The following is a 72,089-nucleotide window of genomic DNA, read 5'->3' as shown; positions in this document are numbered from 1 at the left end:
CCAGTCAAAATAAGGTGATAGTAGATGTGAAAAGCCTCTGACTGAGACCCTGGACAGCTACTGCCAATCTGAGTAGACAATACTGATCTCAATAGACCAATGTTCTGTTACAGTATAAGGCAGCTCTATGATTGCAGCTTCATACTCAGCAATTAGAGATGATGAGATTACATCAACATCAAAAAAACTAAGTTCATGGCATCTGGCCCCATCACTCCTTGGCAAACAGAAGGGGAAGACATGGAAGTAGTGACAGACTTCACATTCCTGGGATCCAAGATCACTGCAGATGGTGGCTGTACCCATGAAATTAAAAGATGTTTGCTCCTTGGGAGGACAGCTATGGTGAACCTGGGCAGTATAATAAAAAGGGGAGAGATCACCCTGCCAATAAAAGTCCATATAATCTAAGCGATGGTATTCCCAGTAGTATTTGTATGGCTGTGAGAGCTGAACCAGAAGGAAGGCTGAACGCAGAACAATAGATGCTTTTGAGCTGTGGTGCTGGAGAAGAATCTTGAGAGTCCCTTGGACTGCAAGAAGATCCAATCAGTCAGTCCTAAGGGAAATCAACCCAGACTGTTCCCTGGAAGGTCAGATGCTGAAGCTGAAGCTGAAATACTTTGGCCACCAAATGAGAAGGGAGCACTCACTGGAGAAGACCCTGATGCTGGGAAAGACAGAAGGCAAAAGAAGAAGGGGACGGCAAAAGATGAGATGGCTGAACAGCGTTACTGATGTATCTAACACAAATTTGAGCAGACTTCAGAGTATGGTGGAAGACAGGAGGGCCTGGCGTGACTTTGTCCATGGGGTTGCAAAGAGTTGGACTCGACTGTGTGACTGAACAACAACGAGATTGCATGTAGAAATGTGAGAAGACATGGGAGGAATCAAATGATTCAAGAAACCACTTATTGGTTAACTATGGACACTTTCTCTTCAATCAACCAATGGTGAAAGAGCTCCTTGACCCACTGAATTTCCTCCTTCCGTATTACAACTAGGGTTGCCAGCCTCCAGTTCAGTGAAGAAGTCTAAAGTGTATATACAGGAAGGGAATGAAAATGAACCTGGAGGATTAACTCTGACGAAGCTGCACGCGAAACTTGTAGGGGTAGTACAATTCATAAAGGTTTATTTTTTCCGCACCATTTGTTTCTTCATCTTCGTTGAACCTCCATTTCGGTCACCTCAAGAATCGATTACTTTAATGCTGTCTACATTGGGCTGCCCTTCACTCAGATTCGGAAGCTGCAGCTGGTGCGGAATGCTGCAGCCAGGCTACTAATGGGGCTTCCCCAACAGGAGCACATTCAGCCTGTGCTGAGAGCACTGCACTGGCTGCCTGTTGCATACCGAATCCATTTCAAGGTTCTGGTATTAACATTCAAAGCCCTATATAGCCTAGGACCTACCTATCTGTGGGACCGTCTTGCCCCACATGTTCCTTAGAGAGCCCTGCGATCACGCTCTCAAAATCTTCTGGCTGTCCCTGGGCTAAAAGAGGCTAGGCTCAACTCCACCAGAGCAAGAGCCTTCTTGGTTGCAGCCCCAATACTTTGGAACACCCTTCCAGAAGCCAGCAGGGCCCTGCAGGATTTATCGCAGTTCCGCAGGGCCTGCAGGACTGTTTTGGATGGCATATAACATCTAATGGGAGAGGGCTGCCACCCCATCTGGATCCATAGCGCTTTTTCCGCAAAATGACCCCTGCCCAACCCTGAGTTAACAACCCTCCCAATATTGTTAATAAAAGCGGAACAAAACTCCATAAATTGCCTTTGTTCAGAGGTGGCAACAAATCCCTGGCTGAGGAGGATGGGTATTTTTGTTCCCCACAATGTACCACGACTCTCTGTGAGGTACCATGAGGCTATCAGGACACCAGAATAGAAGAAGATATCGGATTTGGTGTAGTGGTTAAGTGCACAGACTCTTATCTGGGAGAACCGGGTTTGATTCCTCACTCCTCCACTTGCAGCTGCTGGAATGACCTTGAGTCAGCCATAGCTCTCGCAAGGGTTGTCCTTGAAATGGCAGTTGCTGTGAGAGCTCTCTCAGCACCACTCACCTCACAGGGTGTCTGTTGTGGGGGAAGGAGATAATGGAGATTGTGAGCCACTCTGGGATTCAGAGAGGTGAGGTATAAATCTACAGTCTTCTTCTCGTCTTCATTTGGAATACTGTGTGCAGTTTTGGTCACTGAATCTCAAAAGGGACATTGCAGAGCTGGTAAAAGAAAAAGAAGAAGACATTGGATTTTTATCCCGCCCTATACTCTGAATCTTAGAGTGGTCACAATCTCCTCTAACTTCCCCCCCACACACACACACACAACAGACACCCTGTGAGGTAGGTGGGGTTGAAAGAGCTTTTTACAGCAGCTGCCCTTTCAAGAATAACTCCTGTGAAGGCTATGGCTGACCCAAGGCCATTCCAGCAGCTGCAAGTGGAGGAGTGGGGAATCATACCCGGTTCTCCCAAATAAGAGTCCACGCACTTGACCACTACACCAAACTGGCTCTCTGAATAAGAGCGTCACTATTTTATTTTTTTCATGACATAAATAATGGCCAAGTCAGTTATGTTCTTGTTATCCTTCCATCTCCACTCTGAGGAGAAATGTTGCCACTTGAATAGCTGCTCCACCTACATAACTCAGAAAAACTCAGGTGCTTTTGTAGGAATAAAGGATGGCAGATTTTTGTAGCGGTATGTTAGAAGAGGACAAAATTAAAGAAGGCGTATTTGTGTGACAGTGTTAAGAGTCGCTGCTTGGGAACGAAGACTTAACACATTCACGGAGAGTCGTGGAACATGGTGGGGTACAAAAATACCCATCCCCCTAAGTCAGAGTTTTGTTGAACAAAGGCAACTTATGGGGCTTTGTTCCCCTTTTATTAACAATAATGTGAGTTATTATGTAAGAAAATTTCAGATGCACTGCTGGGAGAGCAATATGCTGTAAAAGATCCTCGTTGTGCGCTTATTTAAATAGCAAAATAATAAACCTTTAAACACGAGCAAAGCAAAGATACTGATCTATTCAGAAATGTATCTCCAAAGTTCTTTTATCCTTACCTGTCAATTATCATGTATTATGGATTATTATTTTTTTCAATTGAGAGGTGTGTTTTTTAAAACTTACCCTTGATGCTTTCAGTTCTCTTTTTGTCACTTTGTCACAAATATGATTTCAAAATATATATTTATAGAGAGAGTTTTGTTCTGTTCACGAACAATCAATCTGAAGAGCTTTGGCAAGCCCTGTGAGCGGCAAACAAATTAATGCATAGAATTTCTCGATTTGAGCACCGGTGATCTCTCGCACGGCCCGTACATTCATATACTGACAGCAGGGAAACCTTATTGATTTCCATCCAGATCCAAGGCAAGAAATTGGAATCAAGGGAAGGGAAGGGAAGAGGGGGAGAAAAAAACCCTCCACAGCTGCAGTTTGATCTGTCATGTGCCATCGGCGAGCAGCAAGCTGGCCTCAGACTCCAAGCTCAGTTAGCTCTTGTTCAAGAAATTGGGCTCTGGTATCCACAATCACTGCAGATGGTGACTGCAGCCATGCAATTAAAAGATGTTTGCTCCTTGGGAGGACAGCTACAGCAAACCTAGGCCCTATAATAAAAAGTAGAGACATCGCCCTGACAACAAAAATTCGTATAGTCAAAGTGATGGTAGTCCCAGTGGTAATGAATGGCTGTGAGAGCTGGACCATAAGGAAGGCCAAGTGCAGAAGAATATATGCTTTTGAACTGTGGTGCTGGAGATGACTCTTGAGAGTCCCTTGGACTGCAAGAAGATCCAATCAGTCAGTCCTAAGGGAAATCAACCCTGACTGTTCCCTGGAAAGCCAGATGCTGAAGCTTAAATACTTTGGCCACCAAATGAGAAGGGAGCGCTCACTGGAGAAGATCCTGATGCTGGGAAAGACGGAAGGCAAAAGAAGAAGGGGACGGCAAAAGATGAGATAGATGAACAGTGTTACTGATATAACTAACATGAATTTGAGCAGATTTCAGAGGATGGTGGAAGACAGGAAGGCCTGGCATGACTTGGTCCATGGGGTCACAAAGAGTTGGACTTGACTGTGCGACTGGCAACAACAACAAAAACTATGAAGAAAGCATGAGCCATTGCTTTCAGGACAAATGATGTCCAGTTGTATCATGTGCCAACCTATTTCACTTGGCCCGTGTTCTTGGAAAGACCTTCATTGTTTTGGAACATATTTCACCTTTTAAAGAGACACAGGGAAACTCTTTGAATATTTCATGAGTGGGCAGTTCATGGTAGTTCAACTTTCAAACCCTGCCCCATACCTCTGGACGAGAAGGTGACTAGACGCTACATGACAAACATTCATAGATGCTCAGACACACATGACTGAAAAATGCCTGCATAATGATGGCCATGGTCCTTTCCTTCATGTTAAGAATCAGCCTAGATCAAGTTGCTGCAAGAAATCTCCAGCCTGCAGAGAACAAAAGTACTGGTGTCATGGATAGGTTAAGCTCCACCCAGCTCTGTGGCTAGGGGTTATGGGGGAGGAGTCTGCATGCGGTCATGGGGGAGGGGCTACAGGGGTGAGAGCAGGAAGCTGGGGAAGCCAGGGGCCATCCTTTTCCCTTCCCCCCATCCTGCATGATTTAAATCATGTGGGAGGGACATGCAGGATCAGTTGCCCCTCCTGTGCTATCTGTGGGCCCCTTAAATTATATGGGAGGCCAGCAACTGCTCCTTCAGCCCCTCCAGTGTAATTTAGTGTCTGCTGATTAGCTGATTGGTGGCCCCTTTAAATGGTGTAGGACAGGCAGGAGCTGTTCTTGGGTGCCCCCCTGCACAATATAAATTGCATGGGGGGGGGTGGTCCTGGGATGGAGATTGAAGGTCCCCCAAACTGTCAGGAGCTGACCCCATGGCCCCCGATTAGCTATGGACTGGTTCTGCCTCTTCTTAAGAGAACCAATGGGAACTGATGGAATGTTAGTGAGAAAAGGTAGTTGAAAATGGCACTAAGGGGATAGAGGAGAGGAGTTGAGAGCAGTTGGAGAGCTGAGAGGGTGCCTGGCTGAGTGAAGCTGCAGTAGTTTAAAGCTGCGTGGGGAAAAGTCAGCTTGTAACAAAAGATCCCAAATACTGGAATAAGGAAACAGTATACAAGCTCAATTTTTTTAAAAAAGTTATGTTTCTGACTTTCTTCAAAGTGTAGGTGACTGGGGAAGGCAATGGCAAACTACCCCGTAAAAAGTCTGCCGTGAAAAAGTTGTGAAAGCAATGTCACCCCAGAGTCAGAAACGACTGGTGCTTGCACAGGGGACCTTTCTTTTTCCTTTGTTGTTAATATGCTATTCCTGCCTCAGTAACCTTTCTGTTCTACTTGTGCACCACAAAACTCACCTCACAACAGCGAATCCAAAGCCTAGACACTTTCTACCTTCAGAAACCCTGGTTACTGAGGTTTATAGCTTAAAACAAAGCTGGTTCTTTCAAAATCACAGGAGGCTGTGTGGGTCCCCTCAGTTGATAGAAACAGCCTGTCACGGCATGTTTAACCGTATGCACTAAAATTCTTTCTCTCCCAGAGCCCTGATCTCAGACAGTGACTGTTACTGATGAATATATTTGACTCACTATTGCTCGATTATAACCAAATCCATGATGTGAAGATCCTGCGGCAAGCTATCTGACTATTGCAAATGGTTTTGCCTGATGGGAATCCTGACAGTAACCAGGACTTTGGCAAAAAGAATGTTGATAGATCTGAAGAATGGAACCTTTGACTCTTGAAAGCTCATAACTCCTGAAATCTTAGACCGAGCTCACTCTCCGGGCTACTCGGTCTTTCACCAATCGCGGACTAGCGGGCGGGGGGGAGGAGTGGCATTATTTGTACGGGAGGCTTACTCCTTCAGGGCGCTCCCGGCCCCAAAGATTGAGGGTATTGAATGTGCCGGTCTGGCGTGGGAGGCTGGAGAGGGGTTGGCGATCTGGCTGGTGTACCGTACGCCTAACGCACCAGCCAACGCCTTACCGTCCCTGCTCGAGGCGGCGACAGGCTGGGCGCTGGAGCACCCAAGGCTGATAATCCTGGGCAACTTCAACGTCCATGCTGATGACCCGTCCTCTAGTCAGGCGATGGACCTAGTGTCTTCCATGGCGACACTGGGACTCTCTCAACTCGTTGCAACCTCCACTCACCAGGCTGGACACATGTTGGACCTGATCTTTGCGGCCAGGGTTGCAGTGAGTGATATAACCACAGAGGCGGTGCCATGGTCGGATCACTTCGCCCTTAAGGCCCGTGTAGATATGCCTCCCCAAACCTGTTTGGGCGAGGAGCCTATTATGGCTCGCCCGCGGAGCCAAATGGACCCGGAACGGTTCCAGATGGCCCTGCAAGACTCCTGGCCCCCTGGCGATTCTCTCGATGGCCTGGTTGAGACCTGGAATAGCCAGCTCTCTAGGGCCATCGAAGAGATCGCACCTCGATGCCCTCTACGACCTCGGACTAGGTTGGCTCCGTGGTATACCCCGGAATTATGCCAGCTGAAACAAGGTCTTAGATGGCTAGAGAGGCAATGGCGGCGTACCCGTGACGAAGTGACTAGTACATCTTATAGGAAGTTTATGAAGTCCTATGAGATGGCAATCAAGACCGCAAAGAAAACATACTTTGCGGCTAAGATTGCATCTGCAAATTCGCGCCCGGCTCAATTATTTAGAATAATTCGGAACCTTACTACATTGCCACAGGGCAACTCAAAGGCTAAGGAATTGGAGATATGCTGTGAGGCTTTTGCGAAATTTTTTGCAGATAAGGTCCAATCTCTCCGCCACGACTGCCCTGCCAATTTAGATGCAGTAAGCGAATTCGAGGCCCAATGCGTGTCTTCTGATTTAACTCTGGATTGCTTCATCCCGCTCAGCTTGGAGGAAGTCGACAGAATACTTGGCACTGCACGATCCACAACTTGCGATCTGGACCCATGTCCCTCCTGGCTAATTAAGGCCTGCCAGGAGGAACTAAGGTGTCCTATACGGGACATCGTAAATCGATCCCTTTCAGAGGGTATCTTTCCAACACCCCTGAAAGAAGCAGTGGTCCGCCCTCTCTTGAAAAAAGTTACATCAGACCCGGCCGAATTGGCACACTACCGACCGGTCTCAAATTTGCCCTTTTTGGGCAAAATTATTGAGAGGGCTGTGGCGTTGCAGTTACAGGATTTTTTGGAGGACACTTCCACCCTGGACCCATGCCAGCCCGGCTTTCGCCCGGGCCATGGGACAGAAACAGTCTTGGTCGCCCTCATGGATGACCTCCGGCGACAACTGGATCGAGGTGGCTCGGCAGTATTGCTGCTGCTAGACCTGTCGGCTGCGTTCGACATGGTCGATCATCGGCTGCTGACCCGCCACCTCACCGATGCAGGAATTCGGGGGCTAGCCTTACAGTGGCTCTCCTCCTTCCTTGAAGGTCGGGGACAAAGGGTGGCAATTGGGGGGGAGCTGTCTCAGAGACACCCACTTCATTGTGGGGTGCCTCAGGGGGCAGTTCTCTCCCCGATGTTGATAAACATCTACATGCGCCCCCTTGCCCAGATTGCACGGAGGTACGGGCTTGGTTGTCATCAGTACGCTGATGATACCCAGCTCTATCTATTGATGGACGGCTGGACTGGCGATGTCCCTATAAATTTGGACCGGGCGTTACAAGCCATGGCGGACTGGCTCAGGCTGAGTGGGCTGAAGCTGAATCCGGCAAAGACTGAGGTCCTTTGCGTGGGCCGGGGCGGACCATGAGGGGAGATCACCCTACCGGCTTTTGACGGTGCACCACTGATACCAGTGCGCAGGGTCAAGAGCCTGGGAGTGCTACTGGAATCCTCCTTATCAATGGAGGCCCAGATAGCTGCCACGGCCAGATCCGCCTTCTTCCACCTCAAGAGGGCGAGGCAGTTGGCTCCCTTCTTGGAACGCAGTGACCTAGCAACTGTGATCCACGCAACGGTCACCTCGAGACTAGACTACTGCAATGCCCTCTACATGGGGCTGCCCTTATGCCAAACATGGAGACTTCAGGTAGTGCAGAACGCGGCGGCCAGGCTGCTGCTGGGACTACCTCGGTGGGAACACGTGCAGCCTGGGCTGCGGGATCTGCACTGGCTGCCGGTTGTGTACCGTGTTTGCTATAAGGTGCTGGTTATCACCTTTAAAGCCCTATATGGCCGAGGACCTGCCTACCTCAGGGGCCGCCTCTCCCCATATGTTCCCCAGAGAGCCCTGAGATCTAGCTCCCAAAATCTCTTAAAAATCCCTGGACCAAGAGAGGCTAGACTGAAGACAACCAGGGAGCAAGCCTTTTCAGCAATGGCCCCCCGATGGTGGAATCAACTTCCCGAGATGGTGCGAGCCCTGCGGGACCTGAACCAGTTCCACAGGGCTTGCAAAACCTCTCTGTTTCAGCTTGCCTTTGGGACAGAACCTGGTTAAACGGATCTATAGCCATCCTGCCATCCTGTATATGATCGCGATCTATTGCACTTTATAGCACCGTTTTATCCATCTAATTAATTATGTGATTGAATTTGTAACTGAATTGTATTTTAAAATTGTTTGTTTTATATTGTATTTTATTTATATCACGGTGTTCCGTGTCTGTGAGCCGCCCTGAGCCCGCCATTGGCAGGGGAGGGCGGGATATAAAAATAAATTTATCTTATCTTATCTTCTTCTCCGCGGGGCTTCCATCGGATTTCGCACAAGTTGCCCCAAGGCTGCAACTCGCTCCGCCTCTTTCGTGCAGCAAGCAAAGTCCTCTAAAAACCAATTTCTGTTTGCTGTGTGAAAGAGGTGAAGCGAGTTGCAGCCCCACAGAGAAGGGGGAGAGCGAGAGCAGGGTAAGGCTAGTGGGGAATCGGTCTCAGTCTCTAATGTATTTCTGGACTCAAATCAAGCTGTTCTACTGCAGTCCAACATAACTACCCTAATTAACAATGTTCTTTCATGGTGGCGGACATTTCCTGAATGTGTTCTCTACCTGCAGAGAAGGGATCCACAAACAGCACTTGGCAGATGGTGCGCGAGACACAGAAACTTGGCAGAATTTGAAAAAGACAGTGAGAACTACAAGTGGGCTGCAGGAGTCTGATGCAGGTTGTATGCGAGAGTTAGAATGTGGCTGAGATTGGAAGACAGAAGAAGAAGATATTGGATTGATATCCCGCCCTATACCCTGAATATCAGAGTCTCAGAGCGGTCATAAGCTCCTTTACCTTCCTCCCCCCCCACACACACAACACACACCCTGTGAGGTAGGTGGGGCTGAGAGAGCTCTTACAGCAGCTGCCCTTTCAAGGACAACTCCTATGAGAGCTATGGCTGACCCAAGGGCATCCCAGCAGGTGTGTATGGAGGAGTAGGGACTCAAACCCGGTTCTCCCAGATAAGAGTCCATGCACTTAACTACTGCACCAAACTAGCTCTCCCAGGAGAAATGGAGAAGAATAAGTTGGCCAGTGGTGAATTACCTTTGGGTGCAGGCTGCCTCCCTGAGGATATGAAGTGAAGTAGCGAGGCTTGGTTTGCCTCCTAGGAGTGTCTCGTTCTCTCCTGTTACACTCTGCTTGTACGGCCATAAATAAAAGATGCCTGAAATCTCCAGTGCTCTTTAATGCAAAAGAAACCAAGCCCGGGTAGCACTGCCCCTGGGACTTCTCACCACTCCGGGAAGTGGGAAGCATGTAATACAAGATTCTATTAAACATTGTTAAGCCTATGGAAAAGAAAAACAGTTGCAGTCAGCTGACTCTCAAGCTGAATCGATGCAGGATGGGCCATCCAACTCCACCTGAGCAGGACCGGCAGTTGCAGAATAAATGACTACGATCTTGTTAAAAGGCAGATGGGAGGCTGCCGTGATCAGAGGGACATGCTGCCGGCACTGCTTCTTGACTTGACAATAGGGGTGTTCCGGCTGCACAGGGGAGGGATGGTGGCTCAGTGGCAGAGCATCTGCTTGGGAAGCAGAAGGTCCCACGTTCAATCCCTGGCATCTCCAACTAAAAAGGGTCCAGGCAAATAGGTGTGAAAAACCTCCGCTTGGGAACCTGGAGAGCCGCTGTCAGTCTGAGAAGACAATACTGACTTGATGGACCAATGGTCTGATTCAGTATAAGGCAGCTTCATATGTTCATATGAGTGTCCCTGTTCAGGCTTTTGATCTGGGCACTCCAGCAGAGCATGATGGGAGGATGCACACAGCGCTAACTATGGCCACAGGCATAGTTTCAATACCCGCAAAGCTTGGGTGATGGGAGAAGAGATCCCCAGAGTCTTCAAGGAATGTGTTTGTGTGCACTGATGCAGCATGTGCAAGGAAAATAGCTGCATTGCCCATTGGCAGATCATAGTTCTTTGTGCATATTGGGTGAAGAAAGGGCAGACTGAAAGGCGAAGGGCTAGGATATTGCTGTTCTTTTGAGTTCCAAAACAGGCTATTAGCCACAGCTTATCGTTGGAACTCTGTCTGGGTCAGTGATGCTCTGTATTCTTGGTGCTTTTTTTGGGGGGGGGGCTTCTAGTGTCCTGGCCCCACTGGTGGACCTCCTGATGGCACTTGCGTTTTTGGCCAGTGTGTGACACAGAGTGTTGGACTTAGGGTGGCCATAATGTCTGAAGGCCAGCCAGGGACACCTTTGGGGGGGGGAAGGTAGGGGTGCGCGCGCGCGAAGCGCGTGCACCGCCGGAAACAAGAAGTGACGGCACTTCCAGTGACGGCACTTCCGGTGACGTCATGCCACCGCCGGAAACAGGAAGTGACATCACTTCCTGTGACATCATTTTCCCCGCACCACCTGCCGAAAACAGGAAGTGACATCACTTCCTGTGACATCATTTCCCCCGCACCACCTGCCGGAAGCAGGAAGTGACATCACTTCCTGTGACATCATTTCCCCCAAATGACATCATTTCCCCCAAATGCCACTGCCGGAAACAGGAAGTGACTTCACAGCACTTCCTGTGACGTCCCCAAAAATCCCCCAAATATCACCGTATTGTCAGTATTGTCTAGTCCAGTCACAAACACAAAGCTCCCTTACACTGAATCAGTGCTTGGGTCCACGAAAGTCAGTATTGTCTAGTCCAGTCACAAACACAAAGCTCCCTTACACTGAATCAGTGCTTGGGTCCACGAAAGTCAGTATTGTCTAGTCCAGTCACAAACACAAAGCTCCCTTACACTGAATCAGTGCTTGGGTCCACCAAAGTCAGTATTGTCTAGTCCAGTCACAAACACAAAGCTCCCTTACACTGAATCAGTGCTTGGGTCCACCAAAGTCAGTATTGTCTAGTCCAGTCACAAACACAAAGCTCCCTTACACTGAATCAGTGCTTGGGTCCACGAAAGTCAGTATTGTCTAGTCCAGTCACAAACACAAAGCTCCCTTACACTGAATCAGTGCTTGGGTCCACGAAAGTCAGTATTGTCTAGTCCAGTCACAAACACAAAGCTCCCTTACACTGAATCAGTGCTCGGGTCCACCAAAGTCAGTATTGTCTAGTCCAGTCACAAACACAAAGCTCCCTTACACTGAATCAGTGCTCGGGTCCACGAAAGTCAGTATTGTCTAGTCCAGTCACAAACACAAAGCTCCCTTACACTGAATCAGTGCTTGGGTCCACCAAAGTCAGTATTGTCTAGTCCAGTCACAAACACAAAGCTCCCTTACACTGAATCAGTGCTTGGGTCCACCAAAGTCAGTATTGTCTACTCCAGGGGTGGCCAGAGGGAGGGAGGGAGGGAAGGAAGGGAGGAAGAAAGGAAGGAAGGAAGGAGGGAGGGAGGGAGGAAGGAGGGAAGGAAGGAAGGAGGGAGGGAGGGAAGGAAGGAGGGAAGGGAGGAAGGGAGCGAAGGAGGGAAGGAAGGGAGGAGGGAGGGAAGGAAGGAAGGAAGGAGGGAGGGAGGGAGGGAGGGAGGGAGGGAGGGAAGGAAGGAAGGAAGGAGGGAAGGAAGGAAGGGAGGAGGGAGGGAAGGAAGAAAGGGAGGAAGGGAAGGAGGGAAGGAAGGAAGAATGGAAGGAAGGAGGGAGGAAGGAGGGAGGGAAGGAAGAGAGGAGGGAGGGAAGGAAGGAAGGAAGGAAGGAAGGGAGGGAGGGAAGGAAGAAAGGAAGGAAGGAAGGAGGGAGGGAAGGAAGGGAGGAGGGAAGGAGGGAAGGAAGGAAGAAAAGAAGGAAGGAGGGAGGGAAGGAAGGGAGGAGGGAGGGAAGGAAGGAAGGGAGGGAGGAGGGAGGGAGGGAAGGGAGGAGGGAAGGAAGGAAGAAAAGAAGGAAGGAAGGAGGGAGGGAAGGAAGGGAGGAGGGAGGGAAGGAAGGAAGGAAGGAAGGGAGGAGGGAGGGAGGGAAGGAGGGAAGGAAGGAAGAAAGGAAGGAGGGAGGAAGGAGGGAGGGAAGGAAGGGAGGAGGGAGGGAGGGAAGGAAGAAAGGAAGGAAGGGAGGAGGGAGGGAGGGAGGGAAGGAAGGGAGGGAGGGAAGGAAGAAAGGAAGGAAGGGAGGAGGGAGGGGGGGAGGGAAGGAAGGAAGGAAGGAAGGAGGGAGGGAAGGAAGGGAGGAGGGAGGGAGGGAAGGAAGGAAGGGAGGAGGGAGGAAGGGAAGAAAGGAAGGAGGGAGGGAAGGAAGGCCGGCCGCCCCCCCCGCCAGCAGCCCCCCCTCCCTGCTTACTTATCTTGTTCCAGGGCGGGGTGGCGGCCTCTCCTCCGGCCTGCTGGTGCTGCTGGCAGGGCTGGCGGCGGCTGTGGAGGCCGGGGAGGCGGCTGCGGAGGCCGGGGAGGCGGCGGAGAGGCCGGCGCTGGTCTCTGGAGGGCCTCCAGCGACCAGCGGAGGCCGCGGAGAGGCCTTCGCTGGTCGGCGCTGGTCGCCGGAGGCCCTCCAGAGTCTCTGGGGGGCCTCCAGGGACCAGTGCTGGCGCCTCCGTGGCCTCTCCGCGGCCTCCGCTGGTCGCTGGAGGCCCTCCAGAGTCTCTGGAGGGCCTCTAGCGACCAGCGGAGGCCACGGAGAGGCCTCCGCTGGTCGGCGCTGGTCGAGGAGGCCCTCCAGAGTCTCTGGAGGGCCTCTAGCGACCAGCAGAGGCCGCAGAGAGGCCACCGCTGGTCGGCGCTGGTCGCCGGAGGCCCTCCAGAGACTCTGGAGGGCCTCCAGCGACCAGCGGAGGCCGCGGAGAGGCCGCGGAGGCGCCGGCGCTCTGGAGGGCCTCCCGGGACCAGTGTCTCTGGTCCAGAGTCTCTGGAGGGCCTCCCAGGACCAGCACCAGTGCCTCCGCGGCCTCTCCGCGGCCTCCGCTGGTCGCTGGAGGCCCTCCAGAGTCTCTGGAGGGCCTCCAGCGACCAGCGGAGGCCGTGGAGAGGCCTTCGCTGGTCGGCGCTGGTCGCCGGAGGCCCTCCAGAGTCTCTGAAGGGCCTCCAACGACCAGCGCCGGCGCCTCCGCGGCCTCCGCTGGTCGCTGGAGGCCCTCCAGAGTCTCTGGAGGGCCTCTAGCGACCAGCGGAGGCCGCGGAGAGGCCACCGCTGGTCAGCACTGGTCGCTGGAGGCCCTCCAGAGTCTCTGGAGGGCCTCCAGCGACCAGCGGAGGCCGCGGAGGCGCCGGCGCTCTGGAGGGCCTCTCGGGACCAGCGTCTCTGGTCCAGAGTCTCTGGAGGGCCTCCCAGGACCAGCACCAGCGCCTCCGCGGCCTCTCCGCGGCCTCCGCTGGTCGCTGGAGGCCCTCCAGAGTCTCTGGAGGGCTTTTAGCGACCAGCGGAGGCCGCGGAGAGGCCTCCGCTGGTTGGCGCTCGTCGCCGGAGGCCCTCCAGAGTCTCTGGAGGGGCTCCCGGGACCAGCGCCTGCACCTCCGCGGCCTCTCCGCGGCCTCCGCTGGTCGCTGGAGGCCCTCCAGAGTCTCTGGAGGGCCTCCAGCGACCAGCGGAGGCCGTGGAGAGGCCTTCGCTGGTCGGCGCTGGTCGCCGGAGGCCCTCCAGTGTCTCTGGAGGGCCTCCCGGGACCAGCGCCTGCGCCTCCGCGGCCTCTCCGCGGCCTCCGCTGGTCGCTGGAGGCCCTCCAGAGTCTCTGGAGGGCCTCTAGCGACCAGCGGAGGCCGCGGAGAGGCCTCCGCTGGTCGACACTGGTCGCCGGAGGCCCTCCAGAGTCTCTGGAGGGCCTCCCGGGACCAGCGCCGGCACCTGCGCGGCCTCTCCGCGGCCTCCGCTGGTCGCTGGAGGTCGCGTAGAGGCCTCCGCCACCGCCGCCGGGCCCCGCACGCGGGCGGGGAAGGCGTCGAGTGAGTGAGGGAGCGTCCCTGCACGCGCAGGGACGCTCCCTCCCTCCCTCACTCGCCGCCTTCCCCACCGGCGCCCGCGGCCCACCGCCTCTGGGGCTGGCTAAACCGGGACCTCTAATGGTCCCGGTATAGCCAGCCTGGGAGGCGGGAGTAGGGGGCCAGAACCGGGACATTCCTGGGTGCCCGGGACGGTCTGGCCACCCTAGTTGGACTGGATGGGCCATTAGCCTGATCCAACATGGCTTCTCTTATGTTCTCTTATGACTGCATTGGCTTGGTGAGTAAAAATTCATCTAGGCCTGGGGACAGAATCAGGCCCCCAGAGGGCTCTTATCAGCCCCCTGAGCAACTTGCTGTCATCTGCTTCCTTCTCCCTCTCTCTTGCTTATTCTGCATAACAGTTTGTTTTGGAAGGCTTGCTCAATCGCACAGGAGCTACAGAGCAAAACCTCTATTTTCTTCATTGACTGAGCCTCCTCCCTTAGGGAGGAAGGAGGGAAGGCAGAGCTTGCTTTGCCAGGCTCTCTCAATTGCACAGCAGAGCTATTGAACCAAGCCTCTCTTCCTTCTATTGGCTAAGGCTCCTCCCCCCAGTCCCCTGAGGAAGGAAGGAAAGAGCCAGAGCTTTCTTTGCCCAGTTCTCTGGATCCCATGGGAGAAATACAAAGAAAGCACCTTTAAAACCACAAGTACTAACATTTTAAGCATATTTTAGGTTTTTAAATATATATATTTAGTTGTGTTTGTTGGTGTTCTTTATAAAGTTTATACCTCTGCTACATAATCTTAAATAAGTATACCCATGGCCCGGCTTGACATTGCCCTGCCCAACCTGACATGACCCTGCCCATCAAGGTCTCATTTATATCAGATCCAGCCCTCATGAGTTTGACACCCCTGATCTAGGCTTGATGTAGAAGGAACGACATGGAACAAAACACAGAAGCATGAGGGAGAAGAGGAAGGCTGTGGAGAAGGTAGCCACAATGGAAAGCCAACTGCGTTGGGTGGGATTTTTTGAATGAGTGGTCCGAAGAGAAAAGTAAGGACAATGGAGGGAATCAAAGTGGAAACAATGGGCAAAAGTATCAAAGGCTGCAAGAGACTCAAGAAGGATGAAGATAGGACAGCAGACACTTCTAGATTTAGCAGATAGGAGACTTTTAGTGATTCTAGGGAGAGCCATTTCAGTGGAGTGCAAAGGACAGAGTTAGTGAAGAGGGTAGATATGCAGGTGGTAGAAGAGATGGAAGAGAAAATGTCAAGTCTACAGTAGTCAGCAAAGTTTTAGAAACTGGATGGCAAAGGACAGATCAGAAAGTAGTTTGGAAGTCAAGGAAGCCTTGTTTGAGACCTGGGCAGAATGTGGCATGCTCTATTTTTGCACACCCTTCTTGTGGAGGTTGATCCAAACAGCCTCCAAAAGAGGAGGGAAATGCCAGTGTTTTGTGCTCCCGTTACTGTCATGGATTGCAGCCTCACCAATGCTGCTTCAGTAGATCTATGGTGTGCCATTTGGATTTGCAGATATTAGAGGGTGGGGGTTGTCATAGTCCACATATGGCTTCCAGGTCACAGATGCAGAACTGGTGTGTGTGTGTGGGGGGGATCTTCTTTTGTGAACAATGTGACTTTGCCACCCACTCTGTGCATGTCATCTGGCATGCAATGAGTGCACCCAAAATACCGTCAAACGCCAAACAAGAGATTCAGTAAAAAACGTTTGTGTTGAAAGCAATATATTAAACAATATGGGATGCTAAGACAATAACAAAGCCATCCATCATAAATATCACGCAGTGTGATCAGTGTCAAAATAGTAATTCAGCAGCAAACGGAGTAGAAATCTTGAGTGAATCACTTTGAAACTTGTTGGAAAATTTGTGGCTGCTAAAGCTGGTGAAGTCAGTGTCGACTCAGCTTTAGCTGAGTACCTAACTTTGCATTGGGCTCAGGCAGTTATAAAGTTTTCTGAAATCTTTACAAATTTGATGGGAGTTAATTTTGCTGGTTTCTGAAGGGATTTCTTAGCCATGGGCCATTAAAATCTGAAATAGGGATGTGCATTAGGATATATTCAGTATGAATAAATACCTGGGAAACACTTCATTGGTATTTTCCAGATATATTTTGGTCTCTGGATGAAATCCAGAATTCTTTGGGATAATAAGAAATGGGCCCCAAAACAATCTCTGAAATATTTGGAGTAATTCGAAATAGTGTTTCAAAGATCCAAGGATTTTTTTCTCCTTTAATTGGACTGTATTTCTGTATTTTTGTATTGACTGTCTCCTTTTAAATTGGTTTGCAACCGTTCACTTGAGTTGATTTGTGTTGGGTTTGCAGCAGATTCTTGGGCTTGCCATTGCCTTTGATTCTTTGGTTTTATTGGACTTGCAGGATGTTCTTGCTCTGTTTGGCTTGAAGGATCTTAATGCTTTGACATTGGTTTGGATTCTCTGATTTGTCATTTGTTGTGTTAGGCTTGTCATGCTGCCCTGCGCTTCTGCTGGGATTCCCTGCTTCTGCATTGGTCTTATGGGCTCGTTGGTTCTGTCAGCATGGGAGACTTTTGGACAGTGTTTTGGTCTTGAATGTTTAGTTACTGTTTGCTGTAGAGGAAACTTGGCATTCTCCACCCTTGGTCTGATTCGCTTGAAACTTGGGGTTTATTGAAATCAAAGTCACAAGCAACTCTCCTTCAATTTTGGTGTCATTATCTTTAAAAACAGCCCCTTCTGCCCCCTGGAAATATTCCCCTTAGGGCAGGGGTGGGGAACCTTTTTTCTGCCAAGGGCCATATGGATATTTATAAAATCATTCGCGGACCATAAAAAAATTATCAACTTAAAAAACAGTGCTCCGTCAAGGGAGAACGATTCAGGCCGGCAAAATTAATGCAAATAATTGTTTTTCTATTTGAAGTCATGTGGGGAGAGCCTAATCTGGCACACACACACCCGGCCCGTCGCCCTAGGCAAATGCATAGGTCCAGGGCTTTTTTGTAGAAAAAGCCCAGCAGGAACTCAGTAGCATATTAGACTACATCCCCTAATATTAGCATATTAGATCACACACTCATTAGCATATTAGGCCACACCATCTGGGATAATCAAGTGCAAACTGAACTGTGACAGTAACTTTTCCAGGCCCTACAGCAATTCTCGCCGGCCAGCCAGGCCCCAAGGAGGCTGCCACACAGTACATCTGGGCCCTGTGATCCCTACCTGGCCCTGGGGAGGAGGCTGCACAGCATGGCTGGGCCCCATAATCCTCGCTGGCCAGCCAGGCCCCAGGGAGGCTGCCACATGGCTTGGTTCAGCCCAGCAATCCCCGAGGGACACACCAAGTGACCTCAAGGGCTGCATACGGCCCTCGAGATGAAGTTTCCCCACCCCTGCCTTAGGGAATAATGGAGTCAAATAATATTGGAATCCCCCATTCCTCAAAAAAACCTGAATCTGAGAAGAAGAAGAAGAAGAAGAAGAAGAAGAAGAAGAAGAAGAAGAAGAAGAAGAAGAAGAAGAAGAAGAAGAAGAAAAATAAGAAGAAGATATTGGATTTATATCCCACCCTCCACTCTGAAGAGTCTAAGAGTGGCTCACAATCTCCTTTACCTTCATCCCCTACAAAAGACACCCTGTGAGGTGGGTGGGGCTGGAGAGGGCTCTCACAGCAGCTGCCCTTTCAAGGACAACCTCTGCCAGAGCTATGACTGACCCAAGGCCATGCTATCAGGTGCAAGTGGAGGAGTGGGGAATCAAACCCGGTTCTCGCAGATAAGAGTCCGCACACTTAACCACTACACCAAACTGGCTCTCCCCAGAATACTTTGTTTTGTTTTGTTTCCCTGATATCTAGATCTGAAAAAATGCCAATTTTGTTTGAAGTGCACACCCTCCAATCTCAAATATTTCACAAGTTTAGGAAGACTCCTTGGCCCATATCCAATCATGCATGAAGGACACTACTATTTTCTTAAGAGGATGTGGAAAATGGTGCTAATTTTCCCCTCCTACTGCAGACCCTGGAGTCCTGGAGGATCTGCTGACTCCCATGGGTGGGGGGGAATCAGGAGGAGGGCTCAGTGGTCAACAGGGCTTTTTGGTAGCAGTAACTCCTTTGCATATTGGGCCACACACCCCTGATGTAGCCAATCCTCCAAAGCTTACAGGGCTCTTAGTACAGGGGCTTCTGTAAGCTCTTGGAGGATTGGCTACATTAGGGGTGTGTGGCCTAATAAGCAAAGGAGTTCCTGCTACAAATCAAAAAGTTCTGGTGGTCAGCATCTGGAGCAGAGAATGGACAGAAATCACTAATACCTCAGAAGACAACGGAAGTGTCCTTACATCCTTGAAGTTGTGTGGCTGGATACACGCCTTTAATCTGTGCATGAAGGCATTCAGAAAAGGTTTCTATATCCATATCAGCTTTGCCTCATTCAGTGGGGAATGCACTTTGTATCTCGCATAAGGTAATCTTTGTACCCTGTTTTCACCCCAAAAAGAACCAAAGCAGCTTACAACTCCGCTCTGAGACTATACACAAACCAATAGACAACAAGGTGGCAACACCGTGACAGCATCTTGGGGTGGCTCTGGAGGGTCTTCTGAAGGTGTAGGGTGCAAGCCAAAGGCTAATAGCCAATGGACCATGACTTCTTGCTCTTCAGTTCACACCCAGTGGTGGATTCAGCCGGCTCGCACCGGTTCTGCCGATCCGGTACCTAATGTGCTGTCAGTTCAACAGAACCGTTTGTTGGCCGGCGCCTGCTGTTAATTTTTATTACTTTTTTTGTCCACTGCCACTTGCCCTGGCCTGGACAACGGAGCCTCCAGCAGCTCGCTGCATCACAGCGTGGCAGCCGGGGAGATTTTGCCCCCTCCGGAGGAGAGAGCAGGCAATCTAGCGCGCTTTTGGCGCGTTTGCAGGGGGCATGGCTTCTGTGTGCCTTCGGAAGCCTCCGCTCCCTTCCTCACAGTCCTCTTGAGTTGCTGTACTAGAGGGAGCGTTCTTTCAATGCTTGTAGCCTGCATCGGGAGGATTTGCTGCCCGGTGAGTCACTAACCTTTGGTTGCCTGGCGACTGCCAAACGCACGGCCCTCGCCTCGCCCCCGGAGCCCAAGAGGGAGAGGCGCGAGGCTCAGTCCCCCTCCCCAAACCTTGCAGAGAGGTGCCTCTCGGGTGACTTGGGACACGCATTCGCTCCGCCGCCTGGGAAATCTCCACCTCCTATAGCCGTGCGCGCCATCATTGCACACCAGCCTCGCGCTCTCCCTTACTTTCTCCCCTTGGGATGCCCGGGCGGCGGTGGCCTCCGTTGGAAGCAAGCTGCTAGTCCCTCACAGCTCGGCGGCCTGGGGAACTTCTGCCTGGCCCGTCGCGTGCTCCCGGTCTGTCTCTCCCCCGCTTCTGGTGAATGTCAAAGAAGTCAAACAGTCCACCCCTCTCATTAGTACCTCCAGAGCTTGCAAAAACAGCACCACCCTGTGCACAGCTGAGCCAGAAGCCGGGGGAAGCCAGAGGCCTGCCCACCTGGCTGGCTCTCGGGCGGCTGCGACGCAGGTCCCCGCGGGGCTCCAAAGTCTTCATGGTGGGGGGAGGGGGGGTTGGACATTAACTTCTGCCCCCCACTCGTCTCACAGACACAAAGTATACTACGAGGGGCAAACAACAGATTCCAAGGCCAGTTTTATCATTACCCCCCCCCCCCCCAAGCGCCTGCTATGAGGCGAGGAAAAGGAAAGGTCCCCTGTGCAAGCACCAGTGTTTCTGACTCTGGGGTGACGTTGCTTTCACGTTTTCACGGCAGACTTTTTACTGGGTGGTTTGCCATTGCCTTCCCCAGTATTTTACACTTCCCCCCCAGCAAGCTGGGTACTCTTTACTGACCTCGGAAGGATGGAAGGCTGAGTCAACCTCGGGCCGGCTACCTGAATCCAGCTTCCGCCGGAATCAAACTCAGGTCGTGAGCAGAGAGTCCAGACCATAGTACTGCAGTACTGCTGCTTTACCACTCTGCGCTACGACCCCCCCCCCCCCCAAAAAAAACACACACCCAGTAACGCAGAATGTTCTGAAAGCCAACAGAAACTAAAACTATCCACTTCTCCAGAAGAGGCCTCTGACAAAGTAAGAGCGATTTCTAGTATTCTTTTTTAAAATCCATATTTAAGTAGACCCAGGACTGAAGATGCACAGGACTGAGAAGAATTAAACACTATACACTATAATCATTTTTTGTACTTAAGCTTTCTGTTCCGTGGAAAAGAAAATGCCCTTTATTTGAAGCTAGCCAGGCTGTCTCAGAATTCTGGACTGTGAATTTCCTTACCCAGTTTAAGGCTGGTGAAAACTTTATTCTGTGCACTAATTAGGAACAAGATGGCAGGCTGAACTCTGGGTTTTACTACTAAGTAAACATGGAAGTTAAGCTTGATTCACAGTACATTATTTTTGTGGTTGGTTCACAGGATTGCAGTGGTTGCCAGCCTCCAAATAAGACCTGGAGATCTTGCAGAATTACAATTGATCTCCAGATCACAGAGAGAACAGTACCGTTGGAGAAAATGGCTGATGTGGAAGGTGAATTCTGTGGCATTACACCCCACTGTGTTCCCTCTCCTTGTAAAACTGCTCTTCCCAGGCTCAAATCTCCAGAAATTTCCCAACCCAGAATTGGCAACCATTTAGAATTATAGCGTAGGAAGACATCTCCGGGGTCATCTAGTTCAACCCCCTGCACAATTCAGGAAGTTCACAAAAAACCTCTCTCCACGCTCACCCCAGTGACACCTACTCCACACTCAGAAGATGGCAAAACACACACACACTCCAGGATCCCACTCCAGGCTTGCTGGGGGTAAAGTGTAGGTGATTGGGGAAGGTAATGGCAAACCACCCCGTAACAAAAAGTCTGCCAAGAAAACATGATGTGACATCACCCCTTGGATTGGTAATGACTTGGTGCTTGCACAGGGGACTACCTTTATGTACACACCACAGACAGCATTCCTATGCGCACTTACCTCTGTGTAAGGCCCATGGTATGCATTTGGTCTTCTGGATGAGCAAAGTGGTAAAGCTGCAGTACTGCAGTCAAAGCCCTCTGCTCACAACTTGAGTTCGATCCCAGCGGAAGCTGGTTCAGGTAGCCAGCTCCAGGTTAACTCAGCTTTCCATCCTTCCGAGGTTGGTAAAATGAGTACCCAGCTTGCTGGGGGGGAAGTGTAAAAGACTGGGGAAGGCAATGGCAAACCACCCTGTAAAAAGTCTGCCGTGAAAACATTGTGAAAGCAACATTACCCCAAAGTCAAAAACGACTGGTGCTTGCACCTTTACCTTTATATATATATGCATTTAATTAAAACTAAACAAGCCTTGAATTCAGCAGGAGCATAGCTCCTGAACCAGGGGTTGTTTTGTAATCTAGTTGTCTTTACCTCTTTTACTGTTCTTATTGCAGTATTTAATGCGTGAATTATTAAACTACCTTTTGGTATATCTTTTGGTATAGTTAAAATGGTCATTAGGACATAGAACCTGTTGTTAATTTATTTGAATCCCACCACTGTTCACACCCACTGACTCACAGCTCTCCACCTCTCTGAGATTTATAGGTAGGTGAACAGAAAGGTAAATACCAAAAGCCAGTTTGGTGTGAAAGCAAGTTTGGTGTAGTGGTTAAGAGTGTGGACTCTTATTTGGGAGAACCAGGTTTGATTCCCCTTTCCTTCACTTGCAGCTGCTGCAATGGCCTTGGATCAGCCATAGCTCTCATAGGAGTTGACCTTGAAAGGGCAGCTGCTGTAAGAGCTCTCTTAGCCCCACCTACCTCACAGGATATCTGTTGCGGGTGCGGGGGGGATAAAGGAGATTGTGACCACTTTGAGACTCTGAGATTCAGAGTATAGGGCAGGATATAAATCCAATATCTTCAAGATGCCACCCTGCATATTTAATGTTAATGACTAGATTGAGTTCCTCATCATATTGCTGCATTATTGAAACAGATCTCTTTTTTGAGCATCTAACGTATAAAGTAGAGAGCCCTATGGCACAGAGTGGTAAAGCTGCAGTACTGCAGTCGGAGCCTTCTGCTCACGATCTGAGTTCGATCCCAGTGAAAGCTTGTTCAGGTAGCTGGCTCCAGATCGACAGCCTTCCATCCTTCCAATGGCGGTAAAATAAATACCCAGCTTGCTGGGAGGAAAGTGTAGATGACTGGGAAGGCAATGGCAAACCACCCCGTAAAAAGTCTGCTGTGAAAAAATTGTGAAAGCAACGTCACCCCAGAGTCGAAAACGACTGGTGCTTGCACAGGGGACTAACTTTACCTTTACCTTTTTAATGTATAAAGTATATTAGTAGAATGCTCAATTCAAGATTCATTCAGGTTAAAACTAGGCTTAACAGGTCTCCCAACTTCTGTCCTCTCTTCTACCTTCACTCAGCCATGTGGCAGGAGGAAAATGAGGGGAGAGTTGTCATGGCAACAGCACAGCATCACTTTCAGGGAAGGGGGAAACACTCAGAAGTGGTCTGTGTTAGCTAGGATTTCCTTTCAAAGCTCTACGGTAATCGTAGAGTTTTGGGGGGATCCCAGAGCTTCATGACATCATCGCGGCGTTACTTCCAGATTTATACCAGAAGTGACATTGAGCTGTTGATGTGCCATCATCCCCCCTCCCCACTTCCTTCTCTCACTGGTTGCCCGCCAATGGCTGCAACTCAAAGTTGATGGCCATATCTGCCACTGATCCTTTTTTCTACTCCAGATCAGACAGATCCTCATGATTTTCTTGTTTGTCTTCTTCTTTGGAGTGTGGCCTGACTCACTTGCTCAGGCCTCCTCTTGAGAACCTTATCTCCTCCTGGCAGAATTCTTGTGTATTTGCATGCTTCACTTTCAATAACTATTCCCAAGGTGGTTTCCGACATCAGCGTAGTTCAACAAAACACCAAACGCACAACTAAGTCCTTTAAATGTTTTAAAAAGAATATTTTAAAAAGAATATTTAAAATTAGACTACAAGTGATGACTAAAGCCCTGCAAGGAAATAGTTTGGCTGACTGCAAATAATTCACAATGGCTATAAAAAGCACAGACAATAAAAAGCAGGCACAAAATAAGATCGTAGAACCAAACAAATGAAACTGAAAAGGCCACCTGTGTTCCATAAATGCTTGGGCTGGCCTGGTGCTGGGGCGGGGGCAGGGGGGGGAGGAAAAGATCACATTTGGAGCCAGGAAGGATGCTCTATAAGTGGGGCATAAGGGTTGTGAAGATCTTGACCTTGCAAAGTGGGAAGATGTGGAGCAAGACCTTTCATGGGAAATATAAGTGAGATGTAGTTTCAGTAGATGGTCCTTTCTATATCATGGTCTCAGACCAATTAGAGCTTTAAAGGATACCAGGAAAGAGCCTAGCTATACAAACTGGCAACCAATGCAGTCCTTTTAACACTGGGAAGATATATGTGCCTGTTAGCTGTCTCAGTTCTTTATTTTGAACTGACTGCAGTTTGTGCACTAGCTCCAAAAGCAAGCCTACGTAGAATGCATTGCAGTAATATAAGAACATAAGAGAAGCCATGTTGACTCAGACCAATGGCCCATCCAGCCCAACACTCTGTGTCACAAAGTGGCCCAAAAACCCAGGTGCTCACAAGACACCACAGCCTGAAGGGAGTATTGTCTAGGACCCTGTCTCTGTTTCTTCTCTTCACTCTATGCCAGGGGTATCAAACTCAGTTGTTATGAGGGCTTGATTTGACATAAATGAGACCTTGTCAAGCCGGGCCATGTTGGGCTGGGCTTTATGTGTACCTATTTAAGATTAGGTAGCAGAGAAATAAACTTTATACAGAACACAGGCAAACACAATTGAAGATTAAAAAAAAACAACTTAAAACATGCCTAAAACATTAGCACTCATTGGTCTTAAAGATGCTTTCTTTGTATTTCTCCCATGGGATCCAGGGAACTGGGCAAAGGAAGTTCTGGCTCTTTCCTTCCTTCCCCAGGGGACCAGGAAGGGGATGACCTCAGCCAACAGAAGGAAGAGAGGCTTGGCTCAGTAGCTTTGCTGTGTGATTGAGAGAGCCTGGCAAAGCAAGCTATCATCCCCCACCCCTGCTGCCTTCCTCCGCAAGGACGGTACCTCAGCCATTGGAGAAAATAGAGACTTTGTACTGTAGCTCCTGTGTAATTGAGTAAGCCTTACAAAGCAAGCTGTTACACAGAAGGAAGCAAGAGAGAAGGAGAAGGAAGCAGATGGCAGCCAGTTGCTCAGGGGGCTGATAGGAGTTCTCCGGGGGCTTGATTTGGCCTCCAGACTGCATGTTTGACACCCCTGATCTATGTGTTCCTGTGCTGTGAAAGTACTCTGCCAAGATATATGTGAGTTGTATGGCTTAAAGAGTCTCATAGGCAATAACCAGCACCTTGAACTGAGCCCAGAACCTAATCAGTAACCAGTAGAATTAGTGTAGAATAGATGTAGTGAAATAAAGTGAGTTCATCCAGCTCTGAATCAACCAAGAACACTTTATTGCAAGAAGAAACAGTCACAGAGGAACACAGGCAAAACTGTAATTATATACAATCTGGCCATGGTTAATCATGCCCCACTAGCAAGCAACAGTGACTCCTATTGGCTCACTTCAGAATCCTTCATTTGCATCTCTTTGTTACAAGTTGTTACATGCCTAGCACCCTGATAGGCCAGTTCTTCCAGGCTTCAGGATCCTGGTTTGCAAGGAGTGCCTGTCTCAAGCTCAGTCAACAAGAATCCAGTGAGATGCAATACATAACATGTGCACTCCACCTATACTGTGCCCATTGGTCTATCTAACAGAATACTAACTATCGTACTATGCTATAGGAATCCTTATACATGCTTGCATGTGCTGTAAGACAAGGAGCTATGGCCTTGGAGCTTAGACTATCATTTTATGATTATAAACTCTAAGCCCTTGGTGACCTTAGTACTGCCTGCATTTCACATTGTCCCCCTCCCTTTTAATTTCCTTAACTTTCCTTTTTTTAAAAATGTGTGTTGATGTCTTACCGATGCATCAGGATGGAAACACCATGATTACAGACCGCTGGCGGGAATGAAATCAGGATCTCATTAACAGATGATCAATAGTGCTGTCACCTTAATATTGAAGGGAGCGACCATCATATCAGCAACGGTTGCAGCCTATTACTTTCCCTTATCGCAGCTGGAAAGATCTCACTAGGGGTTCCAGTTGATGAGTCGAGTATCAAATTCATATATTGCAAAAAAGAAGCCAAATAAACGATGAGAAGATCCAGATGATATATTGAAACAAATGTTCCATTTGCACAGTGGCCAGCAGTGTCGAGCTGGACAGTCTGGGTACTGTCGCTCTGGTGTCTCGGGACAAGTTGAGGAGAAGTAGGGAGTCCTTTAAAGGGCTGGTTTGTCCAACTCCACCTCTACTTTCCCCTATTTTGTTCCATAGAAACCATGACCTGGAAGGCTCATCCATATTGTTATGGTTGCCTAGCAACCTACAAAACAGGATCTGAGAGCTCAGTGGGCATTCTTTGCTTAAAGCTATAGCTGTTTGTGTGTGTGTGTGTGTGTGTGTGTGTGTTTGTGTGGGGTTTAATGCCCAATTCATTTTGTAAGATTTCAGATGTTCTGCAAACTTGCGACTTCCTTCCGCTTTGTAGAGAACTCCCCCTTTCTGTCTATAGCTCCATTATTAAAAAGGTAGTCTCCTGTGCAAGCACCAGTCGTTTCCTACTCTGGGGTGACGTCGCATCACGATGTTTTCATGGCAGACTTTTTCTACAGGGTGGTTTGCCATTCCCTTCCCCTTCATCTGCACTTGACCCCCAACAAGTTGGGTACACATTTTACTGACCTTGGAAGGATGGAAGGCTGAGTCAACCTTGAATTGGCTACCTGAACCCAGCTTCTGCCAGGATCGAACTCAGGTCGTGAGCAGAGCTTGGACAGAAGTACTGCAGCTTACCATATATGATACAGTGTGTATCACATTTTTAAAAGTGCATTGTTCTCTGATTTTGTAATCCAGTTTTTTTATGATGCCACGTGTGTATTTCATATTGTTCTTATTGCATGTTTTAAATGTGAAATGTGCCTTGAGTCTCAGCAAGAAAGGACAACTACATAAATGAGGTAAGTAAAGCAATCCACTTCCATATGGCCTTTTTGAAGCACTTTGGCTTCTTCACAGCTGTGGGTTATATAATAATGTTCACATATTTCATTCTGAATCATTTTCTAGTTCTGAAGCTCTTGTCTGCTGTTGTTCCAAAGTTTTGCCATTTATAACATTATTTCACATTTAAACTCCCTTTCCTCTTTCGGCGCTCTCTGTGCAGGCCCCATCCCAGCAACACATTAGCTACAGGGGCTGTTGGGAGTTTTGCAGCGCATTCCTCTTAAGGCAAGATTCCCTTTCCCCCTCCTCCTTCTTTCCCAATGGCCTGAAATCCCCATTCTCATATCTCTTCAGGGATTGACAAGGCAGCAACTGAGAAACAGGGGGGAAAGTTAGCAGTGTGAAGTTGCCTTTAATCAAACAATAAATACAGGTAGGTTGAAATCAATATAACTCTGTTTAAAAGACCTCCATCCTACCACTTGCCATAAATACAAATTAATAACAAAGAGCAGGTCTTTTTTTTGTAGCAGGAACTCCCTGATGTAGCCAGTCCTCCTGGAGCTTGCAGTAGGCCCTGTAAGAAGAGCTCTCTAAGCTCAAGGAGAATTGGCTACCTCAGGGGTGTGTGGCCTAATATACAAAGGAGTTCCTGCTACAAAATAAAAAAAGCCCTTACAAAGAACTTCAGGAAAAGGTATATTTTAATATTTCATGTGAAGGCCATCAAAGGGGGGGGTGTCAATCACACCTTAGTGGAGAAGGAATGTTGTAATATGAGGAACCACAGGTATAAGAACCCAGTTTTACCGATTTCCCCAGCCCAGTCCTGCACACAAAGGGTCACCAACACCAGGTTGGGGAATTCCTTGGAGATTTGGAATTGGTGCCTCAGTGAAGTATAGCAAGGAAGAGTCCACCCTCCAGAGCAGCCATTTCCCCCTGGAAAACTGATCTGTGTCACCTGGAGATCAATGTTAATTCCCAGAGATCTCCAGGCAGCAGCCCCACCTGCATGTCGTCAGCTGCATGCCCACACAACCATGCTTACACACAAAACACAACCATTCAGTGCAATCCTAAACAAACTCTCCGAAGCTTATTAATTTCAGTGCACTTAGAAGGGTGTAATTCAGTCCTGACCTGGAAAGCCCAGGCTAGCCCAATCTAGATCTCAGAAGCTGAGCATGGTCAGTTCTGGTTAGTATCTGGATGGCAGACCACCAAGGAAGTACAGAATCACTACCTAGAGGCAGGCAATGACCAACCATCTCTGAATGTTTCTTGCCTTGAAAACTGTGAGGAGTTGTCATGACTTGGCAAACAAACCAAACACCTATGTATGGGGTGGAATTGGTGGCAATTTAAGAAGACATCATGGATTCAGGAGACTGACTTTGTTCCTTTGCTTGTGATTCTGGCCTTCTTTCAACCTTTTATGCACAGAGCCTTAGATGCTGTGCTTGTATAGCATTGGATTGGGGCCAGAGAAGGACTCCCCCTCCTCACGTTTGATGCAGCCCATGCTCCCTCTAGGCTGCAGAATCTTATGAGCGAAAATTCTACTTTGGTATTAAAGCTGTAAATGAGCAATTTGGCTACTGCATAAATTAGTTTGCTCTTGGGCCTTCCTTCCTGAGCTAAGACAAAAATCTGTGAGCCGAAGGGTAACAAACTGAGCTAGTCACCTTAACTCAGCTTAGAGGGAACACTGGATACAACAATTTTTTGTTGCATCTTACAGGGACATACATCGAAAGCAACCTTGAGGCCTCTTGTATCTTTCATTCAGCAACAAGTAATATCACTCTCACGGAAAGGTATATTTTCAATCTATTTGGTAAAAATCAGACCAAGTGCAATTTGAAGCCTTTTGTTTCTAAACCACAAGGTGCCCAAATTGAATTCCACGTTGAATGAAATATGCTGATTATGTGGAGTGGCAGAGATGAGGTGGAGCATTTATTTAGTTGTGCATGCAGTAATTTCCCCCCTCGTTTTCTGATTGCGGTTCTCGAGCTGTCCAATTGAAGTCAAAGCAGTCAACAATGAGTATTGCTCATTTGGTTTCCATTTAATATCTGGCCAGGGAAAATGGGCTGTCTGTGTGAGAGGGGGGAGGGAGGGTAGGGGAAGGAGAGAGAATTTGGTTTTGCAAAGCAAACACATAAATGCCCTGAGCCATAGATAAATAGAAAAAAATGGCAACTCGTCAGTTATCACTCAATGTCATTTCTGCTTTAGCAGCAACCTCACACTAAAAAGTCAGATAAATTATTGTCCAGTTTTAGTTCAGTGGCTGAAAAATAAATTACTTGCCCATCTCTTGTGAATTAAGTTATCCCTGCAAATGCATATAAATCAAACAGAAAGGAAGGAAATTACCCCCCCCCCCCAAATGTTCACAGACCTGCATTCTGCCTTCATAATAACACACATTTCATCTTCGGAAATTTAAAATGGTAGTACAGTTAATATGTTTCCAAAATGACCTTTATAACATTCAGGATTATTAACTGCACAAAATCCGAGGTTTCAATATTAGCCTGCCAAGTTATATATAAAACTCTAAAGCCTTCTGATGCATCGGTTTACTATTAGGTGGAAGAACTTTCTGCTAGTTTTGCAAGGCACTGTCTTCTCTACCTTCCAAACTAATTTGGTCATCAAGAGAATCTTTAAGAATATCACAGTGATTGTTTCAACTGCAGATTCAGCGTGACTCAATACAGTCTAGGAAGTAAATGGAACTGGAACTGCTGCCCACAGATAACTTGAAGTGAAATAGCGGGTTGGATCCAGCTCAGCTTTTTGGTCCAGTAGTGGGTTAACTTCTCATTGCCTTGAACGCTGAAACTGATAATATTGTGGTCATTGTTCCCAACTTGTGCAACGACATCTATATCAGGTCTTGAGTCTTACTCATAATCAAGTTCAAGCTCACTAAACCTCTGATTGGTTCTGTGATGAAACATCCCAGTGCAGAGTGTCAGAGCTCCCTTCTGTCAAGACCCCGGCAGTTCAAAGATCACAGTCAGTCAATTCCAGGAATAACTATTTATTGATAAATGACAGGTCAGAGCAAGATGGTCTTTGTGAAAACTGGCTTTGGTGGACTTTTGCCTTTCTCTTATAGCTCTGGTCCAAACTGTTACACATTCAAAGGAAAGTGGGAAGCAAATAGTCCCTCCCCCCAATATTCTTCCCAGACTCCTCGCTGGTGTGCACATAATCAGGCAAGAGTGACCTTGGTAACCCTTGAGACTAGGCAGAAAGGAATGCTTCAACTGTTACGTAGAGATAGCAGCAAAGCAAAGCAGAGACAGTGGAAAGCGAAAGTGTCTTGATATAATAATGGCAAGAGTCCTCTTGACACCTTCTCCCACAAGAAGACATCGAGGCTGATTCCCCACTAGCCTTGCCGCGATCTCGTACTCCTTTTCCCTCGGTGCTTCTACCCAATTTTGCACACACTGCCTCAGAGCTGCGGCTTGCCCTGCCTCTTGAGAGCCAGTTCGGTGTAGTGGTTAAGTGTGCCGACTCTTATCTGGGAGAACCGGGTTTGATTCCCCACACCTCCACTTGCAGCTGCTGGAATGGCCTTGGGTCAGCCATAGCTCTGGCAGAGGTTGTCCTTGAAAGGCCACACAGGGTGTCTGTTATGGGGGGAGAAGATAAAGGAGATTGTAAGCCACTCTGAGTCTCTAATCCAGAGAGAAGAGTGGGTATAAATCTACAGTCTTCTCCTTCTCTTTCCCAACAGGAGACCCATGGCTGTAGGATTCTCTGAAAACTGGATTTTGAGGAGAGAACGTAGGAAAGAGGTGGGGCAAGTTGCAGCTCCGAGGTAGCATGTGTCAAGACCGCCACTTGCCATGATATAGTTCCCTGTATGCTTTTACCTGTAGTTACCCTGAGGGCCTCAGTCTGCTTCCTATCTGTCTGTTCACTGTACTGTTCATGAAGTATCTTTTCACCAAGGTCAACTTAGTGAGCCCAGCCTGACCCACCCGAACGAACTCAAGCCTTGCTTCCGATGTAGCCGTCGGAGCAATATTAATGCAGAAAGATGAGGAGGGGCGGTTAAGGCCATGTGCCTATATCTCCTGGAAATTCTCCCATGAGCAACGGAACTGGTCGGTCTGGGACAAAGAGGCATTCACCGTAACGTTTGCCTTGAAGACTTGGCGGTTGTGGTTGGAGGGGGCGAGAGCCCCGTTTGAGATATGCACTGACCATAAAAACCTAGAAGCCTTGACTGGCCGATGGAAGCGAACCGCTAAGCAGATCCGTTGGGCCAGCTTCTTTGCCAAATTTGACTTTACCTTAAGACACATCCCGGGGACAAAGAACTTTCTAGCCAACGCACTATCTAGGCTTCCCCAGCACGAAAGTCAGAAGGAGGAGGTCGTAGACTCTCTAATCCCCCCTTCGGCAGTAGTCGTGGCGGTGACTACTCGCTCCGGGAAGAACTCGAAGTCCCTGGAGCCATGGGGGGGCAGTAGACTAATCGAGGAGACAGAGAAAGAGGGCGAGCAAAGACCAGAGGGCCTTGTAAAGGGGGAAGGGGGGGGGGGTTTGGTACCATGAGAAAAAACTGTATGTGCCCAAAGCCCTCCGCTCTGAGGTCTTGCAACACTGCCACTGCAGCAAAATAGCAGGGCGTTTTGGGTATGTGAAGACACTGCATTTAGTAAATCGGCAGTTCTGGTGGCCGAAAATGAAAAAAAAAGACATCTCTGAGTTTGTGAACTCCTGCCCGACATGTATCATGGCAAAAAAGAGAGGGGGCAAAACACCTGGCCTCCTCCAACTGACCCCCACAGCAACGAGACCGTGGTCGGTAGTATCCATGGACTTTACAGTAGAGCTCCCATCATCTCAGGGCAAAAGTGTAATCTTGGTAGTGGTGGACACTTTTTCTAAACAGGCGCACTTTATTCCCTGCAAACAACTCCCCACTTCCAAAATTTGGCCTACCTGTTTTTCCAACACGTTGTTAGGTTACACTCATTCCCAGACAAGGTCATTAGTGACTGCGAGCCACAGTTCGTTGCCAACTTCTGGCAGGAGTTTAGCAAGCTGGTGGGCATAGAACAAGGTTTGAGTTCCGCGTACCACCTGCAGACGGACGGACAGATGGAACACGTGAACACTCTTCTAGAACAATACCTAAGGTGCTATGTAAACTATCAACAAACCAATTGGGTTGAACTGCTGCCATTTGCCAAGTACAGATACAATAATAGCTTGCATAACTCAACCAAAGCAACCCCATTCCAAATAGTCCATAGCTACGAAGGGAAGCCATTCCCACTGCTGCCCAGCCAAAAAGCAACAGCGCCACCTACCTCCTGCCAACAATGGTGGGAAGAAATAAAAAGGGGGTGGGCAATCATCTAGGAAAATCTAGAGGCAGCGAAAAGGGACTATAAAACCCATTTCGACAAGAAGCACTCTCCAGAATGGGACTTTAAAGTAGGGGAGACAGTGTTCCTTTCGACTAAGAACCTGCCATTGCCACAGACCTGTTGGAAGTTGGCCTACAAGTATCTGGGCCCTTTAAGATCAAATGGGTGATCAATAAAGTGACTGTTGAGTTGGAGCTCCCTAAAATGTTTAGTAAAGTTCACCCTGTGTTTCATTGCAGCCTTCTGCGTCGAGACCCTGGCGGCTTGTCTTGGCACCCCCACCCTCCAGAGCCTCCACCTATTCCAGTGAAGGGCCAGAGTCACCATGAGGTACAAGAGCTGTTAGACACCAAGATAAAAAGGGGGGTATTGCACTACCTAGTGCACTGGAAGCATTCCCTCCCAGCTGCGATGAGTGGGTCAAATCATCCGATCTGTGGGCTCCTATACTCCTTAAGAAATTTTACCTACTGCACCCAGACAAACCCCAAGCAAGAACTTAGGGGGGGGGGCAGTATGTCAGACACTGGAATACAATTACAGTATTGCTTAGCATAACTGACTCCATTTTCTTAGCATTGATACTAACCAAGAGAAAGCTTGCTGCATATCAAAGTAGAGGTCACAGAATGTTACTAACAGTTGTTGTGCACATTCCTTTCCCTGCAAACTAACAAAAGATACTTTCCTTTGAAGATAAGGGCCTCAGGGCTGGCAATTCGGCCATCCCTGTGAAGCAGCTAAACAAAGAGATAAGAGGAAGTACCCTTGTGAAAGTTAGCACCCCGACCTAGCAATGTTTAGATGTGTGGGTTTTTGCATAGCAAGCTTTGATGTAGAATTCTTTAAGATATGTGCTCATGTGCAACAATGTATCAGTTCCAATCTTTCTTCATTCAGATGCTATGGGTTCTCTAATAAAACCTATACTTTGTATCCAATCGAAGTCTGGTTGATTCAAAGTTCCATTGTCTGACACTTTGCACCTGTTGGAAAAGGGATGCTATACATGTATCAGGGGGGAGAGGATGTGATTTGTGGGTTTTTGGCACCTATGCTTTTAATTGTGTAATGGCTGGACCCTAGGTATATGTAGAGGGGTAATAGCCCACCAACACTAGTTGACAGACATAACCTTTGTGGGCATAACAGAAAAGAAAAACAAGGTCCAAAGGAATTTCCAAATGGGACATACAAACCACAGTAATTTGCAAACCCAGCCAGCATGGGAATACATGCAAAATTTAGCTAAGAAAAGTGGGACAAGGTATTTTTCTACCTGACTCCATTTTTAATTTCTTTCTCATTCACTGCTAGGGCCAGAAATTCTGCAACCTGCTCAGTAATTGAGGAACATTTGTCAGCCAACAAAAACTCTGTCCTTTTGCTTGTCACCAAGTGGGGGATTAAAAGGAGAGGTTTGATCAGGCGACGTCGGTGCTGGGAAAGTTATGGGCAGTCTAGTAGATTGTGCCATATAGAGTCAGGTTCTCTACCACATCTGCACTGTCTCTGTTCATAAGCGATACCCTTATATCTACCAGAGACCATGGACAATGGAAATATGTTGAGTCTGGCCAACATAAAAGCTCGGCATTGATGTGGGCTTATTAGACTTGAGAGGTACTGAGCCATGCAAATTTGGGAAGGGGGAAGGTCCAAGAAGCGGGGTGAGCATGTACCCCTTGCTTCAGCAATTGTTAATCAGAAGTCAATATCCAGTACTCTCCTGCAGAACAAATGAAATATGCAAGCTTCACTGCAGTTTGTCAATGAATCTAGATCAATACCAATTGATTTAATATTCCCAAGTACTGAACAAAACCATTTAGAGGTAAAAGGGTCTGCAAGTAAAAGAGAAATCAGACTGTTGGGTATGGGGTGGAAATGAAGGTGGAGCCAGTATTTGATTGTGGTAATCCAGATTATAGACTCTACCGTGTGGAGACCCAATTCAGCACACAGAGTGGGATAACGCACTGAGTTGGGAATGCCCAGGATGTGGCATAAAAAAGAAGCTGCAGTTTTTTTGGTGTTTTTGATGAAACATCGAACCACACAGGGATCCCATAGAGTAGCTGAGGGAGTAGCCAATGCTAGTTTTAGTAAGAGTCATCTTGCCTGTCATGTTTTCTCTTCAATAAAGGCAATTCATTGAATCTACTGGTGCGTTGAATGGAGAAACACTTGCAGTACTTAACATTTTGCTAAATCGGTCTAAGCACTGTGGGAAAAAGGAGAGCGAGAGCGCAGCAAGGTTAGTGGGGAATCAGCCTGGGTAATGAGCCACCAACAGCCAACCCTCAGCAGAAACACCATGGGACTAAGTCTCCAGCCCTATGGTGGTGGGGTGGTAGAAAGTGCCATCAAGTTGTAGCCAATTTATAGTGACCCCATAGGGTTTTTAAGGCAAGAGATGTTCAGAGGTGGTTTGCCGTTGCCTGAGTAGCATAACAGGGTAACCCTGGATTTCCTTGATAGTTTCCCATTCAAGTGTCTCCCATCCAAGTATGAACCAGAGCTGACCTTGATCAGCTTCTGAGATCTGATGAGACAGGGCTAACTTGAGGTGTCGTGGTCAGCCCTACTAATCCAGAAGCCAGCCTTTGCTAAGTAGGACAATTATGAGCTGAGCGCCACAAACAATTACTTGTTAGCTGTGGCCAAAAGAGTCCAAAATACTAAGTTTAGATGGAAGCCCCCAAACCCAAATAATACCACTGGAGTATAATTAATAGCATATATTAAATGAAATGTGCAAATGGATTCAAATGAATCTAAATAACTACTCCAGAATATTTAGAACAAAGCTTGAGTCTGGGGCTACCTTTAAGACCAAAAACATTTAATTCTAGGTATAAGCTTTTGTGCGCATGCACAGAATATTCAGAATTAAACTTTTGTTGGCCTTAAAAGTGCCACTGCTTCAGGATCAACATAGCTATCCACCTGGATCTAGAATACTTACTCAGGGTGCAGTCCTCTGACCCTGATGTTACCTGATCAGACTGAAGGTACAGGGTCCAGATAGAACTCCAAGGAGGTACAAGGTCCAGATAGAACTCTAAAATCTAAAATGCAGGTATTCTGCCCACGCACGGCCCAACCTACAGTCAAAAGGATGGCTAGAAGGAAGGGTGGCCCAAAGAGATCCAAGTAGAATGGTCTTGCTTTATGCTATACTGTCCACAGCAGCGAAAAAAGGCAAACTCTATGTTGGGGGTTATTAGGAAAGGGACTGAAAATAAGATGGCTAATATTATAATACCCCTGTATAGCTATACGGTGCAGTGCTATTTGGAATATTGTATGCAGTTCTGGTCACCATATCTCAAAAAGGAATGACGGAGCTGGAAAAAGTACAGAAGAAGGAAACCAAGATAACTGGGGGGGTTGAGCACCTTCCCCATTAGGAAGGTCTGAAGAGTCTGGGATTCTTCAGTTTCAAAAAGAAACTCAGGAGGGCATGATAAAGGTTAACTATGCATGAGATGGAGGCAGGGCTGTGCTAGGGTTTTTGGTGCCCTAGGCAAGCTGCTCACTGGCGCCCCACCCAGAGAATTGTAAGAGAAATGAAGACATGAAGAGAAATGTTTTTAATTTACAGTTTTTATTTTAAATTTTATTTTATTTTTTTAAATTGTGAGCTTAAGCAATAAACATTGTGGGAGTACTACTTGATCCCTTTAGTTGGAGATGCCAGGGACAAGACCTTCACATGAACATTTCTACTTGATCCTTTTAGTTGGAGGTGCCAGGGACAAGACCTTGTGCATGCGAGAAAGATGCTCTACCACTGAGCTGTGGCTCCCACCGCATGGCTCTGTTAAAGTAGAGAAGGGAGGATGAGTGGCAGCAGACAACTTCAACAGGAGTCAAGTTTTAGAAACTGCAATTGGCTCTTCAGCTTTTACAATTGGTTAATTTATCCCTGCTGGGCTCCAAGGAGCGTACTGCGCAGGCACCGTCCGCTTTTGCATTTCCCAGGTCTGTAACAGACCCGGGGAATGCAAAACCGGCTGGGCAGCATCTGCGGTCCATGGAGCCTGCTTTCCATTGGGGAAGGCAGGCTCCAAAGAGCACACACGCTGTGTGTAGGGAGAGGGGGTGCCTGGCAGTACCCGCTCGGCCAGGTGGCACCCTAGGCGGCCACCTACTTGGCCTACTCCCACGCACCGGCCATGGATGGAGGCAGTTGACAATGATAACTTTTTTCTCTGTCTCCCAAAATACTAGCATTCGAGGGCATCCAATGAAGCTGATGGAGAATAGATTCAGGAAAGACAAAAGGAAATCCTTCTTTACACAGTGAGCGATTAGAATGTGGAATCCGCTGCCAGAGGATATAGTGATGTCCACGGGCATTTAACAGGAATTAGATAGATTCATGGAAGATTGGTCTATCAGCAGCTCCTAGCCATGGTGACTAAAGGGAGTCTCTACATTCAGAGGGAGTCAACCTCTCATTCTCAGTGCCAGGAAGCAATGTCACTAGAAGGCCTCAACCTTAGGGTTGCCACTCTCCAGTTGTGGTCTGGGGATCTACCAGAATTATAGCTCATCGCCAGTGATTAATTCCCCTGGAGAAAATGGAATCTTTGGAGGGTGGGCTCCATGAACCTGCACTCCACTGAGGTCCTTGTCCTCCCTAGGCTTCATCTCCAAATCTCCAGAAATTTCCCAGCAATCTTGCAATCCTACTTAGCCAGTTTGATGCAGTGGTTAAGCGTGTGGACTCTTATCTGGGAGAACTGGGTTTGATTCCCCACTCCTCCACTTGCAGCTGCTGGAATGGCCTTGGGTCATCCATAGCTCTCACAGAATTGTCCTGGAAAGGGCAGCTGCTGTGAGAGCCCTCTCAGCCCCACTCACCTCACAGGGTGTTTTTTGTCAGGGAGGAAGATAAAGGAGATTGTGAACTGCTCTGAGATTCTGAGATTCTGAGATTCAGAGTGAAGGGTGGGATACAAATCCAATATCTTCTTCTTCTTTGTGTCATTGGCCCTCTAGAGGAACTGGTTGGTCGTTGTATGAGACAGGATGCTTGACTAGATGGACCACTGGTCTGATCCAGCAAGGCTCTTCTTATATTCCAGGGTTATATTAACGTCCCATCCCATTCTGTTCCCATGACCTGCTAGCTCAATTCCTTCAGCTCACCTGGTTTTCCTCACCAGGCATTCCTACAAAAGGAGAAATGGCTCCTTCTTGTATGCTAGCCATATTGTGTGACATAAATCACTGCCGTTAACCTCTCTGCACATCTGCTCCTGCCCAGGTGCTTGTCGCCACGAACACAGAAACCTGCTAAATATTTTACTACCTAAAAAACCATGCACAGATCCCTTTTAGCTCATCTTTGCTGCATGAAAAAGCCTGCCCAGGCCCGTGCAGACTTTTCTACTGGCTTGAACTCATGTGGGGAAATTTATTTGCTTCAGCAACCAGATGATTGTCTTTACTCGATGCCTCATTAAAATGTCTAGATTTGTGTCCCCCATGGCTGATGAGCCAACATCGATTCTCTCTAGTTTACAACATGAATGAACTTTTTGTGTGTGTGTGTGTGTGGTAGCTGTTGTATTTTTAAAAGTATGTGGATTACACAGAGGAACAGGCTCCTCTTAAATTCTCTGCTTCATTTGGATTCACCGGCATTAACAATTCGGCATTATGAGTCTTGCAACACCAAATTCTGACGCTTAACATGCAGGCGTCTCTTCACAAGTAAGACGAAAACAGCTTGGAAATTCTCCATGCCATGACCCCCAAAGCCTTCCCATGAAATCCCAGTGTGTTTTTTGAACATAAATTAATCTGCTGAGGGAGATTTTATTATTTACTGCACGATATGCACCACGTGGGAATGGGCATGTACGCACATCCCTCAGATTCTGAACACTACAATACACCTGATCATTTATTTATTTATTTTACAAAATTTGCATCCCACCTTTTGACCTTTCCAGAGGCCACCAAGGCGGCTAATAATTTAAGACATACATGATAAAATAACATTTTGAAAACAAAAACAACCTCTCCAGCATACAGCATGGAGACAATTCTAAAAACAAGTTAAAATGTGGGTGCATAAGAACATAAGGACATAAGAGAAGCCATGTTGGATCAAGCCAATGGCCCATCCAGTCCAACACTTTGTGTCACACAGTGGCAGCCCTCCCCCCCCCAAAAAAAACAGGTGCCATCAGGAGGTCCATCAGGTGGGCCAGGACACCAGAAACCCTTCCACTGTTGTCCCCCCTGCCCCAAGCACCAAGAATACAGAGCATCACTGCCCCAAGAGAGTTCCATCTAAACCCTACGACTAATAGCCACTGACTTTGGGATCCCTATCACTCAGTAAAAGGATATTGCCTCAGGGCTTTTCTGCATGTCATTTTATCACTTGAGAGGCCATATTTTGTTGTAGTTTTGTTCTTTTCTGCGTGTGTTTTACTCCCTAAGAACATAAACATAAGAGAAATCCAGTCCAACACTCTGTGTCACACAGTGCCAAAACAAAAGAAGAAGTGCCATCAGGAGGTCCACCAGTGGGGCCAGGACACTAGAAGCCCTCCCACTGTTGCCCCCCCCAAAGCACCAAGAACACAGAGCATCACTTGCCCCAGAGAGTTCCATCTAAGCTTTGTGGCTAATAGGCACTGATGGATCTCTGCTCCATATGTTTATCCAATCCCCACTTGAAGCTCGCTATGCTTGTAGCCGCCACTACCTCCTGTGGCAGTGAATTCCATGTGTTAATTGCCCTTTAGGTGAAGAATTATTAACCATTCTAACCTGACTGCTGTGTACACTTGTGCACGTGCATGTGTGTGCATGTGCATGTTTGTTTCTGTGTCAAGTAGCTTCTGACATATGTCAGCCCTATAAATTCATGTCCTCCAAAACCTATCGTTGGTAGCCATTCTCAGGTCTTGCCAATTGAGGGTTGTAGCTTCCTTGATTGAGTCCATCCATCTCATGTTGGGTCTTCCTCTTTTTTGGCTGCCTTCAATTTTCCCTAGCATGATTGACTCTTCTAGTGACTCTTGTTTTCACATAATTTGACCAACGTTCAATAGCTTCAGTTTAGTCATTTTTATTTCTAGAGAGAGTTCAGGTTTGATTTGATCTAGAACCCACCTATGTGTCTTTATGGCAGTCTAGGTTCTCTACAAAAAGTTTCTCTAGCATCACATATCATAGGAATCTACTTTCTTCCTGAGCTTCCTTCATTGTCCAAACTTAACACCCATACATAGTAATGGGGAATACCATGGCATGAATCAACTCGATCTTGGCCACCAATGACATATCTTTACCTTAAGGATCTTTTCTGATTTCATGGTTGCCCTCCTCAGTCTCAGTCTCCTTTAATTTATTAGGTGCAGACTCCCTTTTGGTTGATGGTGGAGCCAAGAAACAGAAAATCTAAAACAATTTCTGTTTTTCCTCACCGACTTTAAAGTTGTATAATTCCCCAGTAGTCATTAAAGGTAAAGGTAGTCTCCCTGTACAAGCACTAAGAACATAAGAGAAGCCATGTTGGATCAGGCCAAGGGCCCATCCAGTTTAACACTCTGTGTCACACAGTGGCCAAAAAACCCAGGTGCCATCAGGAGGTCCAGCAGTGGGGCCAGGACACTAGAAACCCTCACACTATTGTCCCTCCCAAGCACTTACTCATGGAGTGGCATCACATCAAACGTTTTATGGGGTGGTTTGCCTTTGCCTTCTCCAGTCATCTACACTGTACCTCCAGCTAGCTGGGTACTCATTTTACTGACCTCGGAAGGATGGAAGCCTGAGTCAACCATGAGCCTGCTACTTGAACCCAGCTTCAGCTGGGATTGAACTCAGGCTGTGAGCAGAGCTTGGACTGCAGTACTGCAGCTGACCACTCTGTGCTACGGCGGCTCCTTTCCCTGCTAGTCATTTTTGTCTTTTTGATGTTCAGTTGTAATCCTGCTTTGGCGCTTCCTGCTTTAACCTTTCTCAGGAGTCATTTCAGGACTTTTACATTTTCCGCCAGTAATGTAGTGTCAGCTGCATATCTCAAATTGTTAATGATCCTTCCACCAATTCTCAACCCACCTTCATCTAGATCTAATCCAGCTTTCCTTAGGATATGTTCTGCAAACAAATGGAAGAAAACAGAGAGATAAAATGCATCTTTGTCAAACACTTTACCAATCAGAAACCATTCTATTTCTCCATATTCTGTCCCAACAGTGACCTCTTTCCCAGAGCATATGCCACACATCAAACCAATCAGATGTTGTGGCATACATATTTACTACATTGTATGAAATATATATTTAAAAAGCAGCAATTCAAATTTTAGGAAGGAGGGATCATTGAGGGAATGCCAAAGAAAACAAAAAAAGTGTTCCTCTATTAGTGGATGAAGGCAACAGAAGGGGACAGATGGATCTCTCCACCAGAAGTCCTGGACCCTGGCAAATGCTCCACTTCAGGAGATGCTGATGGTAGTCCTATTTCAGACTTTATAACCATATATACCTGGATAGCAAATTTATGTGTGTTGCTCTCTTATAAAATGGCAGTGTGTTGCTGCATATGGGAAGCATTGGAGCACACATGACCATTAGTGGACTGCTGGTACATGCAGCTGTAATGTTTGGAAAGGGCTAGTAACAAAGATAAATGTGTTTCCTAAGGAAACTATTTTTTTGGGGGGGGAGGAATCTTAGGGTTGGTAACTCCATGTTGGGGAATTTCTGGAATTCTGGGGGATGGAGGCTGGGGAGGGAAGGAACATCTACAGCAGTGGTATCAAACATGTGGCTCAAGGGCTGGATCAGGCACCCAAAGAGTTCTTCATCAGGCCCGCAAGCAACTCACTGTCATCTGCTTCCTTCTCTCTTGCTTCCTTCTGCATCACAGCTTGCTTTGCCAGGCTTGCTCAATCGCACAGGATCTACAGAGCAAAGCCTCTATTTTCTCCATTGGCTAACCAGCACATGAAGCAGTTTATGCACAAAAGCTCGCAATGCCCAGCCATTTCATATTTTTCCCTGAGCCTTAGGCTGAAAGCGTTGACCATGAGATTTCTGTAATAAATGTCAATAAATCAAAAGCATGTTTGCAGCTTACAGATACAGACCTGAACAACATACTCTAGATTGCTACAGCGCAGACATTGTCTCTAGATTTTGATGCAGTAATTTAGAGCAAGAAGTGACAGTTATCAGAAACTGTTAAATAAAGTATTGCAAGAGTACTAATCTTTTAAGTATATTTTATTTTAAGGGTTTGGTTTTTTTAAAAATCTGTAATTGTGTTTGTCCGTGTCCTTTATAAAGTTTGTATTTCCGCTACCTGGCATTACATTTTATGACATACAAGGCCTGGCCCAGCCCATTCATGTCAGATCTGGCCCTTATAGCAAATGAGTTTGACACCCGTGATCTACAGGATATTATGACACCAATTCCACCCACCAAAAGAGCCATTTCTTCCAGGGGACTGACCTCCATAGTCTGGAGATCATTTGTAATTCTGGGAGAACTCCAGTCCCCACTTGGAGGTTTGCAAAACCTAACTAAAAAGAACTCCCCCAATGACACACGTAACATTTCTGAGTATGTTCCTACGGACCACTTGAGGCTAGCAGCAGAAAATAACTAGCAGCTCGAGAACAAATGAAAGAAGAACTTTCTTTGGGTTAACTAATATCACGTTGCTGGAGGCAAATTTAAGGTCCCTCAGAACTCTTCATCAGGCTGGATGATAAATAGACTTCCAAACCTTTCTTCTCCCTCCCCCCCCCCCCAAGTTCTCCTGACTGCCGTGACAGTCGCTTGTCCTCAGGGAATTAAGCAGAGAAGGTATTTCCTAGCAGGGAGAGTGAGTGATTGGAAACACTTGGCCGGCTTCATTTTTTTGAACGAATTTTCGTTAAAGGTACAGCTGGGCTGGTGAACCAAACACCAGTGCTAATATTATCAGCCATCTCTGCAGGATGAATCTCTCTCAAGGGTTGCCAACTTTTAAGTCTCTTTGATTTGTAGCAATTTTCAGGTGAAGTTCATTACCTGCATGGCATGGAAAGCTTCAGCTACAAGAGGGGAAGGGGGCTGTGGCCCATAGGAAAAAGCTTTTGCTTATCATGCAAAGGTCCCTAGTTCAGTTTGGAGAGTTAAAAGGATCTCCAGCTAAAAGTGAAAGACCTCTTCCTAAGACCCTGGAGAGCTGCTGCCAGACTGAGTAGACAATACTGAAATTAATGGGCCAAGGATCTGAATAATATGATAGCTTTGTGTGTTCTGTTCCTAGAGATCTCAGTTTTGAGACAGGCCATGGCTTAGTGGTAGAGAAGAAGGAGGAGGAGAAAAAGAAGAAGAAAAAGAAGGAGGAGAAGAGGAGGAGGAAGAGGTTTCTATACCTGCTTTTCTCTAGCTTAAGGAGTCTCAAAAGTGGCCCACATTCTCTCCCTCTCCCTCAAACTGGCACCTAGTGAGGTAGCTGGGTTACTGAGAGAGTTCTGAGAAAACTGACTAACCCAAGGTTACCTAGCAGGCTTCATGTGGAGGAATGAGGAATCAAACCCTGCTCTTTGGATTAGAGTCTGCAGCACCTAACCACAACACGGAAGGATCTGCTTGGCATGCAGAGATCCCAGGTTCAATCTCAGGCAGGCATCTTCAATTAAAAGGACTATGTTAGAAGTGATGTGGGAGACTTCCACCCAAGACTTGGGAGAGATGCTGCCAGGCCAAGTAGACAGTACCGTTCTTGATGGACCAAGGGTCTGATTCAGTATAAAGCAAGTTTGTGTGTGAGTACGCAATCGTCCACACATGAAGAAGAAGGAGATGATGATGATATTGGATTTATATCCTGCCCTCCACTCCGAATCTCAGAGTCTCAGACTGTCCCACAGTCTCCTTTACCTTCCTCCCCCACCACAGACACCCTGTGAGGTGGGTGGGGCTGAAAGTGCTCTCATAGAAGCTGCCCTTTCAAGGACAACTCCTACGAGAGCTATGGCTGACCCAAGGCCATTCCAGCAGCTGCAAGTGAAGGAGTGGGGAATCAAATCCAGTTCTCCCAAGTAAGAGTCCACACAATCACTACACCAAACCAGTTCTCCTCTATTAAAAGAAAAGACCCTGCCCAAAGGGACACAACAAGTTTTACACCGGAGTAGAGATTTGCTCCAATTCTCCCAGATCCTAGCTGATACGCTACACCGTGTAACACACTGGCCTGTTATTAGCATGTTATTTACCATTTGTTTTGCCTGACTATGATATTTTATTTACAAGATGGTATTCATTTTTTATATGCTATAGCTTATTTTCTATTGTTAGCCACCTTGGAGTCCTGCCGGGAGAAAGGCAGGATAACAAAATTTTCTAAATAAATACAGTCTCATAATTCTCCTGATGCAAATTTGATGTGCGAGACAGAGATATTCTCTAATCAGTCCAAACAAATCTGTGGGAAATTAAATAGCTTGTTTTAAGGGCAACAGCTATGGTCAGTTTACGAACATAGCTTCAGAAGTCAAAGAAAAGCAGACTGTTTCTGAGTAAATGGATATAACATTTCAGCAGGTGGGAAAGAGCTTAAGCACATAAGAACATAAGAGAAGCCATGTTGGATCAGGCCAATGGCCCATCCAGTCCAACACTCTGTATCACACAGTGACCAAAAATTTATATATATATATATATATATATATATATATATATATATAACATATACACACACTGTGGCTAATAGCCACTGATGGACCTCTGCTCCATATTTTTATCTAACCCCCTCTTGAAGCTGGCTATGCTTGTAGCCACCGGCACCTCCTGTGGCGGTGAATTCCACATGTTAATCACCCTTTGGGTGAAGGAGTACCTTCTTTTATCCGTTCTAACCCAACTGCTCAGCAATTTCATTAAATGCCCACGAGTTCTTGTATTGTGAGAAAGGGATAAAAGTACTTCTTTCTCTACCTTCTCCATCCCATGCATAATTTTGTAAACCTCGATCATGTCACCCTGCAGTCAACGTTTCTCCAAGCTAAAGAGCCCCAAGCGTTTTAACCTTTCTTCATAGGGAAAGTGTTCCAAACCTGTAATCATTCTAGTTGCCCTTTTCGGCACTTTTTCCAGTGCTATAATATCCTTTTTGAGGTGCGGTGACCAGAATTGCACACAGTATTCCAAATGAGACCGCACCATCGATTTATACAGGGGCATTATGATACTGGCTGATTTGTTTTCAGTTCCCTTCCTAATAATTCCCAGCATGGCATTGGCCTTTTTTATTGCAATCGCACACTGTCTTGACATTTTCAGTGAGTTATCTACCACGACCCCAAGATCTCTTTCTTGGTCAGTCTCTGCCAGTTCACACCCCATCAACTTGTATTTGCAGCTGGGATTCTTGGCCCCAATGTGCATTACTTTGCACTTGGCCACATTGAACCTCATCTGCCACATTGACGCCCACTCACCCAGCCTCAACAGATCCCTTTGGAGTTTCTCACAATCCTCTCTGGTTCTCACCACCCTGAACAATTTAGTGTCATCCGCAAACTTGGCAACTTCACTCGCAACTCCAATCATTACTCGCAACTCCAAATCATTTATGAACAAGTTAAAGAGCATGGGACGCAGTACTGAGCCCTGCAGCACTCCACTGCTTACCGTCCTCCACTGCGAAGACTGCCCATTTATACTCACTCTCTGCTTCCTATTAATTAGCCAGTTTTTGATCCACAAGAGGACCTGTCCTTTTACTCCATGACTCTTGAGCTTACTAAGGAGCCTTTGATGAGGAACTTTATCAAAAGCTTTCTGAAAGTCAAGGTAAACAATATCTATCGGGTCTCCTTTGTCTACATGTTTGTTCACCCCCTCAAAGAAATGTAACAGGTTAGTGAGGCAAGATTTTCCCTTACAGAACCCATGCTGAGTCTTCCTCAATAACTCGTGTTCATCAATGTTCCTACTCATTCTGTCCTTGATAATGGTTTCTACCAACTTTCCTGGTATTGAAGTCAGACTGACTGGCCTGTAGTTACCCAGATCTCCTCTGGAACCCTTTTTAAAGATGGGGGTGACATTTGCTACCTTCCAGTCCTCAGCAATGGAGGCAGATGTCAATGAAAGATTACATATTTTTGTCAGAAGATCCACAAGTTCAACTTTGAGTTCTTTCAGAACTCTCGGATGTATGCCATCTGGACCCGGTGACTTATTAGTTTTTAATTCATCCAACAGTTGTAGGACCTCTTCTTTTGTCACCTCAATCTGACTTAGGTAGTTAAAATCACCTATGACGACACAGTTCTTTCATCTAGCCACCATCTTTAAGCCTTTCATCATATTATAGTCGTCCTCTGTCTTTTGATTTGGTAGGCGATAACAAACTCCCATAGTTAAATTGCCTTTTGGGCCCTCTATTTCAACTCAAAGCATTTCGATAAGGGAGTCTAATTCTCTAACCTCAGTCTTACTGGACCGTATGCCCTCTCTGACATACAGAGCCACCCCACCTTCAACCCTTTCCTCCCTATCCTTCCGGTATAACTTATATCCAGGAATCACCGTGTCGCACTGATTCTCCTCATTCCACCAAGTTTCTGAAATTCCCACAGTGTCTATGTTTTCTCTCAACACTAAGCATTCCAACTCACCAATTTTACTTCAAAGACTTCTAGCATTTGCATACAAACATCTATAATTTGCATACAAGCATCTATATAGCATACAAACATCTATATAGCTTCTCACTGGGGCAATTTACTCACCATGGGAGTTGTTGAATGCTGCACACTCAACCAAGTTCTTCAGACTAACACAGGGAAACCAGAGGTTTTCTCTATTTTACTGTACAAACGTGTATAATTTGCGTACAAGCATCTATATAGCTTTGGGCAAAATATGTCGTAGTCACCGAGTGATCCTTTGTGTGAGAGTTGGTGCGCTGGATTCAAGGACTCCCTATTTCTGTCTGCAAAACACATTATTCTGATTCCCTGATGTGCATCCAGAAGAACCCCCAAACATTTGGATGTGACTTTGGTTAGCATGGTTTGACTGGATCTTGTGGAGACTTTCAGAAGTCTGGCTGCTGTCTAGGGTTGCCAAGTCTAACTCAGGAAATGCCTGGGTACTTTGTGAGTGGAGCCAAGAGACTTTGGGGGTGGAGTCAGGAGACTTTCACATTCCCTAAAATAAATAAAAATACAGGAGCACAGTTTCCCTGAAAAAAAAAGTCTTCATTTCCAGCAGCTGACTGCACTTCCATTTCATCTCTCTCTCTCTTTCTCTCTCTCTCTCTCTCTCACACACACAAACACACAGAGCAGCCAAAATAAATACAGTTTGGAAGCATACACTTTGTGATCTCACTGAGGCAATTTACTCACCATGGGAGTTGTTAAATGCTGCACACAACCAAGTTCTTCAGACAAACACAGGGAAACCAGAGGTTTTCTCTATTTTACTGTACAAATGAGTTCTGGAGGGGCTGTAAAATAAACAGAGGGAGGGGTCTCCATCCCTTCCCTTCCTCTCAACAGCCACATTGTTCTGCAGGCTCACCCTGCCCCCATTCAGCCTAGCTCCAGAATTTTAAAGACACACACACCTTTCTAAAAGCAAATTCTCCCAAGCATTTTCTTAAGTCTTCTGAGGTAAAAAGGCACGTGGTGGCTGTGGGGAAAGGGGCCAGCAAAACTGAGGAAACCCCTGCAGGGACCTGGGGATTGGCAAGCCTATTGCTGCCAATGTTTCCGGGGTTTTGACCCTTGGGGAAAAGACCCAGGAAATTGCTTAAGGGAACCACTTGGGCCCAATCAAACAGCTGTGAACGGTTCTATATAAGGTAGTTAGATGCTTCACTGAGATTGTTAACCAAGGAAGGAAACTGGATTTAGTTCTCGTATACAGACTAGAGTTTCTGTTTCAAAATTCAGCTGTAAAATAAATAAATCAAAAATAACTTTATTAAAGCTGAGATTAGATTTACACAGTCAATACACAGTAAATTAGCTTCTGTAGAATTAGAGGTATAAAATATCACACCAACACAACATATTTGCAATGAAGAGTGATAACATTTACTGTCCTAGAAAAGCAATTTTTATAGCAGGGGTGGGGAATCTTTTTTTCTGCCAAGGGCCATGTGGATATTTATAACATCATTCGTGGGCCATAAAAAATTATCAACTTAAAAAAACAGTGCTCTGCCAAGGGAGAACAATTCAGGCTGGCAAAATTAATACAAATAATTGTTTTTCTATTTGAAGTCATGTGGAGAGAGCCTAATCTGGCACACACACACACACACGGCCCGCTACCCTAGGCAAATCCATTTGTAGAAAAAGCCCAGCAGGAACTCAGTAGCATATTAGACCACATCCCCTGATATTAGGATATTAGGTCACACACTAATTAGCATATTAGGCCACACTATCTGGGATAATCACATGCAAACTGGACTGTGGCAGTAACTTTTCCAGGCCCTGCAGCAATTCTGGCCGAACAGCCAGCCAGGCCCCAGGGAGGCTGCCGCACAGTACATCTGGGCTCTGTGATCCCTGCTTGGCCCTGAGGAGGCTGCTGCACGGCATGGCTGGATCCCATGATTCTCGCTGGCCAGCCAGGCCCCAGAGAGGCTGCCACATGGCTCGGTTCGGCCCAGCAATCCCTGAGGGCCACACCAAAGGACAGAGGTTCCCCACCCCTGTTTTATAGCCATCCCTGTAGTTGTGCCCAACCAAGTGGGATAAAGTTTTTGTTTACCAAGTAGTCTAGTAAGGGGTGCCATTTTTCATTAAAGTTAGTTTGTTTAGGAAATTTCATTGCTCTGTAGATTCTGTCTGAAATATTATCCATTATATATTGATCCCACAGTTTGCAATGCCATAGAGATAAGCTTAGATCCCAGTAGGCAGCTGTGTTAGTCTGAAGCAGCAGAACAAAGCAGTAGACAAGTGCACCTTTAAGGCCAACTTAGTTTTATTCAGAATGTAGGCTTTTTTATGCTCTTAAGCAGACTTCATCAGACAAAATGGGAATGGAAGCAGCAATTCTTAATATAAGGGGGCAGAGTGGAATCATGGGAATGTTTTTAGCAGATTAAAAGAATCCCAAATAGGGGTCTGTGTTTGTTAATGTTAGCCCTGCTTTGTTCTAACACTAACAAACACAGATCCCTATTTGGGATTCTTTTAATCTGCTAAAAACATTCCCATGATTCTACACTGCCCACTTATATTAAGAATTGCTGCTTCCATTCCCATTTTGTCTGATGAAGTCTGCTTAAGAGCATACGAAAGCCTACATTCTGAATAAAACTTAGTTGGTCATAGAGATAAGCTCCCCCCCCCGGTTTGGTGGCAATTGATGTTCTGACAGCTACAGTAATCATATCTATTACATCTTTGTTTCTTGGAGGATATATTCCTTGAGGCCAATAGTTCAGCAATAAGATTTCAGGTCTAAGTGGAATGTCACATTCAGGTATCAATTTAATTTGGGACAGTGCCTCCTTCCATAATTTTTGTATTTTTTCACAGGACCACCAACAATGAATATATGTCCCAAACTCAGCTTTGGAGGACAAAAGTTAGACATTGGGTGGAGGCTGTGGATTGGCCAGTGTGCTGACTCATAAGCAAATAAGCTGAGCTTTGGACTCCCTCCCCCATACACACACTTCCCTTGCATCCAGAAATCCAAAGCATGCTGCTGATGCAAACCACACGGAACTGAGCAAAAGTTTCTGCTAGCCCCACAAAGCTCAGCTTAACATGATGTTGTTTGCTGGTTCACTAGAGACTTAAATTAGCCATCTGCACTTCCTTTCCTTCTCTCTCACACACACCCCTTTTTGCATCAGAATTTGGGCTGCATTGAATAATATCCACTAACCATAGCAATGCAAAAGTAACCAATGAAGAGATGTTGAGGATCTATTTCCATAGGTGTTAACCCGTCCCCCCCAAGAGAGAAAGAAACATGGTAACTCTCTCTCTTTCTCTCTCACACACACACACACAGCCAAAATAAACACAGTTCGGAAGCATACACTTTGTGGTCTCACTGGGGCAATTTACTCACCATGGGAATTGTTGAATGCTGCACACTCAACCAAGTTCTTCAGACCAACACAGGGAAACCAGAGGTAACCCATGAAGAGATGTTGAGGATCTATTTCCATAGGGATTAACCCTTCCCCCCAAGGGAGAAAGAAACACAGTAATTCTCTCTGTGTGTGTCTCTGTCTCTATCTCTGTCTCTCTTTCTCTCTCTCTTTTAAAAATAACCTCTCTGTTTTCATTTTCCTTGACAAAATACACTTAATGATCTGTTTAATGCAAATGAGCATGAGGGAGTAAACCGGTTTAATTAGCAACCCTATCAGCAATGTACTTATGAAACCTCGCCTGTTGGAATGCAGAATCACTTCTCTGGTTGTCTCCCAATCAAAAAACAAACAAAAATACCAAACAACAAACCCTCCCTTCCTTTCTTGTCCACTATTTCCCCCCTTGATGCCTCATAAGCCAATATTTCTTATCCTACACACAGAGGACATCATTTAGGTTGCCTCATAAGAGGTGTTTGATAGCATGTTGCCTGCTTCATCTGAAGCTCAAGGCCATAGGAACTGGATTTCGGGATCAGAAAAGAGTGTCTGCGTATTCTGTTTCCAACAACAGCCAATTAGGTGTCAGGGCAAGTTCACAGAGGAAGTGTGAGGAAACTGCCAAGTCTGCTGCTCCCCTCCCTTGCATCCTCCTGAGGCACTTCATTTCTAAGTACAGAGACACCAATTGCATCTTCATGCAAAGATCTGTCTTCCAAAAATGTGTTTAATCCTTTTTTTTTTTCCAAAGCCAAAATGAGTGTCCATACGGGGTGGAATTCTAGCAGGAGCTCCTTTGCATATTAGGCCACGCACCCCTGATGTAGCCAATCCTCCAAGAGCTTATTTATTTTATTTTATTTTAGTATTCCTCCCATTCCCCATAGGGCTCAGGGCAAAGTACAACCTAAACACATTTAATAAACAGACAACTCAACAGCAGAAAAATTTCATATCATCACGTATTGCCCAGCCTAGCCATCTCACCTCATGATAAACACCTTACAAAAGGGGTGTGGTCTAATATGCATAGGAGCTCCTGCTAGAATTCCATCCTTGGAGTTCATTAATACATCACCTCATGATCAGGGCTTTTTTTTGTAGCAGGAACTGCTTTGCATATTAGGCCACACACTGTGATGTAGCCAATTCTCCAAGAGTTCACAAAGCTCTTCGTACAGGGCCTACTGTAAGCTCCAGGAAGACCGACTATATCAGGGGTGTGTGGCCTAACATGCAAAGGAGTCGCTGCTGGAAATTTTTTTTAAAAAAGCCTTGCTCATGATTATGCTTTGTGAGAAAAGCGACTTCTTTTTATCTCTCTTGCTTCAACTCCCAGCAAGGAAGCTGCCTTACACTGAATCCGACCATTGGTCCATCAAGACAGTATTGTTGTCTCTGTAGGGTTGCCAAGTCCAATTCAAGAAATATCTGGGGACTTTGGGGGTGGAGCCAGGAGACATTAGGGGTGGAGCCAAGATCAAGGGTGTGACAAGCATAATTGAACTCCAAAGGGAGTTCTGGCCATCACATTTAAAGGGACGGCACACCTTTTCAATTCCTTCCTTCCATAGGAAATAATGAAGGATAAGGGCACCTTCTTTTGGGGCTCATAGAATTGGACCCCCTGGTCAATCTTTTTGAAACTTGGGGGGTATTTTGGGGAGAGGCACTAGATGCTATACTGAAAATTTGGTGCCTCTACCCCAAAAAACAGCCCCCCCAAAGCCCCAGATACCGCAGATCAATTCTCCATGATTTTCTATGGGAATAAATCTCATAGGGAATAATAGAGTTCCCAGGAGACATTTCCCTCCCCTCCCCCTGCTTTCTGACGACCCTGAAGCGGGGGAGGGTCTCCAAACTGGGGGATCACCTGCCCCACCTGGGGATTGGCAACCCTATGTCTCTGGCAGGCGACAACTCCCCAGGGTCTTAAAAAAAAAAAACTCTGGACATGCTGGAGATTGAACCTGGGGCCTTCTGCATGCCGGGTAGATGTTCTGCCAATGAGCCACTCCCCTCCCAAACCCATGGCAGTTTCACTGGTCAGTGAGTTAGCACTTTTGAGAGAGAGGTTGCTTAGACAGGTGGTGTGGTTCACATGCTTTACCTGCACATGTGCAAATAAAGCATACATTGCAAAGGCACCATAAGTCACCAGAAACCTCACATACAAAGAAAACCAAACCCTGGTAGTGCTGTCCCTCGAACTTCTCACTGTTCTAGAAAGTGAGGGACATGTAACAACCCAACATGTGCTCTGGTAGCAGTCTTTATATTGCCTAGTGTCTGCCTGTTTTCTGAATGTAAGTTCTACAACATCACAGACGTCGTTACTCTTTAACACCGGTGGATTGACTTCTCCTGAAGTCCACCTTTAGAGGCCAACACAAAAACTTCTCTTAACAACTATATGATACTGTACTTTTTCTTCAACAGCATGTAGGCCATTACACTTCCCTTTTTTAAAAAAAAAAAATAAGTCTGTATGGTTGAGTTTCAGCTTCATATTCCCTAAGGATACTCAACTTCTATTGAGCAAAGATTTCTTTCTTTTCTTCAACTGATGATCTTTTATTTCAGGTTGGCTTAGCAGGATGGGAAGAAACAGTGTTCTCTTCAAATCCACTTTTACTTCTTTTCCCCAAGTTTCCAGAATCTATTGCTGTGTCAGTTTATCATTTAATCACCGACAAGCTAAACAGCCAAGTAACTTCCATAAAGGTTGTATTCTGGCAGTACTGAATACCACCGTCTGTGGCTTACCTGTGGCTTACCCATTGCTCAAGTAATATCAAGCAATTGTAAGACATATTTGGGGAAAGGTGATCTCCAGGGGGAAGGCAAAGCGAACATAAAGGTGAAAGTCAGTTCACTGGTGCCATCCAAAGAATTACACTCTAGGAGGTCCGTTATTAAAGTCAATTGCATTTTGAACTGCCGGGAGTGCACTGGCAGATACCAAAGATGTTTTTAGGGCAGAAGCAGGAGAACACACGATTCCACATCCCTTTTCTCCCCATAGCTCAGTGTAGATAGATCCAGGTGGGCAGCCGTGTGGGTCTGAAGCAGTTTGAACAAAGCAGGAGTCAATTTGCACCTTTAAGACCAACCAAGTTTTATTTAGAATGTAAGCTTTTGTGTGCTCTCTAAGCACACTTCATCAGTCGAGGGGATCAGGTATTGTGGCTGGAATACATGCAGTTTGTTGATTAAGAGGGCAAACTAACTGATCACATGGTCACATAAAACAGTGTGGCTTGGCCATTTTGGTCAGGATAGCCATAAAAGTAATAAAATTCCCTGCCAAATGGTGTTTGTGCAAATCTAGGTAAATCACAAAAGAACATGTATAAGACTACAACTAGGATACACATGTCCTTTTGTGATTTGCCTAGATTTGCAGAAACTTTGGCAGGGAATTTTATTACTTTTATGGCTATCCTGGCCAAATGGCCAAGCCACACTGTTTTATGTGACCATGCGATCAGTTAGTTTGCCCTCTTAAGCAACAAACTGCATGTATTCCAGCCACAATACCTGATCCCCTCGACTGATGAAGTGTGCTTAGAGAGCACACAAAAGCTAACGTTCTGATAAAACTTGGTTGGTCTTAAAGGTGAAACTTGACTCCTGCTTTGTTCAATAGCTCAGTGTAGAAAATCATTCCAGTGGGAAACAGGAAAGAGGAGTTCAATCCCAACAATGGGGAATCTGTAGGGCTGCCAATCCCCAGGTCGGGACAGGGAATCCTCCGGTTTGGAGGCCCTCCCAAGTGGTCATCAGAAAGCAGCATGTGGGGAAAGGAAAATGTCTGCTTGGCATTCCATTATTCCCTATGGAGACTCCATAGGGTATAATGGGGAATTGATCTGTAGGTATCTGGGGCTCTGGAGGGGGGTGTTTTTTGAGGTAGAGGCACCAATTTTTCAGTATAGCATCCAATGCCTTTCCTCAAAAGACCCTCCAACTTTCAAAGGATTGGACCAGGGGGGTCCAATTCTAAGAGCCCTCCAAAGAAGGTGCTCCTATCCTTCTTTAGTTCCAATTGAGGGAAGGCATTTAAAAGGTGTGTGGTCCCTTAAATGTGATGGCCAGAACTCCCTTTGGAGTTCAACTATGCTTGTCACACCCTTGGATTGGCTACATAAGGGATGTGTGGCCTAATATACAAAGGATAGTTTATTGACGTCTGATGCAATTCCAGCAGTTTGACGAAATTTGGTCATCCTTTTTGACGGCCGTCCAGGGTTGCACTGGATTAGGGCAGAAGGACATAAAGGGCGTCGCAAGTGCAAATGAAATGACTCTCGTACTGTGGGGGCTGGTGGCAACCAGAGAGCACACTGGCGATTAGGCAAATAATAGGCAGAGACAGATTAGTAGAGGTGACTACGGTGATGGGTCACCGGGTGTTTGATGAGTGGTCTGTTTGGATGTATGTAAATTAATTATTTGTTTATTGTAACATATATAAAATTTAATAAAAGATAAATAATAAAAAAAATACAAAGGAGTTGCTGCTACAAAAAAAAGCCCTGGCTACAACAAACTGGGATCAATATATAATGGGAAATATCATAGATCATGTCAATAGATCCTTGCAATTTCCAATAAACACCAATTTTGCAGGAAAATGGTATCCTTTTGTAGAATGCTAGGCAAATCAAAATTCCATACCTGATACAAGGTCCCAATTTCAGGAAGGGTTATGAATGATCAGGCCTCAGATTCAGTGGGAGCTCACAGGAGCACAGGCTCCTGAACCTTTCTGAGAGTTCCACCTCCTTGTCCGTTGCATAGTAGGTGCAGCTGCATAACAATCCTGGATGAGCTCCACCACCTATTTTTCTACAAAATGTCCTCTGTGAATGATACATTTTAAGGTCAAAGTAGATACGTATTATTAGATGAGATGGACATAAAGAAATTTTTAGTTTCACAGCCAAAAGGTATAATTTTAATGTAAATATCAATAAAACACCAGAAACTCATTTGATCATTTTATATTTCACTGCTGTCTCAGTTTAGTTGACATTTCTATATAACACTGTGCACATGTATTGGTTTTTATATTTACTTTGTAACTTTTCTTTAATATATGTAAAAAAAAGTCATATTATTGAATGTGAATTCCTTTTATTGTAATTTTAACTTTTACTTCAAAAAAGAAAAGTACTATCAAAATCTTGGAACTTGATGCTTAATATTATAAAATTATTAGCAGGGCTTTTGTAGAAAAAGCCCAACAGGAACTCATTTGCATATTAAGCCACACCTCCTAAGGCCAAGCCAGCTGGAAGTGCATTCCTATGTATTCCAAGAAAGAAGAAAGAAAGAAAGAAAGAAGAAAGAAAGAAAGAAAGAAAGAAAGAAGAAAGAAGAAAGAAAGAAAGAAGAAGAAGAAGAAGAAGAAGAAGGGGAGGGAAGGGAGGGAGGAAGGAAGGAAGGAAGAAGGAAGGAAGGAAGGAAGGAAGGAAGGAAGGAAGGAAGGAAGGAAGGAAGGAAGTAAGGAAGGGAGGGAGGGAGGGAGGAGAGGGAGGGATGGGCAGAGAGGAAGGAAGGAGCACTGATTATCAGCATAAGAGAAATAATGGATTTAGGGTAAACATTTAACTGGTAGCCTGAAATAATTTTAGGTTCACTTTTTCTTTTTAAATCTTTTTATTTTCTACTAAACCAAATATTGTGATTCACTACATTAGGTAACTTCATGCTGATAATAGGATGCATTTTTCTCCCCCGAAATGCCTTTGGAAGGAGTGGAAGATGGCGACCATTTCCTCTGCTTACAATTGCTTCTGAAGTATCCCTTGAGGCAAGACGTCTTCAGCATTGTTCCACTGCTCTCCTAATACCGGCAAGCTAAGAGGGGATTAAGAGCTATGAGAAGGCATGGCTTGGCAAAACCAAAGAGGAAAGCAAGACACCTTTAAGAATGAAAGCAAATGTATTCCCCATAATTAGGGACAGTCGAGAGGTTTCATAAATACTAGCTCTTGTCCTGTACTTACCCAATAAAATAATGTTTCTATAGTGGGAAAACTGCTTCAGAAGAAAGTAAGTGAGCAGCATAAGGATATTAATATTCTCAACACAGCCAAATTTGTAGCTACTTAAATCCAGAGCCTGGATCAATTGTTTTTGACTGCTGGTTTGGTATGTCTGTGAGTTGACCTTGAAACATAGTTCATTACCTCCCAGGATCTTGATGCCTACATTTCAATTGGCTGTTCCTTTAGAACCTGCCATTTGGGATGAAAGGCATTTCTCTCAGGAAATGCAAATGAAGGATCTTGGAGAGACCAATAGGTTAGATTGCTGCCCACATAAAGGGGCGTGTTTAACTCAGGCCAAATGTATATAAGGAGTGGGTTTGCCTGTTTGTGTTCAGTTCTGCTCTTGTTCAATAAACCGTTCTTGCTTACCTCAAGCTGGCTGAACTCACTATATAATACTTGTCTAACAAAAAGTTATACCCTGCCTTTATAATGGCCACCAAGGTGGCTGAAAAACCTAAATAGAATCATATTTTAAAAAACTGTTAAACATATGCACAATAAAACAATTAAAACCAGAGCTAAAAACCGTACAAAACATTTAAAAAAAAAACATGGAGCAGGAGGAAGGGGTTGCTAAGGGAATGTCCAAGAAAAAAACAATTCTTCACATGCTGACAGAAGATAGCAACAGAAGGGAACAAACTAATCGACCTGGGGAGAGTTCCAGGGCTTTTGTGACTGAGAAATTCTATTCCAAGTTGGCCACCCTGCCTAATCTCAGAAGGTGGAGTACCCAAAGCAGAACCTCCAAAATGGCCATAGGGTTCAGACAGGTTCATAATGGAGTAGATGGCCCTTCAGGTATGTTGGGCTTAAACTCTATCGAGCTCTAAAGAGCAGCAAAAACACTTGAATTGTGCCCAGAAATAGATGTGAGACAGCATAAATAGGCCTCATAAATGGGTCTCTGTGACTCACTCCAGTCAACACCTTACCTGCAAAATTCTGCACCAATTGAAGTTTCCAAACATTTCACAAGGGCCCCCGTAGAGCAAGTTTAAGTTATCTAATCTAGATGTAAGCATGGCATGTCCTGCAGTGGCCAGAATTTTTCTGCCAGGAAAAGGCTGCAGCTAGCTAATAAATGACACTGCTAGCCAAAGTTGCCACCTGCTTATCCAGCAGTAGGTCTTGGCCTAAATGCACCCTCAGACTCTGGACCTGTTTCTTCAAAGGGAAAACAACTCTACCCAGAATGGGGGACCCATTGGCTGAGAACAGATGGGCATTCTGGGGCAGCTGGGAGGCATTCTGATCGGGATGGCTCAAAAAGAGCCATTCTGGAGCCTCCAGATGGTCCCCAGCGAAGCGGCCCCGACCAGTCTGTGAAGCAGCTGGGTGCCTCCACACAGGAAGGCACCCTAGAAGCTGGATCCCCTGTTTTTTCCCTTGGCGGGGGAAGTACTGATGCGCATAAGCACACCAGCGCTCTGATTGGTTGCATTAAAAAAAAACAAAAAAACGAAACAGTTTGTAGCGGCTTGCAGCTCCAGACCGCCAAGTCACCTCCCATGTGCCTTTCCCCTTCCAGATTGACGCTGAGACAACTGGTGGCCGGCCCAAATTTTGCCACCACTTCCAAAGTGGTAGTTTTTTGAGATGGGTGGAGCGGTCTGAAGGACAGGGTGAGTGCGGGATGGGGATGCCCAGCAGATGGTTGCTGTCTGCAGGATTTTTTTTGGGCCAACTTCAAAGGGTGTCTCTGAGTTGGCCCAAGTCCGGTCTGTAATCAGTCATTAAATCCAGAATAAGACCTTCTGCTTAACAGCGGCACTTCCATCTGTTGGAATTAAACTTCAGTTTATTAGCCAGCATCCACTCCAAAACTACCCTTAGACATTGGCTCAGCGTTTCAACAGCCTTCCTGGAATCAGCCAGAAGCATGAGATAGAGTTGGATGTTTTCTGCATCTCTGCACATTATGCGCTTTGACTGGGCCAGGATTGCATCATCTGGTTCCTTGCATTTTTAAGCTGAGCACGAGCTTCAGTGCACTACATATAACTCTTGACACATAGACTCTGACCTTCACCTACCTTGATCAATTCTGGACCGTGTGGTGAGGCATACGATAAGACACTGAATGCAATATGTATGCCCTTGATTAAGACATAAGGCTGTAGAATAAGGGGACTCTAGAATATATTTAAGCCTTTGTCACTTCATTAAATTTCCTTGTGGTCCAGCATTGTTCTACTGTTTTATTGTATTCTGGATTTTGAGCCAATAGGTGTACTTACCTTTTTAACCTCTGAAGAAGACCAGTCTACGTCAAAACGCATCAGGTTAAGTGGGTTACCATTGTGGTTTTATGATTGTACATAGGATAGAGGCTTATGATGGGCCCTTAAGTGGTTTTAGCTTTCTACAATAAATACATGTATGCTGGTTTATGATTTATTTTACAATTTGTTTTTAATGTTTGGCCCTCTTAATTGCATATTAACCTTTCAGGTTTTTTACTCCAGTTTTTGGGTTAAGTTTCTTTCCCTTCTTTGTTTTTCATCTGCATATCGATGACAGCCTGGCCAAATTATTTTATCCAGTGGTTTCGTATAGGTGTTAAAGAGCATAGGGGGCAGGATGGAAATCTGTGGGGTTCCAGAGGCCAAAGGGCTCCACAACATTCCCCCAACACACCTTCTGACACCTACCCTCCAGGTAGGACCAGAACCACTGCAAAGCAGTGCCTCCCAGTCTTAGTCCAGAAAGGTGGCCCAGAAAGATACCATGAATAATTAAATCAAAACCTGCCGAGAGGTCCAGAAGAATGAAAAGAGTTGGAATCTTTTTTTGTCCATATCTAGGGTTGCCAAGTCCAATTCAAGAAACATCTGGGGACTTTGAGGTTGGAGCCAGGAGACCTTGGAGGTGGAGCCAGAAAACATTGGGGTGGAGCCAGGAGGAAGGGTGTTACAAGCATAAATGAACTTCAGATGAATTCTGGCCATCATACTTAAAAGGACTGCACACCTTTTAAATGCCTTCCCTCTACTGGAAATAATGCACTTTATTTGGGGGCTCATAGAACTGGACCCCTTGGTCCAATCAATTTGAAACTTGGAGAGTTTTTTGGGAAGTGGCACTGGATGCTATGCTAAAAATTTGGTGCATCTACCTCAAAAAACAGCACCCGACGAGTCGGGTTTGATACAAGACTACGTTTATTGATAGACTGATACTTTCAGTGTAACAGATTCTTGAAAGTGATGCTAAAGATACATTGATACAATACTTTTAAGGCTAACTTCCAAAGGATTCCAAAAGGTGGGGGCAAGGGATGCGCTCTCACACATAAACTATCATAAATGTCTACATTCTCATGGTGTTATCAGGACTCCATCCTTGCTTTCCCCAGATGTGTTGTACTCCCTAACAGGAATGTATGGGAAGGTGCTGATTAGTTTTTCTCAAGTTAGTTTCGTTTCTCTCTACTTCTACTTTGCAAGCAATAAAGCAAAAAGGGGGAGGGGAAAGAATAACAGAGCTAACAGACCTTGGTCCTCCATGAAATTTCACAGACCAGTTTTATGGAGAACCCTAAAACAATCAGTTACCAATGGAATTTTACCATGCTTGACACAGAGCCTCAGATACCTGCAGATCAGATCTCCATTATTTCCTATGGGAATCGTCTCCATAGGGAATAATGGAGTGCCCAGCAGACATTTCCTTCCCTTCCCACTGCTTTCAGATGACCTGGAAGCAGAAGGAAGACCTCCAAACCAGGGGATCCCCTGCACCCAACTGGGGATTGGTAACCCTATCCATATCCCAGCACATAATTGTTTCAGTCCCATAACCAGGTCTAAACTGAGACTGGAAAGGATCTAAGCAATTTGCATCATCCAGGAAAGTTTGGGGTTGTTGAATCTTTTATATTGGTGGTCTAAGACTAGTCATCGGGACCAATGTACCTAAAGTATACTCCCTTTTTAAGCCACTCAACAGCTATAATAATCTTCTGAGGCCGTTCTTTGGGTATTGCTGTCTTCTGAGATATGTCAGGAGCAACTTTGAAGAGGGCCTTCTCAGTTGGGACATCAAAGCTCTGGAACTCTCTCCCCAGGGGAGAGACTTGTCCGTCACCTTCTGTTGCCATCTTCAGCTAGCAGGTGAAGTGTTATTTGTTTCAATTGCCATTTTCTCAGTGATCGTCCGTTCTGACCAATGTTTTAATTGTTGGTTTGGCTTTGTACATATTTTAGCTTGGCTTTTAATAGGTTTAATGATGTGTTTGTGTGTTTTGTGGAGGGCTCATTTTAATGGTTTCAGATGTGGTTTTATTGTGTATGCTTTAATTTGTTAGCTGCCCGGGTGGCCTTTATGAGAGCAGAAGGGCAGGATAGAAATTTTGTAAAATAATAAAATAAAATACAGAGAAATAGCTATTTTCAAGCCTCCCTGGACCAGAGGTTTGGTCAAAAGGGGCACTGCCACAGAAAACAAAAACAAAACAAGTCCAAGGTTCTTCAGAGGAATGTAAAAACATGAGAGATGGGAACTGTGTTCTGCCTACCTATGAAACCAAGCATTGGCTATTTAATTTTGCCATTCGGGAAAAGTTCTAGGCTTACAACAGAGACAATGAAGCAAATTCACCTGGTAAGAAAGCAATGGCCAGCGTGATAACACCTGAGGCACAACGTCAGGACAGAGAGGGCCGTATGCCACGGAACGCCAGCAGGTGATGGCTGCCATGGGGCAAGAGAGGGGAAGGAAAATGCTGATTTTATGTATTAAAATGCCCAGCCGGGGTTCACAAATCCAGATGGTAAGTAAGCATTTAATTCCATTTCCTCGCTATCTCATATATTTTCGGCGTTGCCTTGGCTCCCTGACAGATTGATTAGTAGACAGTGTTTTTATTTTGATCTTAAATAAATTCTGAGGAATTAAAATAACGAGCACAGTTATTTTGTGTTTCATTTTAATTGTTTAGTAATTAAGTTTTATTTTCTCTGGGTTGGATTAATGTGTGCTCCCTTGCTGTTAATGTTAATGCAGATTAAATATCTGCAGAACCAAACGGATATTTTTAGAATGGCCCCGTTGTCTCTAATGCTTGAATAGGGGAGTTTTATGCTGAATTTCATATTATGTTATGCAACTGGCATTCCTACTAGGTAGATAATAAAGGCAGAGCTCGCCTTGCAATTTAATTTGGAGTGCAAGGGGGAAAGAATGATAATGGTGTGTTGAGAAGTACCATTACTAGAGTATCAATTTTGTGCATACACCCAGAGATAATGAGACAAGATGCATAACATGGCATAAAATTTGGGCCACAACTTCATTAAAATTTAGATTGCCTGAAACGAAGGGAAACTTTTGATTACCTTTCTGTCTCCACCTAAACTTCATTGTAGGTATTGTCTCTCTTTATATGGCAGGGGTTTTTTGTAGCAAGAACTCCTTTGCATATTAGGCCATATGCCCCCCCCCCCCCCAAGGTAGACAATCCTCCAAGAGCTTACAGGGTTTTTTATTATTTTTATTTTTATTATCAAAGATTTCAGGTTTTCACGGCTGGTAACATCATTAGGGTTTGTAGAATCTTTCAAGCTCAAGTGCCGTGTTCTACTGGAGAAAGTTTTTCTTCCAGACATTTCGTTCTTTGCTGCAACGCCACTGAGGATGTTCTCCGCAGCCGAGAACGAAACGTCTGGAAGAAAAACTTTCTCCAGTAGAACACGGCACTTGAGCCCGAAAGATTCTACAAACCCTAATTATTTTTATTATTTGTAATCTCTTGGAGTACTGGCTACATCAGGGGTGTGTGGCCTAATATGCAAAGGTGTTCCTGCTACAAAAAAAAGCTTTGGCTGAGACTGAGTTTCCCTACCTAACTGCCATGTGTGAATGATCTACTCTAGGCCACAGAGAAGTTGATATAGCATTTCTTTTCTGATCAGAGACAGAATTTAACTGTGTAGATAAAAGTTGCTACTTCTTGAGCTCAACAGTCTTGAGTAGGTGAGTCAATCAGGATGTAAACTAGAGTCTGCCCCTTTTCTCCTCAGACCAGATACATTGATTTTTAAGGAAGGCTCCTTTGCCCTCTAAATGATGCCTCAGGATAAGAACATAAGAACCCTGCTGGATCAGAAGGCAGTAATGGGATACAGTCTCAAAAATGACAGAATGATCTCGGTCCATATCCAAGACAAACCATTCAATATCACAGTAATCCAAGTCTATGCCCCAACCAATGATGCAGAAGAGGCTGAAATGGACCAGTTCTACGAAGATCTACAACACCTTCTAGAATTAACACCAAAAAAAAGATGTCCTCCTCATCATAGGAGACTGGAATGCCAAAGTAGGAAATCAAAAGGTAATTGGAAAAACTGGCAAGTTTGGCCTAGGAGAACAAAATGAAGCTGGACAAAGGCTAATAGAGTTTTGTCAAGAGAACAAGCTGGTCATAGTGAACACCCTCTTCCAACAACCTAAAAGGCGACTCTACATGTGGACATCACCTGATGGGCAACACAGAAATCAGATTGATTATATACTCTGCAGTCAAAGATGGAAAAGCTCCTTACACTCAGCAAGAACAAGACCTGGAGCTGACTGTGACTCAGATCATGAGCTACTCATTGCAAAATTCAGGCTTAAACTGAAGAAAACTGGGGAAGCCATTAGGCCATTCAGGTTTGACCTTGATCACATCCCTTATGAATATACAGTGGAGGTGAAGAATAGATTTAAGGGACTAGAGTTGATAGACAGAGTGCCTGAAGAACTATGGACAGAGGTTCATGGCATTGTACAGAAGTCAGCAACCAGCACCATCTCAAGGAAAAAGAAATGCAAGAAAGCAGAGTGGCTGTCTGATGAGGCTTTACAAATAGCTGAGGAAAGAAGGAAAGTGAAAGGCAAAGGTGAAAAGGAAAGATTCACCCAACTGAATGCAGAGTTCCAGAGAACAACAAGGAGACCTTCGTGAAAGAACAATGCAAAGCAATAGAGGAAAATAATAGAATGGGAAGGACAAGAGATCTCTTCAAGAAAATTGGAGAAAGCAAAGGAACGTTTCATGCAAAGATGGTCATGATAAAGGACAAAAATGGTAGGGACCTAACAGAAGCAGAAGAGATCAGGAAGAGGTGGCAAGAATATACAGAAGATTTATACAAGAAGGATCTCAATGCACTTGACAACCATGACAGTGAAATCACTGACATTGAGCCAGACATTCTAGAGTGTGAAGTCAAATGGGCCTTAGAAAGCATTACTAACAAAGCAAGCAGAGATGATGGTACCCCAATGGAGCCTTTCAAAGTCCTAAAAGATTATGCTGTTAAAGTTATGCACACATTATGTCAACAAATCTGGAAATGCAACAGTGGCCACAGGATTAGAAAAGATCAGTTTATATTTCAATCCCAAAGAAGGGTAATGCCAAGGAATGTTCAAACTATTGCACCATTGCACTCATTTCACATGCCAGCAAGGTCATGTTAAAGTTCCTACAAGCTAGGCTTCAGGAGTATGTAGATTGGAAGGTACCAGAAGTTCAAACTGGGTTTCAGAGAGGTAGAGGAATTAAAGATGAAATTGCCAACATTCGCTGGATTATGGAGAAAGCATGAGAGTATCAGAAAAACTATTTCTGTTTCATTGACTACGCTAAAGTCTTTGATTGTGTGGATCTGAACGAAGAGAGATTACAACTGATACATTGTTGCACATGAGCACATATCTTAAAGAATTCTACATCAAAGCTTGCTATGCAAAAACCCACACATCTAAACATTGCTAGGTCGGGGTGCTAACTTTCACACGGGTACTTCCTCTTTGTCTCTTTGTTTTGCTACTTCACAGGGATGGCCAAATTGTCAGCCCTGAGGCCGTTTTCAAAGGGCAGTATCTTTTGTTAGTCTGCGGGGAAAGAAATGTTCACAGCAACTATTAGTAACATTCTGAGACCTCTACTTTGATATGCAGCAAGCTTTCTCATGGTTAGTATCAATGCTAAGAAAATGGAGTCAGTGATGCTAAGCATTTACTGTAGTTACATTCCAGTGTCTGACATACTGCTCCCCCTAAGCTCTAGCTCGGGGTTTTTCTGGGTGCAGTAAGTAAAATTACTTGAGAAGCAAAGGAGCACGGAGGTCAGATGACTTGACCCATTCATCGCAGCTGGGAGGGAAATACTTCCAGCGCACCAAGTAGTGCAATACCCCCCTTTTAATTTTGGCATCTAATAATTCTTGCACCTCATGGTGACTCTGGCCCTTCACTTGAATAGGTGGAGGCTCTGGAGGGCAGAGGTGCCAAGACGAGCCGCCAGGGTCTCGACGAAGAAGGCTGCAATGAAACACAGGGTGAACTTCACTAAACATTTTAGGGAGTTCCAATTCAACAGTCACTTTATTGATCACCCGTTTAATCTTGAAGGGCCCCAGATACTTGTAGGCCAGTTTCCAACAGGTCTGCGGCAAAGGCAGGTTCTTAGTAGACAGGAACACTGTCTCCCCTACTTTAAAGTCCCAGTCTGGGGAGTGCTTTCTGTCGAAATGAGTTTTATAGTCCCTTTTGGCTATCTCCAGATTTTCTTGGATGACTGCCCACCCTTTCTTTATTTCTTCCCACCATTGTTGACAGGAGGTAGGTGGCGCTGTTTCTTTTTGGCTGGGCAGCAGTGGGAACCTTCATAGCCATGAACTATCTGGAACGGTGTTGCTTTGGTTGAGCTATGCAAGCTATTATTGTACCCGTACTCTGCAAAAGGCAGTAGCTCAACCCAATTAGTATGTTGACAGTTTACATAGCACCTTAAGTATTGATCCAGAAGGGCGTTCATGCATTCCGTCTGTCCGTCCATCTGCGGGTGGTACGCGGAACTCAAACCTTGCTCTATGCCTACCAGCTTGCAAAACACCCACCAGAAGTTGGCAACGAACTGTGGCCCGCGGTCACTAATGACCTTGTCCGGGAATGATTGTAGCCTAACAACGTGTTGGAAAAACAAGTAGGCTAGTTTCTTGGAAGTGGGGAGTTGTTTGCAGGGAATGACATTAGAGTGTCTGACAACCACTCTAATGGCAGAAAGTGAGGAAGACCTATAGAACCTCTTGTTGAGGGTGAAAGAGGAGAGCACAAAAGTAGGCTTGAAACTCAAAAAAAAAAAAAAAAAACTAAGATCACGACATCCGGCCCCATCACACCTTGGCAAATAGAAGGGGAAGATATGGAAGTAGTGACAGATTTCACATTTCTGGGATCCAAGATCTCTGCAGATGGTGACTGTAGCCATGAAATTAAAAGACGTTTGCTCCTTGGGAGGACAGCTATGGCGAACCTGGGCAGTATAATAAAAAATAGAGACATCAACCTGCTAACAAAATCTGTATAGCCAAAGTGATGGTTTTCCCAGTAGTAATGTATTGCTGTGAGAGCTGGACCATAAGGAAGGCCGAGCACAGAATAATAGATGCTTTTGAGCTGTGGTGCTGGAGAAGAATCTTGAGAGTCCCTTGAACTGCAAGAAGATCAAATCATTCAGTCCTAAGGAAAATCAATCCAGACTGTTCCATGGAAAGTCATATGCTGAAGCTGAAGCTCAAATACTTTGTCCACCAAATGAGAAGGGAGCACTCACTGGAGAAGATCCTAATGCTGGGAAAGGCAAAAGGCAAAAGAAGAAGGGGACGGCAAAAGATGAGATGGCTGGACAGTGCTACTGATGTAACAAACAGAAATTTGAGCAGACTTCAGAGGATGGTGGAAGACAGGAGGGCCTGGCATGACTTTGTCCATGGGGTCACAAAGAGTCAGACTCGACTGTGCGAGTGAATAACAACAACAAAACCTTAATCTGAACTGTAAATCAGCTGCAATTCCCCATCTGGTTGCTCACCTGCAGCTGGCTGTTAGGATGAAATCCAGCTGTTCCTCATCAGAGGAGTCAGAACTGTTTCCAGGGTCTGACTGTTCCACAACATCACCAGGTTGGGGAGCTCCTGAAAATTTGACTTGGAATGCAGAAGGTCCTAGGTTCAATCCCCAGTATTTCCAGGTAAAAAGGACCAGGTCATAGGTGATTTGAAAGATCTTTGCCTGAGACTCTGGAGAGCTGCTGCCAATTTCAGAACACAGTCATGAATTTGATGGACCAAGAGTCTGATTCAGTGTAAGGCAACTTCAACTTCTGAACATGTGACCAGAAAGTATTGCAGATGTTGGCCTTGTTCAACCTGATTACTCAGAGTCTTGCCTATGTAGAGACTTATATTGTTCTCACTAATGTTCCCTCTAAGCTGCCAAGTCTTGTGAGCAAAAATTCTACTACATGAGCTACTGGCATTAAAGTTGTGAGCTATTGCATAAATCATTGTGCTCTGGGGTCATCCTTCCTGACCTAAGACAAAAATGGGTAAGCTGGAGGCTAAAAATCTGTGAGTTAGCTCATGCTAACTCAGCTTAGAGGGAACTCTGGTTCTCATCTAGGTGAAACACCAATACAAGAGCAGATGACTGGACATCTTGATGGAATAAAGTAGGAGCATCTGTATCCACTTCATATCTCTCCTTCCAAACTAATCCACCTCGGCAATTGAGATTATGCCAACATATGATCTGATGCCCGGGCTGCTAGCCTGCTTTCTTACGCAGAAAATAACACTTTGTCTCAGATCTAGCTTGGCTTCCAGTTTTGCTCTGCTCACACAGATAAGGGATGAGCCTAGTATTATTAGCTAACAATAAGGGGAAACTGCATTCAATTCAATATGGCCTAGCCACAAACCCATAACAACATTTATTCAGGACAAGAAAGAAGGGGAACATAGCCCATCAAAACTCACTAATTAATTCTTCTTTTTCTGTTGAAAGCTATGAAAAAGCTTTTAGGACAGCAGTCAGTGTGCAGTTGAGTTGACAAATACCTCCATCGTAGACCAAATGATAAAAAAGTGGGACTCATAAACTCAGCCTTAAAATCAGCTTTTATGTTTGACATTGGAAAAGAAACCATACAATTTATCACCTCTAATATGAGGCATTTCAGCTAAGGTAACAACAAAGGATAAAATTAAAAAGGAACATTGTAAAAAAAAAAGTATGGTGTTAAACCATCATTAATCTATAGTGCTAGATGCAGATTTCAGTTTTATGGCACATCTTTTATACCTTTCTTTTGTCCCAAACAATGTTGTGAGAAGACATTGTGCTAGTATTCACATCCGTTTCATTTTGTTTTATTCTGACAACTTTATCTATCTACTATGACACATTCCAGTTCTGACAGCCAAATAATTTTAGGGCCCCCAGGAAAATTCAACATTTAAACAAGAGTAGGAAAATATGAATAGGGAACTTCCCCCCCCTCTAAAAATTCAAATCAAAACTCTTCATTTGTGTTGTGTATGGGTTGTTTTGTAAGAGCCCTGTAACATAGAGTGGTAAAGCTGCAGAACTGCAGTCGGAGCCCTCTGCCTACGACCGGAGTTCGATACCAGCAGAAGCTGGTTCAGGTAGCCAGCTCCAGGTTGACTCAGCCTTCCAACCTTCTGAGGTTGGTAAAATGAGTCCCCAGCTTGCTGGGGGGAAAGTGTAGATGACTGGGTAGGCAATGGCAAACCACCCTGTAAAAAGTCTGCTGTGAAAATGTTGTGAAAGCAACGTCACCCCAGAGTCAAAAATGACTGGTGCTTGCACAGGGGACTACCTTTACCTTTACCTCTAAGGGTTGTTTTGACTTCTGGTTGGTTATGTCTTTTAGTTGACCTTGAAGCCTACTCTGTTGCCTCCAGGACCTGATGCCTACATTCTGATTGGCTGTTCTTTCAGAACCAGCCAATCGGGATGTGAGGCATTTCTCTCAGGAAATGCAAATGAAGGATCCTGGAGAGACCAATATGGTGGATTGCTGCCCACATAAGGGGGCGTGTTTAACTCAGGACAAATGTATGTAAGGAGTGGGTTGCCTGTTTGTGTTCAGTTCAGTTCTGCTCTTGTTCAATAAGCATTCTTGCTTTCCTCAAGCTAGCTGAACTCACTATATAATAATTTGTGAGCCAAAATACCAAACAAAACATACCTTGCCCATCTTGGATGCTTTGCAAAATATTCCATTGAAGGACGAACCTCTCAGTGATGGTGTTTCTGCTGATATTCTCTTCAGCCTACCTGTTAAGAGCCATCTGACAAGCCCTGCTTTTTAAGGGCTCATCATTTTAATGCTTCGGCAATCTTCTATGACTTTCTTCAAATGTGTTGGGATATTTGGTTAATATAGCAGAGCTTTTCCCAGCCTGATACTGAGTGCAGCAAATAAATCTCCCAAGACGTATATGATAGACTTGTATTTCTTCAAGTAAATCCAGTATACATTTGGGTTGCAGTCAAAAGAAGGGACAGAAGCCTGACCGTCTCCTCCCATATATGCCCCGGAGGTCGCTTTGGTCAACCTCCCAAGATCTTCTGATAGTCCCCGGCCCAATAGATGCCCATCTTGCCTCTATCAGGGCCAGGACTTTTTTGGTCCTGGCCCCGACCTGGTGGAATCAGTTCCCTATGGAGATCCGGGCCCTACTTGGCTTGTTAGCCTTTCGTAGGGCCTTTAAAATGGGGCTGTTCCACCAGGCTTTTGGATGAGGCAGCGGGCATCCATTTGTTAGATTGGTTGGCCTCCCCTGCTGTACCATCATGTTGTACCATTCTCAGTAAATCCAGTTCACATTTGGGTTGCCATCAAAAGAAGGGACAGAAGCCTAACCTATGGGACTGTCTCCTCCCATATATGCCCCGGAGGTTGCTTTGGTCAACCTCCCAAGATCTTCTGATAGTCCCCGGCCCAAGAGATGCCCATCTTGCCTCTACCAGGGCCAGGACTTTCTCAGTCCTGACCCCGACCTGGTGGAATCAGCTCCCTATGGAGATCTGGCCCTACCTGGCTTGCTGCCCTTTCGCAGGGCCTGCAAAACGGAGCTGTTCCACCAGGTCTTTGGATGAGGCAGCGGGCATCTATTCATCGATTGGTTGGCCTCCCCCCTATTGCTCTGCTGCTCTACTGCACTACTGTAACTTTAGACAAGCTTTTCTGGTTGACTGAAAATGGGCTGCCACCAGACATCCTACAGAAGCTGGCGATCATAGTCAGAACCCAATACCGCCAGACTGGATTGAGACAGCGCAAATAGTTTTAAATTGATAAGTGAACTATGTTTTTATATGTTTTATGGAATTGATTGTTTTTATGATATTGTAAGCCACCCTGAGTCCGCTTGCGGAGAGGGCGGGATATAAATGTAAAGTAATAAATAAATAAATAAATAAATAAATAAATAAATAAATACTGTACTGTGATGCTGTATGTCAGACAATGGAACTTCAAATCAACAAGACTTCGATTTGATACAAAGTTTAGGCTTTATTAGAGAATCCATAGCATCTGAACGAAGAGAGATTGGAACTGATACAGTGTTGCATATGAGCACATATCTTAAAGAATTCTACATCAAAGCTTGCAATGCAAAAACCCACACATCTAAACATTGCTAGGTCGGGGTGCTAAGTTTCACACGGGTACTTCCTCTTATCTCTTTGTTATTGCTGCTTCACAGAGATGGCCGAATTGCCAGCCCTGAGGCACTTATCTTCAAAGGAAAGTATCTTTTGTTAGTTTGCAGAGAAAGGAATGTTCACAGCAACTATTAATAACATTCTGTGACCTCTACTTTGATATGCAGCAAGCTTTCTCATGGTTAGCATCAATGCTAAGAAAATGGAGTCAGTGATGCTAAGCATTTACTGTATTTATATTCCAGCGTCTGACACTGTATTGCTGTACTATTTTGTGCTATGCCGCCTTGCTGTCATGTCATCTTGCTGAATCATCTTGCTGCACTTTGATGAATGTTGCAATTGGTTTTATTATGATTTTATTGTGAATTTATTTCTACTTGCTGTACTCTGCTCTGAGCCCCCAATGGGGGAATGGGTGGAATATAAATAAAAAAAATTAATAACAACAACCACAACCTAAAGATTATTTCCCCCTTCTCTCCTTCCCCCCTTTCAGGAAGGAAAATGAGGTTTTGCAAAATAGAATTCTAGAGCTTCTCCAGGAAAGAGTTTCCAGGAGAGAGACTGGAAATGCGTCTTTGACCAGGCATGACCTCGTGTGACCTGGTCAGAGGGTGGAATATAGGGAGAGTTGATAAAAACACCTTGCTATGGGACGCTGCGTTCATGAGAACTCTATGCTGAGGACTGCAAGCAGGTGGCTATTGACCATATGCTCACCGGATAGAGTGGGAGCAAACGCCAAGGTATAGGAGACACTATAGAGATCTAGAACATCGAAGCTACAGGTCCTGTCCTATATTTTACCATCTGATAGGGTGTTTATGGAGAGACAGAGGATTTGCATTTTTACCATTTGTTTTGGTTTCCTTGCTTGATCTGTTGCTCTGGTAAAAGTATGCTTATACACATTTTTTTAATAAATACTTTATAACCGTTGAAGCTGGGAGTGGTTCTCTGTACCACATAGACTTCCACTGTCTCAGACACACTATTTTAAGAGAGAAGCCAGTGGAAAGGCAGGCAGCTGGCAAGCAGCTATTCCCCCAAGGATGCCCAAGGAAGTATTGTCCCCATGGTGACCAGATGCTGGGCAGCAGGAGAAACTAGGGTTGCCAATCCACAGGTGGGGGCAGGGGATCCCCCAGTTTGGAGGCCCTCCCCCCACTTCAGGGCCATCAGAAAGTGGGGGGGGGGATGGGAAATGTCTGCTGGGCATTCCATTATTCCCTATGCAGATCAATTCCCATAGGGTATATGGAGAATTGATTTGAGGGTATCTGGGGCTCTGTGGGGACGTTTTTTTTTCTCAGGCAGAGATGCCAAATTCTCCGCATATCATCCAGTGCCTATCCTCAGAAGACCCTCCACATTTCAAAAGGATTGGACCAGTGGGTCCAATTCTATGAGCCCCAAAAGAAGGTGCCTCTATCCTTTGTTATTTCCAGTGAAGGGAAGGCATTTAGAAGGTATGCAGTCCCATTAAATGTGACGACCAGAACTCCCTTTGGAGTTCAGTTATGCTTGTCACAACCTTGTTCCTGTCTTCACCCCCAATGTCTCCTGGCTCCACCTCCACAGTCCCCAGATAGTTCTTGACTTGGACTTACCAGCCCTAGGAGAAACAGAGGCAAAGCCTCAGAACTTGGAAGGAAAGCTGGGTGACCTGACATTCCGTTCCCAGTGGGCAGTTCCTTACAATGGTCGGGTGAGGGTGGTGGGCTACTCTGACAGTGGAAGAAAAGCCCCTCCAGGAGGACAAGGCAGAAGGGCCTGCAGGATGGAGCAGGCAAGTTCTACCACACTCTCACTTTGTTTAGCAACTGAGCTGAGCACATTTCAGCCCCAAGACCAAATAACAAAGCAATTGGCAAACTGATTTTTTTTTTAAATAATAATAATTGCATTTTGGACTCTCGAATCATTGTGAGGGAATTAGGCATGTGGGTAGGTGGTTATTATGCAGACACATCTGGAATAGTGCTGAGAGTGCTCCGTGACCTAGTAGTCTTTACTGGTGAGCAGCTGGAACCACTGGAGCAAATCAAGGGAAGGCTACATTCCAGACATGTATTGCATTTACTAGCTGAGCGCTTTGGGTTGAAGATAAAGATGTTTTGGGTCCCTTATGTACAAGTGAAAGTTTACCCTCCGGGTAGTTGATTATAGCTCTCCTGTGCCATTTCCTCCCCCTTTTAATCTGTCTCAGATTCTTCTTATTCCTCTCTTCTTATATGCAAATCTGCTGCTGCTAGTTTTTTTTTTGGGGGGGGTGCTGTTGTTTTCCTGTGGACTTGGCACAGTTTCATCCAGTGTGCAAAATGGTTGTTTGATCTTTCTCCAAAAGCAAGCTTCCACTTATAGATCTGAGCCTTAATGAGAAAGGCAAATAGATTGAAAGGCAGTCTGTCTGATGGTTCGGGTAATCCAGGGGGACCAAAGGAAAGGATTTGCCTTGAACTACGCTTTTCATATTTCACTGACTGAGATCTCGGTGCCACAGTCGAGACAATAAGTGTGTATTAAGAGAACACAACATGTTACAGGGAAATCTCACCCTCCCCTCGCTCCAAAATGAAGCGTGCTAATGAAGAGAACGTATCTGATCTGGATTGTGTTTTTGAAGTTTATCTTACATAATTCCATTCTTTACTTTCAAAAGAACCTACAAAGTGGCAAAGAACATGGAACACTATAAAGCCACAGACACCCGGGGGTGCAACATTGGCCTGCTGCAAAACATTGCTTAGTTCTAGGAAAGCAAATCCAGAATGACTATTAATCTCATAAAGATATTGATCAGAGCAGTATTTATATTAAGAAACAATGGCCGAGTGCAGGCAAGAATTTGCAGGAATACCGAATTCTTCAATGCACCCAATAAATTCTGTAAGTCGAATGCAAAAGGGAAAAAGGGGGGGAGACAAAAGAATTAGAATTTTTATATTGCATTTGCATGGTTTTATGGGACTGGAGATCATGAATTTAATTATCTTGTTACCCACCCTCGGGGCCTTTTTTTGTAGCAGGAATGCCTCTTCATATTAGGCCACGCCCCTCTGATGTAGCCACTCCTCCTGGAGTTTACAGTAGGCCCTGTAATAACAGCCCTCTAAGCTCTTGGAGGATTGGTTATATAATATAGTGGGTTCCACGCAATGAAGAGGTGAGGTGGTAGTGAACATAGTTATTTTATTATACAGCATAATATAGGGCTGCACTCAGAGCCTGAAGACTTGGGCCAGCAGGGCCAACTAGATATACACTCCAGGTTCCTGCTCTAGCATACTATTCAACCAGCAGGGGGGCTGTGATTGAAGCAGGACAGCAGGGATTTGGATCCTACTGCCCATTGTTCCTGAGTTCCAAACCTTGGTCCTTCAGGCTCCAATGAGCCAGAAATGGACTCCATATATTAGACACATTTCCAATCACATATAAAACAGGCTACACCAGGAATCTG

The sequence above is a fragment of the Heteronotia binoei genome, chromosome 3 (genome assembly GCF_032191835.1).
Source record: "Heteronotia binoei isolate CCM8104 ecotype False Entrance Well chromosome 3, APGP_CSIRO_Hbin_v1, whole genome shotgun sequence".
NCBI classification, from domain to species: domain Eukaryota; kingdom Metazoa; phylum Chordata; class Lepidosauria; order Squamata; family Gekkonidae; genus Heteronotia; species Heteronotia binoei.
The sequence above is the reverse complement of the archived record's forward strand: the minus strand, read 5'-3'. Positions refer to the sequence as shown.